General features: G+C 43.0%; 1 protein-coding gene across 1 annotated transcript; it reads left to right on the top strand.

Moving 5' to 3' along the window:
• Positions 1–24,449: 24,449 nt before the first annotated feature.
• Positions 24,450–46,596, top strand: LOC120043820 (WSC domain-containing protein 1-like). The gene is made up of 8 exons (XM_038988416.1): positions 24,450–24,858; positions 25,116–25,230; positions 33,888–34,081; positions 36,189–36,310; positions 43,144–43,336; positions 43,535–43,699; positions 43,957–44,157; positions 46,250–46,596. Exons 1-8 carry the CDS (start codon positions 24,450–24,452, stop codon positions 46,594–46,596), a joined length of 1,746 nt encoding a protein of 581 aa, XP_038844344.1.
• The last annotated feature ends 25,493 nt before the right edge of the window (positions 46,597–72,089 follow it).

Below are 72,089 nucleotides of genomic sequence, written 5' to 3'. Positions count from 1 at the left end.
AAGTTAACTTCTCTGCGCTACGGATCCCTTTAGCAGGATCATTTTCCTAAACAACCGCTGAATTGCAGGGCGCAAAATATTACTAACAATATTTATAATCATGCAATCACAAGTGAAATATACCAAAACACAGCTTAGCTTGTTGTTAATCCACCCATCGTGTCAGATTTTGAAAATATGCTTTGCAACGAAAGCAATCCAAGCTTTTGTGAGTGTATCAATCAATGCTACAACAGCTAGCCCCAAATTAGCATGGTCACGAAAGTCAGAAAAGCAATAAAACTAATCGCTTACCTTTGATAATCTTCGGATGTTTGCACTCACGAGACTCCCAGTTACACAACAAATGTTCTTTTTGTTTGATAAATATTACTTTTATAACAAAAAAACGCCATTTGGGTTGCGCGTTATGTTCAGAAAACGCACGGTGGAGACCTGGTCTGGACTTTCCACCATGGTAGCACCAACGGAAACCCCTAAACACCTCCCCGAGCACTCTCGCGACCACCTCGTGAGAGCCCTCTGTTGCCAAGAAACAGTGGGGTCATGACAAGCTAACCAGGGTAGGCCTAGCACCACGGGAAACGCAGGAGAGTCAATGAGGAAGAGACTAATTCTCTCCTTGTGACCCCCCTGCGTCACCATGCCCAGATGAGTGGTGGCATCCCTAATCAACCCTGACCCTAATGGCCGACTATCTAAGGCGTGAACGGGGAAGGGCACAGCCACGGGAACAATGGGGATCCCTAAACTATGGGCGAACGATCTATCTATAACATTCCCAGCCGCTCCTTATGTTGGAAATGCGAGGAAAACTCAGAAAAAGTAACATACAAAAACATATGTGCAACAGAGGGCTCTGGGTGAGAATGGTGCCGGCTTACCTGGGGTGATGCCAGATTGCCCTGCCTGCTGCCTCAATCCCCAGAGGAACCAACCCGGCACCGACCGGCAGTGTGACCTCTGAGGCCATAGATGGTGCACGAGCTGGAACCTACTCCGGTCTCCCTGCGCACCGCACCTCCCAGCTCCATGGGTATCGGAGAGGTGGTGCGGGGGGATGGAACCGACAGACCCCGAACTGGAAGTCCGCGGGTAGCCAGCAGGTTATCCAGCCGGATGGACAGGTCCACCCGCTGGTCGAAGGTGAGGGTTGTGTCTCTGCAGGTCAACTCCCGACGGACGTCCTCGCGCAAACTGCAACGATAATGGTCGATCAGGGCCCTGTCGTTCCATCCCGCGCCGGCGGCCAGGGTCCGAAACTCCAGGGCGAACTCCTGGGCGCTCCCTCTCTCCACACGGCGTTGGCCCACTCCAGGGCTTTCCCAGAGAGGCACGAGACGAGGGCGGACACCCTCTCACGGCCCGAAGGAGCCGGGTGGACTGTTGCCAGGTATAGGTTGAGCTGCGACACGAACCCCTGGCAGCGTGCAGCCGTCCCGTTGTATTCCCGGGGAAGGGCGAGACGAATCCCACTGGGACCAGGAGAATGGGGGGTGAGTAGTGGAGACCCCGGTTGTGCTGGTGGAGGCGCTGGAAGAACTCCCTGTCTCTCCCAGCGGTCCATTGTTTGGACAACGCGGTCCATGGCAGTGCCAAGATGGTGCAGCATCGCCGCGTGCTCCCGGATGCGGGAGAGGGTAATACACAACATGTAATGAGGGAATTGAGACCAGGTGTGTGGGAAGATAAGTGAAAACAAAAGGTAAATGAAAAGTGGATCGATGATGGCTAGAAGACCGGCAACGCCGGCCGCCGAGCGCCGCCCGAACAAGGAGAGGAACCAACTTCGGCGGAAGCCGTGACAAGCGTTGCAGTTCTTGAAACTAACCGGTGTGCCTGGACCCTACTACCATACCCCGTTCAAAGGCACTTACTTAATATTTTGTCTTGCTCATTCACCCCCTGAATGGCAAGTAGCTTATTGGTTAAGAGCCTTTGGACAGTAACCGTAAGGTTGCTGGTTTGACTTCCCAAGCCGACTAGGTGAAAAATCTGGAAGTGGTGCATGAACAAGGCACTTAACCCTAATTGCTCCTCATGTACGTCACTCTGGATAAGAGTGTCTGCTAAATGACTGAAATGTCAGTTGTCTCAAGGCTTAAAAATCTTTCTTTAACCTGTCTCCTCCCCTTCATCTACACTGATTGAAGTGGATTTAACAAGTAACATCAATAAGGGATCATAGCTTTAACCTGGATTCACCTGGTCAGTCTATGTCATGGAAAGGGTTTGTAATGTTTTGTATACTCAGTGTATATTTTCAAGCCAGAGATTCAGATAGAGCTCAATGTGATCTAATCCTTCCCATTGACTGTAATTGTCATACCGTCCCTCATGTTTTAGTCTCCTCTCTCCCATCTGGTTTATGTTAGTGAGGTGTTTTCCCCCATGGATGCAGCCAGGTTTCTCTCCCTGTTGCCATTAATTTCTTAATTATAAAATGAAACACATTCAACCCTTGAGTACCTTACACACTCGTTCATTATTGAACTAAGCCTATTAGAGCTGTGAAAAGTATGTGTGTGTGTGTGTGTGTGTGTGTGCGTGTGCGTGTGCGTGTGCGTGTGCGTGTGCGTGTGTGTGTGTGTGTGTGCGTGTGCGTGTGTGTGTGTGTGTGTGTGTGTGTGTGTGTGTGTGCGTGTGTGTGGCAGAGGTGGGGGTGGGGAAGATTTAAGTTTACCGTCTGTGATCATAAACCAGCCAGTCTCTAATTAGCCACCATGGATATTATGGAATGCCAGGATTTTACATTCGTCTTCCTTATTATCTCAGCAAGGGAGGTGTTAAAATGTCCTCACCTCACCTTACAAATGGCTCTCATTGACAGGTTTTTATTTCTGGGCAGATGCAATGACAGATATGAAAGATATAATGAGAGATACAGTACACTGAAACTGAATCCATAAAGACTAATCAGTAATGCAGTACTTCACTCAAGCTCTGTCTTGATAAGGCCTAAATAATACATTATATGACATTCTTTGAAGAATTCATACCTTAAATATAACTTTTAGACAGCTGATTAAACTTATTTAAAACACATGAATGAATTTAAGGTTAAGGATTCTCTTACACAACATTTGTATTCCATAATTAGCCCTATTGTAGCTGGCTTAGTGAGCAGCTGAGCGCAAGGTAGGAATCCTTAAAACAAATCAGAAGGGATAATTGGAGTCTGCATTGTATAAAGAAATAGGCTAGCAGCACAATCTTTCATAATGATCTCTTCAGATAACCTCTTAATAACCTCTTACTTTTCAATCCACATCGCGGAAATTCAGCGTTACAGCGTGATTGAAATTTAAAGGGAATGTTCCAGCGTTAGCAGAGACTGCATTCACAGTAAATGCTGCAGAAGTCGGCTCAATAGAAAATAGCTGTTACATTTCTAGCGTGCTCTCTGTAACGCTTCAGTGATACAGATTGAATAGAGCCCTTAATTGTTGAAGAAGACTGGAACTCACATACCTTTTTCAGCCGCTCAACTGAAGAAAATCTACAATAATCTACAAGGGTCTTTTGGTACAAACCAACAACATACCAATTAGATAAACAACTGAAATCCCAGGTTATAATGAGACCCAAACGTTTCAATGTAGATGTTAAGGCTCATATGGACAGAAAATCAAACAGGCTGCGTGAAAGCCCCTCTACGCACATACCTGGAAAGACTAAAGTGGTCAAATATGAGTGCCAGGTCTATCTGTCCAGTTCAATTCCACTCAGCCCCGGCTATTTTCCCAGTGACTGAGGCTCAGCCCTGAGTAAAAGCCGTGCATTGGCTCTGACTCTGGTCATGGAGAGAAGATGAAAAGAGAAGAAAGAAGAGAAGAGAAGAGAGAAGACATAGCATGAGACTAATACAGACGACAGAGCGTTGTGCGCTGCGGGAGTCCCAGAGATGAATGAAGAGGATCTTCTTCATGTATAAGTAATGCAGTGTGAAGTGTAAACACTGGGGGCTATCGTTCCTGCTCTGAAGAGCTGTTAGAGGGAGAGAGAGCGATGGGTAGAGGAGAAAGAGAGTGGAAATAAGGGAAAGAGAGAGATAGAGGGGGAGCAATGAATAGAAGACGGGAGAGAGTGAGATGCCTTCTCCACCCTCTAAAGCAAGTCCTTCACTCTTCCTCCCCAGAGGTCGTCTACAGCACGTGACCTGGAAAGACCAACAGCTCACTCACTCACTGCCAGAAACACCACACATTCAGTTCAGTTGGTATTCCGCAGCCATTCATGTAGATTTCAAATTATGCAGACGCTACAAGGTTTTCACTGGGATTATAAAGGAGAGAACATTACATCATTGACTCAGTCTGAGCTTGAAATACTTAAATACTGTAATGTAAATGGACAGATATTAGACAGTACACAAAGCCCTCTGCCTCACTGCCTTGAAATGCAATATGAACATGTCATCATTATTCATTATCATGTTTACAAATCCAGAGGACTACAGCAGTCAGGCACTGACAGAGCCTGTGCTACAGTACACTTCATAGGTGATGCTTCTGTTTGTTTCGTTCTTTGTCTAATTGGCTGATTGAATAAAGGGTCAACCAACAATCCCAATGTTTAACTTATTGTACACTGTCTAATGGGAACATACTCTCCATCTAGTGAAATCAACTCAAAGATAAATGACAAGATGGTCTACAAAGAGATATTTCATTAACCAATACGAAAAAGAAAAAAAGTGTAAATGCCTCAGTGAATAGTCATCCACTAAACATCAATAGTCACATCAAATAGAAACATGAAGGACCCTGTGAGTAGCCTACAAGACAACCTCTTGTCACACAGATTATGAGGATCACATCTCTCACTAGCTGTTTTCCATCAGCTTTGGAATCCAGGGGAGTTTCATTTCTTCCAGTAATTACTTGTGGATGATTGAATCAGAAAAGGCATGTACAGATGTAGGATCTTAATATGATCACTCTTTTATTGCTGAGAATTCTTCTGCACATCAGTGTATGACGTTTTAAAAGGCTTCCAAAGTTTGCAATTTCCACTTTAAAATGTCAGTTGATTTGCCCTAACGAAAAATGCATCCACCTCTAAAATTATTTTTGTTACTTATAATCTACATAATATTTCACATTTCCTGTTGCTGCAGGATTATTTCCCTGCTGTAGCAAACTGGCTCAAATTAAGATCCTACATTTGTAGAGACAAACTGAATGTGTTTGCTGCTATCCCTAAAGCCTTAACTCCACAGCCATCCAAGTGCTTTAGTCCAGTTTATCCCCCAATGGCAGACATGGAGAGATGGAGGATTGATCATAATCAATCTCTTGATTGTTCTGTGACCTTGAGCAAACCAATAATAGGATTACTCACAATGACGAGATCCGAGCTGGGCCATGGTTTGCAGTTGATGGTTGATACTACCATTGTCTGCCCATGAGATCCACACAATGAGACAACATTGCCCCCTGTGCTGATTGATCCTAACAAAGAGAATTAAAGTGAATTCATCTCCTTTAACTGATCAGGGTTTTTATTCCAAGCTAGTTTAGTTGGGCCCCTAAGATCAGGGTTGGCAATAGATCTGTAGAGGGTAATAGCCTAAAGACTTGCACCAACTGCTAGCTTTCATGTAGCCAATGTAGATTTAATTTAAGCCGTAAAATCTTGAACGGTTTTCAACTGTTTACAATCTTAATTTGATCATGCCTCCTTGCGTACACCTGTAGCAATGTGACAAATTCAACAATCAGCTAATAATAGATAGAACAGTCCAGTCTAAACCAGCAGCATCACCAGGAGCTTGCAATCCATCTGAACAAAGAGGTCTCTAAATCAAGTAGTGGTATTTTACAGTGTCTGGGAGGCTTGGTCGATGCACTGGACATCACGTATGTACAAATGTCACTCATTCCCTATCTGATTTCATCAGCTTTTATAGCCAAGGTCAACACAGAGTATACAACAGTGGTGACTGCTGAAGTGGTGTGGCCAAGTTATTAAATGGACAGGTCACCATGAACTGAATTGTGGACATTTGGCCGTGAGCATACAAACGTATAGTATAACTTTGTCTGTATCCTGCTATGAACCAGTGAATCCAGTGGTGGTGAGAAGTGTAGAGACAATATTAGAATCTCAAACCCTGTGTGTGGGCAAGCTGCTTGTTCCTGTGTGGCTGGACAGGGCCCAATTTTAGAGGGTAGAAAAGCTCTTGGCAGGATTAGTCATAAAACAGAGAAATGAGGCAGCTGTCTCGACAAAGATTTGTTAGAGGAGTAAAAAAAAAAAATAGAGCCATTTTCTTTTCAAAATTATAGAACACAACACATAGAGGTGATACAGGATCATTAGTCCCAGAAGATCCTATTATTGTCAGAGCCCAGTTAATGTGTGTGTGTGTGTGTGTGTGTGTGTGTGTGTATGTGTGTGTGTGTGTGTGTGTGTGTGTCAAATCAATGAAAATAAAATTGTATTGGTCGTATACACATATTTAGCAGATGTTATTGTAGATGTAGTGTAATGCTTGTGTTCCTAGGTCAGCAGTGAAGTAATATCTCACAATTCACAACAATACACACAGATCTAAAAGTAAAATAATGTAATTAAGACATTTATAAATATTGTACAGTGCATTCGGAAAGTATTCAGACCCCTTGACTTTTTCCAATTTTCCAATACTTTTTAAATTGTTTTTTCCCCCTCATCAATATACACACAATAATGACAAAGCAAAAACAGGTTTCTAGAATTTTAGCAAATTTATAAAAAATGAAAAAATGAAATATCACATTTACATAAGTATTCAGACCCTTTACTCAGTACTTTGTTGAAGCACCTTAGGCAGTAATTACTGCCTTGAGAATGCCGTCATTGTAAATAAGAATTTGTTCTTAACTGACTTGCCTAGTTAAAAAAATGTTAAATTTAAAAAATAATAACAATTAAAAAATATTTGGCACACCTGTATTTGGGGAGTTTCTCCCATTCTCTATGCAGATCCTCTCAAGCCCTATCAGTTTGGATGGGCAGCGTCGCTGCACAGCTATTTTCAGTTCTCTCCAGAGATGTTTGATCACTTTCAAGTCCGGGCTCTGGCCGGGCCACTCAAGCCCATGATGGTTCCAAACCATCTCCCCAGTCTGAGGTCCTGAGCGCTCTGGAGCAGTTTTTCATCAAGGATCTCTCTGTACTTTGCTCCATTTATCTTTCCCTCGATCCTGACCAGTCTCCCAGTCCCTGCCACTGAAAAACATCCCCACAACAAGATGCTAACACCACCATGCTTCACCGTAGGGATGGTGCCAGGTTTCCTCCAGAAGTGACGCTTGGCATTCAGGCCAAATAGTTCAATTTTGGTTTCATCAGACCAGAGAATCGTTTTTCTCATGGTCTGAGAGTCTTTAGGTGCCTTTTGGAAAACTCCAAGCAGGCTGTCATGTGCCTTTTACTGACGAGTGGCTTCCATCTGGCCTCTTTACCATAAAGGCCTGATTGGTGGAGTGCTGCAGATATGGTTGTCCTTCTGGAAGGTTCTCCCATCTCCACAGAGGAACTCTGGAGCTCTGTCAGAGTGACCATCGGGTTCTTGGTCACCTCCCTGACCAAGGCCCTTCTCCCTCGATTGCTCAGTTTGGCAGGGCGGCCAGCTCTAGGAAGAGTCTTGGTGGTTCCAAACCTCTTCCATTTAAGAATGATGGAGGCCATTGTGTTTTTTAGGATCTTCAATGCTGCGGAAATGTTTTGGTACCCTTCCCCAGATCTGTGCCTCGACACAATCCTGTCTGGGAGCTCTATGGACAATTCCTTTGACCTCCTGGCTTGTTCTTTTTCTCTGACATGCACTGTCAACTGTGGTATCTCATATAGACAGGTGTGTGCCTTTCCGAATGATGTCCAATCAATTTAATTCACCACAGGTAGACTTCATTCAAGTTATAGAAACATCTTGAGGATGATAAATGGAAACAGGATGCATCTGAGCTAAATTTCGAGTCTCATAGCAAAGGGTCTGAATACTTAAGTAAATAAGGTATTTCTGTTTTTTATTTGTAATGCATTTGCAAAAATGTCTAAAAACCTGTTTTTGCTTCATCATTGTGGGGTATTGTGTGTAGATTGATGTGGAATTTATTTGATTTGATCCATTTTAGAATAAGGCTGTAACATAACAAAACGTGGAAAAAGTCAAAGGGTTTGAAAACTTTCAGAATGCACTGTATATGTGTGTATTGTATGCTCCGTTTATCTTTCCCTCAATCCTGAACAGTCTCCCAGTCCCTGCTGCTGATGTATGTATGTCCTGAAATGCCTTTCCTTTTTAAGGCAATTAAATGGAATGTTCTGTGCTCTTAATGGAAAGATACACATTTTGAAAACAAGGCCCCTCACCTGCATAAAAAGCCACGCCTGCAGCCACAAGTCCCCTCACCTGCATAAAAAGCCACGCCTGCAGGCACAAGTACCCTCACCTGCATAAAAAGCCACGCCTGCAGCCAGAGAAACAGCCCCACAGACCCACAGCTGGCAGCAGGAGTCATTCTGACTAATCATCAGTTTATTTGAATCACCTCGCAGCAATTACCCTCTCTCGTCTCATCTAAGGAACTCAGGCTCACCATGGTGCACTGCCCTACAGCATAATGAAATTAATAGATTACAAATTGAAAGAGGATTGTAAATGGGGGCTCTTTGCAAAACATGTAGGCCAGGGAAGGAAGGAAATAGAGAGGGCAGAATCATTGAAGGGTTGCATATCTATTACATGTAATAGGCCCTTATATTTCGGCGCACCTCCTCATGGAGAATTCTGTTTGACTCTTGACAGGCAGGGTGTTTGAGCCACAGTTTAGACATATGACAGGAAGAGAATACCCTATGTACTGATGCCCCAGACGCATATGTCATTTACACATATTCCATAATGTTTCCCTGAATATTAGTGCAAAATGAGACATGTCTTACGTTAATAGTCTGTTGCATGTTTTAAAAAGTTGAAGAAGACTTAATCAATGTGAGGATAAGTACAAAATCTTGTGAGCTGCAAGCCCACCGGTTGATCTAACAGCTCAGATTCCTGGTCAGCAATTACATATTGGTCATAAAAAACTCAGAAGTCTACATACTACAATTTTCATATGTTAAGGTTAATCAAATTAGATAAAAATACATCATGGGCAGCCAATTCAATACAATTGCTGCAAGGCTACTTGTGCACTGTTAGTGATGCTTGTTTTAATCAATCCTACAGAAACAAATCTACATTGTACATCTACATTAATATGTGGTTACCATTTTACCATGCAATTTCTGGGAAAATATCTGGTCATTTCTATGTGGAAAGAAAGGACTACCTTCCTTAACCTACAATAGTTCTGCTCTGAAAGAAAGATAACTCATACCGTGGAAGTAACCGTCAGAACTTGCACTCTCCGTGGTGCTGATGTCTTGTGTAAAATGCTACATGCTTCGACAGTCAGCTCCTCTCCTTATCTGATGTATTCATTCTCTGCACGGATAATGGAGAGGCTTCTAATGAATGAACACAAGGGCTGAATGGTCCATTTTCAATGTCAGAATGGGCAGCAGATGGACAGCACAGTAACCATGAGATGGTTAAATGGTTTGAACTTCATTCATGTGTTGATATTGGCAACATGCACTCAGCTTTCTACAGTAACCACGGGATCATAACATACCATATCTAGAGGTTCATGGCAGCTGGGGGACACATCTCCCACACCACAGCGGGCTGGTGACGCATCGGGGATGGCCAATGCAAATGAGTATGCTCCCTCATTCCCTGCCTTCTCGTTTTGTAACGCTCTACTCTGCCACGGAGAGGGAGAGAGAGAGTAGGGAGAAAGAAGAGGAGCCGAGAGGCAATTTTTAAAGATCGTTACAATACAAACGCGTCTTCACTTCTTTAGGATATAGAATAGGAAATAATGTTCTAAATCTTCAGAGTACGTGGGAGAGAGATTCGATCCTGATAGCTTTCTGTATGGTTAAACGCAGTTCCTAAAGGGTTCCACATCTAAGGTAGGCTAAATGGTATTCAGATTTGTATTTTATCACAATGATTCTAGCTGAGTAAATGTGCGCTTTGCAACTTGTTTTGATTAATGACTGGTGTTTAATAATGTTGTTATGAATTATACATTACTCTTAGATTAAAGCTGACAAAAGCATAGTTTATTATTTTCCAAGGGGCAATATTCTCGAAAATGTGGCCACTTTATACTTAGAAATTACTGACAATGTTGACCAGAGTTAGAGAAAATGGTAGTTCCCGAAAGGATAGATGCAAATTCTGTGTTGTGGTGGAAGCCTAGTGTATGTGCAAACTGTTGCTTCCCTTGGCTGGCCTGGTAGGTTATTATTCCCAAGAACCCCACGATGAGGTAGCCTGATTGTCCCAGAAGGTTATATCTATTGAACTGGGGATAATGTTGGAACAGTGGGAAAAGTCATACAATTGGAATTAGTGGCAGAAAAAGTCCCAAAAGAAACTGTCATGACAATAATTCTGTAATATGACATCTGGTCCAAATGCTGTATTTGTGCTGAAGGTCTAGAGATAATAGGACAGCAAAATATCTCATGTTAATGGTTATCTTTAGCCTGTCATGCACTACCTGGCATTTATCCATTAGGCTACTATTACAGAATTAGTGGTGGTTGGCACTACCACTGCCTGCCCATAAGATTCACACAATGAGACAACAACGCCCCCGGTCTGATCGACCCTAACAAAGAGAATTAAAGTGAACTCATCTAATTTAACTGATCAGGGTTTTGATTCCAGGCCAGTTTAGTTGGGCCCCTGGATCAGGGTTGAAGTTAGATCCGTAGAGGGTAATAAATAGCCTAAATAATTGCACCCACTGCTGCCTTTCATGTGGCTAACCTGTGGCTTTCATTTAAGCCGTAAAATCTTAAAAGGTTTTCCACTGTTTAGTCTTAATTTGCGTGTCATGCACTACCTGGCAGTCCTCCATTAGGCTACTATTACAAAATTATAGAGAAAACGTGTATAAAGTGCTGTTCACAAACAGAAATAAAACATAATAAGCGAGATTGTATAAAGCCGTCAAACTTCAAATTCATAAATCAAGAAAAATAACAGAAACATCATCACTTAATACGCCTTACATTATATCTAGCTCTCATGCAGGAGTAGGAATGCTTTTTGATGACATCATGAATTAATCAAACAGGCCTGAGCAACGCATCGGCTGTCACTCATGCTACCAGCAACAACAACAACAATCACTTAAACAACCTGTGGTAGCCTAAAGGCACCTGCTTGCTTCCCATCCAAAACAGTTTGTGCATATACTATGACGACATTTTGTGATGTTTTTGTTCGTTTCGGTCTTCGACAAGGGTTTGTTCATGCACACAACATTTTTTTCCTGAGACAAGCCAAAGTTCAGTAGCTGTCACGACTTCTGCCGAAGTCGTTGCCTCTCCTTGTTCGGGCGGTGCTCGGCGGTCGACGTCACCGGTCTTCTAGCCATCATTGATCCATTTTTCATTTTCCATTGGTTTTGTCTTGTCTTCCCACACACCTGGTTTCAATCCCATTCATTACCTGTTGTGTATTTAACCCTCTGTTTCCCCTCATGTCGTTGTCAGAGATTGTTTTAGGTCAGTGTTGTTTATGGTTGTATAGGTGCGCGACGGCTCCTCGTACCCATGTTTATTTTATGTATGTACATATTAGTGTTTGGAGCATGTTAAGTGGACATATATTAAAAGACTCCATTTACACTCCGTTTGACTCTCCTGCGCCTGACTTCCCTGCCACCTATACACACGACCCTGATAGTAGCCAACGTGCACGGCCCTTCATTGGTGATTGGTCAACAGTAGGGATTCTTCAATTAAGTGTTTGTTGTCATTCAACGAGAGACGACTCGTTTTCATGCACATTTTTTCACTTGAGAAATACTGCACCAAACATTTTAGTTCGAAAAATTGCGTGACAAAGACCTCAGCAAAAACGTCAAAATTAATTACTAATTATCTTACATTAAGTCTGATTATTTTGAGGAAGCGTATACTGGCTATGGCATTTCAAGAGGGACAAACAGTACTATTGCCGCTATTTTCTTTTATTCAAGTGGAGGTTCAAGTGGAGGGAGTATGCGAGGCACAGACATTCACTTCGCCAAGCCGAGTTCTGCTAGGAGCAAACTGAACCAGGTAGCCTTTACACTATCATTATCACACTATCACAAATAGCGTAGTAATGACAACAACGACACATCAAAGATGACAGGCGTGTGGTGCTGAAAGGACAGCGACCGTAATCTGCTCACTCCATTTAGGATAGAACACTTTTTGTAAAACACACAGACACGACCGATAGAAAGAAAGCAGTCACACACAGCATACTGTTTTAAGAAACCCATTCATAATAACCCCGTAGGTCCCAATCATAACAAAAACACAACCATTAAGCATTTACAAATCAAAATGTTTAACTATTACTTCCCATTGCAAACATATTTTATCACGTTCAGCACACAAAGTAACATGTGATCTAAAGTTTCAATGCAACAATCTTTCACACACATTATTTTCAAAGAAAGAGCTGACAGCAATTGAGCTACAAAAAAACAGTGCTGCTCACCAAATGATGATCATTTCATACTTAACTTCTTGTTGAAAGTTAATCTTGAAGGACGATGTTAAAAAGCGACTGCCCCTAAAAAGCAACTTCTAATTTTGAAAATGACCTATGTGGCATCTACATGAGTCAGAAACATTTATTCTGTTGTCAAAATTGACTACAAAGTGTAAATAGGATAATTTTGGTCATGTAAGATGATAGAAAAAAATGGTGTGTCACGGAATAAAGGGTACTGTAACAGTTTTCCTTTGGTTGGGTTTATTTCAATCCTGCCCACATGCCCACAGCAACCCGATCGTAATGCCCATGGTCAGCTTGGTTTGACATTTGATATCCCTATGGTGCTAGTTAGGGACCATCAGTAAATTACACAATGTACATGGGACAATATTTAAAAATGGCAATAGCTCCAAATTTCAATGACAAATAAACTATAAATTGTAGAAATTAATATACAAATCTATATACAGCATATATATATTTAATTTAATTTAAATGGAGTCACCATTGAGACCAGGGTCTCTTTCACAAGGGAGCCCTGCATATACAAGTCATAGATCAATTCAAAATCAATATCAGTAAAAAAAAAACTAACTAAAATACAGCACAACAAACAATCAAGAAAAACAGCCATATTCTCCAATCAATATTTTGTATTGCCCATGCAGCATCAGAGCGACCAATTGCAATTTATTTTGCAGTTGGTTCCAGCAATGAGGTGCATTAAAACTAAAAGGGGATTTGCCTAATTTGGTGGAGAGGAACCTCAAGAGTTAACCAACTGTGAGCAGGTTTGGTATTTCATGTTTAAAAAAATTAAAACTTTAACAATGAAGTTAGGTAAGTTGGAAGCTTGTTTAGTAGGGTTTTGTAAGCAAAGAGGGAGTAATGAATTGATCTACGGGACTTTAATGAGGACCAGCCAACCTTTTGATACAGGATGCAGTGGTGAGTATTAACACTGCCACCAGTGATAAAACGAATGGCGTTATGGTACACGGCATCCAAAGGTTTAAGAGTAGTGGCTGCTGCAATCTGGTATATGGTGTCACCATATTTAAGAACTGGCAGGAAAGTTGACTGTACAATCTGCGTCCTGATATTTAGGGAGAGACAAGATCTATTTCTAAAAAAGAAGTCTACTTTAAATCCTACCTTTTTAACTAGCTCATCCGTATGTTTTGTAAACATTAAGTCTTTGTCAGTGCAAATGCCCAGATATTTGTAGGCGGGAACCCAATCAATGGGAGAACCATCCAATTAATAAATATGTAGATCATCTGAAACATTCTTGTGAGAACTAGAGAACAACATGTATTTAGTCTTGCCGCTATTAATTACAAGTTTTAAACCAACCAGGGCTTTCTGTAACGTAACAAAGTCAGATTGTAGCTCTAACATAGCCTGGTCAACAGTTGGGGCAATGGCCAACATAACAGTGTCGTCTGCATACAGATGAATATTAAAAGATTTAACAGATAGACCAATATTATATATATCAATAGTAAAGAGAACAGGTCCCAGTACCGACCCATGCGGTACACCTTTTATAATATCCAGGAAACTTAACACCATCAGAGATCACACATTGAGTCCTGTCTGACTGATCATTTTCAAACCACTTACAAGAAGCCTGATCCAGGCCTATTTCAGTCAACCTTTGAATTGGAACGTGATGGTCAATGGTATCAAAGGCATTGGAAAGGTCTATAAATATGATCCAAGTAATTTAACACATCCTCTAAAACAAGCGGAGCAGCTGAAACTGTGCTATGTCCAGGTCTAAAACAGATTGGTGCACATTGAGAATAGAGTGAGAAGTTTAAAAAGTTCTTAGCTGAAAGTTAGTCAGGGATTCTAAAACTTTGTAAAGGCAAAATCATTTGGAAATTGGACAGTAAAAATCAGAAGGATCTCCTCCTTTACATAAGGGGAAGACATGTGCCCGCTTTCCAGATCTTAGGGATAACATCAGAAACAATTGTGAAGTTACAAATATAGGTCAGTGGTTCTGCAATAAGTGGGGCAGAGAGCTGCAGTATGAAGGGATCAAGTGAATCAGCCCCTATGTTGTTGTTTTTTAACACCAATCTTTAGGAAGGCACTTAGTACATCATAAACATCAAAGGGTTGAAATTAAAATAAGGTATGGAAGTCTGTTAATGCATCATTCTGTACAATCTGTTCTCAGGTGACTAAAGGATCTTCTAGTGGGATGAGATTATCCTTTCAAACAGGTGGCCAGCTGAAGCAAAATGGTTATTAAAAGCATCACAAATTACAATTTTGTCTAGAATGAGTAGGTTTTATTTAAAAGATTTGACCACTTTCCATAAATGGGCTGGATTACCACCACTCTCTGATACACAATTCAAGAAATACAGTATATTGATTTTTCTTTTTAACCAAGGATAGACCTTCATTTTTCAAATATCTTAATGGCCAATCAGACGTAGAATCAATTAGTCTAGCCTTAACTCAAGCTAAATGTATTTCCTATAATTGCTCAGATTGTTTATGCGGAAACCAAGGATTACATCAGTCTTTTACCCTTAGTTTTTTGTTTGGCCCGTTTATCTGCAACAGAAATAAAACGGAAATAAAACAATGAAGGGCCTGATCCGAGTCAGTGATAGTTGACACAATCCCCCAGCCACTCAACCCCAGCTCAGACAAAAAATGTTGCTCATTAAAATTCCAAAAATGTCTCTTTGTAATAATGCGTGAGCAAGATTTAGGAAGTTTAATATGTCTTATACAAGCAAAGGAACAATGGTCACTGAACTATTTGGCAAATATCCTGTTGGCTGTAAACTTATGAGGGGAATTTGTTAGAATAATATCTAATAGAGTAGATTATTCAGGGTGTTTAAAGTTGGGGCGAGTTGGTTTAATTATCAGCTGAGTTAGATTTAGCTCAGTGCAAATGTCTTTCAGCCCATCAGATACTGGAATCAACCAATCTAGATTAGGATCACCCACTATCAGTAATTCAGATTGAGCATAGTTATACAGTAGGTCAACAATTTGCTAAGAGCACGTATGGAGGCCAAGGGAGGGCGATAAATTCCCATTAGCGTCAGATGGGCATTCATACCAAGTCCCGTGTTTAGGACTAGACATTCACATTTCTTAGGGACAAAGGTGGTGATGGTTACAGAAACATTTAACTCTATCAGATCTAAAAACATTATAACCAGTTAGATACACATCAGAGTCCAGCATAGACTTCTTTAGCCAAGATTCAGTTATAACCAGAATGTCCGGATTGGTTTGAGATGCCAGAGTTACAATACAATACATTTTAGAAATCAAACTTCTGTCATTTACAGTACATGAATCAGACTAAGACTGCAGCTGCAGGATTTCAGATCATACAAAGTTTCTAAAACAAACATGCCATGTTCAACAGTTAACTTCCTACTAGAAAATACCATGGAGTTAGCTTGAATTGGAATACATGCATTATGCCAATACCTCAAACCATGCTCAGTTGGTAACCCTTTATTTGAAAGCATTTAATGAGACAACTAAAAGAAGTGCAACATGAAAATATTGTCCGATTTACCTTATGTAATTTATTTATCGGTCCCTAACTAGCCCCAGAGATAGACTATCCAATGTCAAACCAACTTTGCCTTGGTCGCACACCAGCCGGCTGAAGCTAATTGGCAAAAGAAGTTGGCTAGCTCTAGCTAGCCTAGGCGACTTCAAGACACAATACCTGGTTAGACTGTTTCAGGTTATCTACTGTAGAAGGGTGAGTGACTGTAACTGTGTACTGTTTTGGCAGAGTGAATGTACAAACGCTTGCCACGTGCGAACACCCAGACTAAACCATCCCCCAAGACAACTCTCGTTTAGCTTTAGTCATGGCCGCTGCATTTCACTCTGAGTGGTTGTTTTGGGCCCTGTACAGGGGCCATTTGAAAGCTATTTGAAAGCTACAGGCCTTGTCTTTTTGGAAATCAAACTCAAATATTACTGCTGGCAATGTCATAAAAAGTCTTTAGGACCTTTGCACACCTGGATTGCACAATATTTGTCTGTTTGAAAGCAGACTGAACCAGGTTCACTTCTAGGATTTTGCCTGTGCTTAGCTCTATTCCGTTTATTGTTATCCTAAAAACTCCCAAGTCCTTGCCGATGACAAGCTTTCAAACAGACACTGGGAAACAAATTCACCTTCAGCAGGACAATAACCTAAAACACAAGGCCAAATATACACTGGAGTTGCTTAGCAAGACAACATTGAATGTTCCTAAGTGCCTTGGCCGAGTTACAGTTTTGACTAAAATCTATGGCAAGACTTGAAATCATTGCTAGACTTGGCTGTCTAGCAATGATTAACAGCCAATTTGACAGAGCTTGAAGATTTCTTTAAAGAATAATGTGCAACTAATGTACAATCCAGGTGTGCAAAGCTCCTAAAGACTTTTTATGACATTGCCAGCAGTAATATTTGAGTAATTTGAGTAACATAACATGATGCAGCCACCACAATGCTTGAAAATATGAAGAGTGATACTCAGTGATGTGTTGTGTTGGATTTGACCCAAACATAACACTTTGTATTCAGGATATAAAGTAAATGGCTTTCCCACATTTTTTGCAGTTTTACTTTAGTGCCTCGTTGCAAACAGGATGAATGTTTTGGAATATTTTTATTCTGTACAGGCTTCCTTCTTTTCACTCTGTCATTTAGGTTGTATTGTGTTGTGGTCTTTGTGCTTGAATCTGTTCTTGAAATTCACTGCTCAACTGAGGGACCTCTGCGTGGGGTACAGAGATGAGGTAATCATTCAAAAATAATGTTAAACACTGCAACTTACTATGCGACTTGTTCAGCACATTTTGACTCCTGAACTTATTTAGATTTGCCAAAACAAAGGGGTTGAATACTTACTGACTCAAGAAAGTTCACATTTTCATTTTCAATGAATTTGTAAAAATGTCTAAAAACATAATTCCACTTTGACATTATGGGGTATTGTGTGTAGGCCAGTGACATAAAATCTCAATTTGATCCATTTTAAATTCAGGCTGTAACACAACAAAATGTGGAAAAAGGTCAAAAGGTAGATCATTCATGTTAGACCAAAAACAATTGCACAAGCCCTGCACATTTAAAATGGGTGTGTTCCTATGGGAATTGTTGTATGTTTAGAGCGCCGCGATTAGGTAAAAGACCTGACAATTGTATTATTATACAGTTGAAGTCGGAAGTTTACATACACCTTAGCCAAATACATTTAAACTCAGTTTTTCACAATTCCTGGAATTTAATCCTAGTAAAAATTCCATGTCTTAGGTCAGTTAGGATCAACACTTTATTTTGAGAATGTGAAATGTCAGAATAATAGTAGAGAGAATGATTAATTTAAGCTTTTATATCTGTCATCACATTTCTAGTGGGTCAGAAGTTTACATACACTCAATTAATATTTGGTAGCATTGCCTTTAAATTGTTTAACTTGGGTCAAATATTTCAGGTAGCCTTCCACAAGCTTCCCACAATAAGTTGGGTGAATTTTGGCCCATTCCTCCTGACAGAGCCGGTGTAAGTCAGGTTTATAGGCCGCCTTGCTCGCACACACTTTTTCAGTTCTGCCAACACATCTTCTATAGGATTGAGGTCAGGGCTTTGTGATGACCACTCCAATACCTTGACTTTGTTGTCCTTAAGCCATTTTGCCACAACTTTGGAAGTATGCTTGGGGTCATTGTCCATTTGGAAGACCCATTTGCGACCAAGCTTTAACTTCCCGACTGATGTCTTGAGATGTTGCTTCAATATATCCACATCATTTTCCTGCCTCATGATGCCATCTATTTTGTGAAGTGCACCAGTCCCTCCTGCAGCAAAGCACCCCCACAACATAATGCTGCCTCCCTTGTGCTTCACGGTTGGGATGGTGTTCTTCGGCTTGCAAGCATCCCCCTTTTTCCTCCAAACATAACGATGGTCATTATGGCCAAACAGTTCTATTTTTTTTTCATCAGACCAGAGGACATTTCTCCAAAAAGTACGATCTTTGTCCCCATTGCAGTTGCAAACCGTAGTCTGGCTTTTTTTATGGCGGTTTTGGAGCAGTGGCTTCTTCCTTGCTGAGCGGCCTTTCAGGTTGTGTCGATATAGGACTCATTTTACTGTGGATATAGATACATTTGTACCTGTTTCCTCCAGAATCTTCACAAGGTCCTTTGCTGTTGTTCTGGGATTGATTTGCACTTTTTGCACCAAAGTACGTTCATCTCTAGGAGACAGAACGCATCTCCTTCCTGAGCGGTATGTCGGCTGCGTGGTCCCATTGTAAAGGTCGTCATAGTCGTTCTCCTCCTCAGACGAGGAGGAGCATGGATCGGACCAACACGCAGAGTGGGTAGTGCTCATGATAATTTATTAACTCGAAACTGAACACTAACATGAAACAAAATAACAAAATGAATACTACCGACAACAGTCCCGTGTGGCACGAATACAAACACGGAAACAAACACCCACAAAACACACGTGAAACCCAGGCTGCCTAAGTATGATTCTCAATCAGGGACAACGATTGACAGCTGCCTCTGATTGAGAATCATACCCGGCCAAACACAAACATCCCAACATAGAAAATCACACATAGACAAACCCACCCAACTCACGCCTTGACCAACTAAATAAATACAAGACAAAAGAAAACAGGTCAGGAACGCGACATAACCCCCCCCCCCTTAAGGTGCGAACTCCGGGCGCACCAGCATAAACTCAAGGGGAGGGTCTGGGTGGGCGTCTGTCCACGGTGGCGGCTCTGGCGCTGGTCGTGGTCCCCACCCCACCATAGTCAATCCCCTCTTCCGTAGCCTCCTCCAAATTAACCCCACTAGATTAAGGGGCAGCACCGGACTGAGGGGCAGCACCGGACTGAGGGGCAGCACCGGACTGAGGGGCAGCACCGGAATGAGGGGCAGCTCCGGAATGAGGGGCAGCTCCGGACTGAGGGGCAGCACCGGACTGAGGGACGGATCCTGGCTGGCTGGCTCTGGCGGATCCTGGCTGGCTGGCTCTGGCGGATCCTGGCTGGCTGGCTCTGGCGGATCCTGGCTGGCTGGCTCTGGCTGGTCCTGGCTGGACGGCTCTGGCTGGTCCTGGCTGGACGGCTCTGGCTGGTCCTGGCTGGACGGCTCTGGCTGGTCCTGGCTGGACGGCTCTGGCTGGTCCTGGCTGGACGGCTCTGGCTGCTCATGGCTGGACGGCTCTGGCTGCTCATGGCTGGACGGCTCTGGCTGCTCATGGCTGGCTGGCGGCTCTGGCTGCTCATGGCCGGCTGGCAGCTCTGAAGACTCAGTACAGACGGGCAGCTCTGACGGCTCGGGACAGACGGACAGCGCTGGGCAGGCAGACAGTTCAGACAGTGCTGGGCAGGCAGACAGTTCAGACAGCGCTGGGCAGGCAGACAGTTCAGACAGCGCTGGGCAGGCAGACAGTTCAGACAGCGCTGGGCAGGCAGGCAGCTCAGACACTGGCTGCGCTGGAGAGGAGGAAGGCTCTGACAGCGCTGGACAGGTGGGAGCAACTGGAGAGAGAAGACGGAGAGACAGCCTGGTGCGGGGGGCTGCCACCGGAGGACTGGTACATGGAGGTGGCACCGGAGAAACCGGACCGTGAAGGAGGACACGTGCTCTTGAGCACCGAGCCTGCCCAACCTTACCAGGTTGAATGATCCCCGTAGCCCTGCCAGTGCGGCGAGGTGGAAAAACCCGCACTGGGCTATGCTGGCGAACCGGGGACACCATTTGTAAGGCTGGTGCCATGTACACCGGCCCGAGGAGACGCACTGGAGGCCAGATGCGTTGGGCCGGCTTCATGACACCCGGCTCGATGCCCAACCTAGCCCGGACAGTGCGGCAAGGTGGAATAGCCCGCACTGGACTAAGCACGCGTACTGGGGACACCGTGCGCTTTACCGCATAACACAGTGTCTGACCAGTACGACGCCCTCTCACTCCACGGTAAGCACGGGGAGTTGGCTCAGGTATCCTACCCGGCTTTGCCACACTCCGCGTGTGCCCCCCCCCCCCCAAGAAATGTTTGGGTCTGACTCTCGGGCTCCCAACCGCGTCGCCGCGCTGCCACCTCATACCAGCGCCTCTCTGCCTTCGCTGCCTCCAACTCCGCCTTGGGACGGCGATATTCCCCTGGCTGAGCCCAGGGTCCTTTGCCGTCCAGGATCTCCTCCCAAGTCCACGAGTCCTGTGTCCTCGGTCTCTTCTGCTGTCTGTTCCCACTCTGCTTGATCCTTTTTTGGTGGGTGTTTCTGTAACGGTCGTCATAGTCGTTCTCCTCCTCAGACGAGGAGGAGCATGGATCGGACCAACACGCAGAGTGGGTAGTGCTCATGATAATTTATTAACTCGAAACTGAACACTAACATGAAACAAAATAACAAAATGAATACAACCGACAACAGTCCCGTGTGGCACGAATACAAACACGGAAACAAACACCCACAAAACACACGTGAAACCCAGGCTGCCTAAGTATGATTCTCAATCAGGGACAACGATTGACAGCTGCCTCTGATTGAGAATCATGCCCGGCCGAACACAAACATCCCAACATAGAAAATCACACATAGACAAACCCACCCAACTCACGCCCTGACCAACTAAATAAATACAAGACAAAAGAAAACAGGTCAGGAACGCGACACCCATGGTGTTATACTTGTGTACTATTGTTTGTACAGATGAACGTGGTACCTTCAGGCGTTTGGAAATTGCTCCCAAGGATGAACCAAACTTGTGAAGGTCTACAATTTGTTTTCTGAGGTATTGGATGATTTATTTTGATTTTCCCATGATGTCAAGCAAAGAGGCACTGACAAGGTAGGCCTTGAAATACATCCACATATACACCTCCAATTGACTCAAATTATGTCAATTAACCTATCAGAAGGTTCTAAAGCCATGACATAATTTTCTAGAATTTTCCAAGCTGTTTAAAGGCACAGTCAACATAGTGTATGTAACTTCTGACCCATTGAAATTGTGATGCAGTGAATTATAAGTGAAATAATCTGTCTGTAAACAATTGTTGGAAAATTACTTGTATCATGCACAAAGTAGATGTCCTATCTGACTTGCCAAAATTATAGTTTGTTAACAAGAAATTTGTGGAGTGGTTGAAAAACGAGTTTTAATGACTCCAACCTAAGTGAATGTAAACTTCCGACTTCAACTGTATATATAACTTTTATCCTTTTGGAGCAGTAATTTTTGACAAATGTTATCTCAAATCTAAACATTCAAATCTCTTATTTCCCTTCTTGGGGACAATTGGGGAGACCCATTTGTTATTGGTCTATTAACAGATTCACTGCATGGTAATGTCACCATGGAAATCCAAAACTATTTGGTAGATTATATTTTCTACCAGCAACTATCAGGAAATAACACCAATCTATTTTTGTTCACCTTTTTACAGTGTTAGTTTCACATTCTCCTCAATAACACATGTGGCTGCAGCCGCATCACACCTATGTTCCTAGCCGCGCACTACAACAAAAGCTAGGTAGACTGTTGGAAAACTAAGCTAATTCTCATGCTATCAGGAGTTACATGTCTAGATCTTCTAGGCATTTGAGATTTCCCTGTCTCTCCAAAATTCTGCCCTAATACAGTTGATGCCTTCTGTCTAGATTCTGAGAGCCTATCCAATGGCTGACTTAGCTAAGTAGATTTTTCTCCCTAGAGACCATCAAATAAAAATCCTGATTGGATCTTTTTGTTTTTGCTTCAGCGTTAACTCTTCCCCTTTCCAAAACAAACTGAAGAAATGATATCAGAATATAATTTAAATGATAGAAAATCTGAAATTGAAGTTATTAAAAATAATACATCCTTTTATAAATCCTTAGGCCTTCCCTGAAGCAGTGGAGGCTGCTGAGGGGAGGATGGCTCATAATAATGTCTAGAACGGAGCGAATAGAATGGCATGAAACACATAAAAATCATGTGTTTGATACCATTCCTCCTATTCCGCTCCAGCCATTACCACAAGCCCGTCCTCCCAAATTATGGTGCCAGCAACCTCCTGTGCTCTGAAGGCGTAGAAGGCCCTTACGATTTCCCACTGGCCTATACTCTCTTTGAGTGTTACAGGTCACAGCTAAACACTTCATTCACTGCTATACATGACCAAAATACTGAAAATAGTTTATTATTTTTAACACCCTCCTGCATCACATTATTCTCCAATCTTCATGGTAGAGTTTAACCTGTGTAGGTGGAGGAGCAGAGCCATTGATTTATCCATATTTTGAAAGATAAAACTCTAAAGTCGGGTGACATGTGTGCTATGATAATCTTGTTTCATTGGAGCCAACCATAAATATCCCCCCTCAAGACAGTTTTATCACGTCATAATTTCCCACTGTGGTAATAGTGTATCTAGTGAAATCATCTATTAGGAACTTTATTTAGATTTGGAAGCAGCAGGCAGATATTAACATGTTATCTGAGAGCACTATTACTTTCAAAGGAATAGTTCACCCAAATTACAAAATGGCATATTGGTTTCCTTAACCTATAAGGTATGACAGCAATCCATGCTTTGGTTTTGTTTACAGCTGGTACTGTTTCCAAAACATTTTAACATTTGTGACATAGAGCTAATTCATGGTACCTGTATTAGTATTTTTCGCTCATCATGTCCAAATCATCTATAAGTGACTTAATTGAGCTACCTAATCAATTTGAGATAATTTAGGATGATTTGGACAAAAAATGCTAAAATACTGTAGGTACCATGACTTGCATTGGATTTGTGCCACAAATGCTAAAACGTTAGCATTTGGAAACAGTGCCAGAGAAACAAAACCAAAGCATGGATTACTGTCATACCTTGTCCATAGACTGCTTACAGGGTAAGGAAACCAACATGTAATTTTGTAATTTGGGTGAACTATCCCTTTAATGCTTTTGATGTGGGTCACAAATCCAGTTGAAAATGCTTTTGAAAATCACTATTTTCCATAACTCTCAATCTGAGTTGCCGCTTAAACATAATTGGTTTGATATGGTACAAATCGTCAAAAGATGGTTCACAAACCCATGTCTGTGGAGCTTTACAAATGTACCAACACACTGAGAAAAGTCAGGGAAACAAGAACATAATACAGATGGTGCTGTGATGCTGTCATGCTGCCAGTGTAATTGAGGCAGAATGATGGATATTTTCTAAGCCAAGACAAGCGTAAAGCTGAGAAACTGTTCTGTAGCTAACAGGAAGATAACCTCTTCCCACACACCCTCTGACACCAGATATAATATCACACCAGGTTCAGAGGAAAGACAAACAACAAATAGCAAGGGAAATTACTTTATGCTCACTGCTCTAGAACAGAAATACAATCTTATATGTCAACATGAACTGTAGATCTAATCCACAAAGCTATTGTATATACGTTTCCCTCGTATATTCTATAGGGGTTGTATACAAAGATAATTATATTCTGCCAATTAAAATCTTATTTGCTTCTATTTTGTTGCCCTAGGTGAAACTACTGGCTTCCAGGGTTTGCTGGCTGTTCTGTTGCCTTGGAGATTACTGTAAAGTCTGGCGCTGCTGTGACTCATCTGAGGGATCTGATTACACAGTGGTCTTTTTGGTCTCCTGTCCAGAGGCATGGCTATTAAGCGTGGAGCCTCATTAACCATCTGAAGCTGCAGCCAGGTAGCCTACCTACTGTCACTGGACTGATGGGGTTATAATGAAGCTGTAGATCCCTCACCCCTCTCTCTGGAATGGTGGCTCACTAAGGATCAAATAGCCACCAGCTGGACATTGGGAATGGCCACGCCCCTCTACAGGCTGCGTTGCTTCCTGCGGCGAGCTCAGATGCTCCTCCTCTTCTTGGGCATCGCCTACCTGATGGCAGGGAGCATTCTGCTGCTGCAGCGCTCCAGCCTGACCCTGAGGACCACCCAGCCACCAGGCAGCGCCAGCCTCTCTTCTCTCATGGCACTGCCAGCGCCTCCCACAGCCGTGAGGGCTGCCCCCGGCCTGGGCATGAGGGCGCGCTCCAGATGGGCAGTCCCCCAGGGCGTGTTGGGGGGTGGAATGGGCATCAAGATGGGGCGGCACTGGCCCACATCCCGGCACCTGAGGGTCCAACATCTGCACCGCCGCTGGTTCCACGGTCTGATGCCAGACGCACAGGAGCAGAGGGGTCCCCTACAAAGCAATACCAGGCACAAAGGTACCACCTACCCACTGCAACATTGTTTACTTTATTGCCAACATAGGTGTAGTTTAACCGCTGACTGCATACCAGACCTGGTTTAAATAGTATTTGTGAGTTAAATAGTACTCACTGACAGGACTGAGAGCCTAAAATCTGCTGCAAACCTGTGTTGCCATCACTTCTCAATAGTGTGTTGTACTAAATTATTAATATTGTTGTTTGAATGGATATAATATGGCTTTTCATTAACTGCTTTGTTTTGACATGGCAAGGGACCTACATGGGCTGCTTCATGCATGATGCCAATGATCAAGCCCTGGGGGGAACCGTGTTGTATGACCTGCGCAAAATGACCAGCTCTTTGTGTCAAGACACCTGCTCAGAAAGGTAATGAGTCTGGAACCATGGAGAGCTGCGGCTATTTGGTTAATTATTCTGTCTCAGTCGCTGGGATGAATAGATCCTGTGTTCCAATGGGGAAGAATGGTGGTGTGAGTGTGTGTGTGTGTGTGTGCGTGTGTGCGCGTGTGCGTGTGTGCGTGTGTGCGTGTGTGCGTGTGTGCGTGTGCGTGTGTGCGTGTGTGTGTGTGTGTGTGTGTGTGTGTGTGTGTGTGTGTGTGTGTGTGTGTGTGTGTGTGTGTGTGTGCGCGTGTGTGTGCGTGTGTGTGCGTGTGTGTGCGCGTGTGTGTGCGTGTGTGCGTGTGTGCGTGTGTGCGTGTGTGTGTGCGTGTGTGCGTGTGTGTGTGTGTGTGTGTGTGTGTGTGTGTGTGTGTGTGTGTGTGTGTGTGTAGTGGAAGGCCAGATCTGCGTTAGAGATGCAGAATAAGATATAATGGGTATTAGAGGAGTGTTAGTATACATTCAAATGAATGACAAAACTGTATAAATCAATTTATGCCAAAACCATTAGCAGTGCAATATTCCACAGTACGTTTAGACACAGGAAATGATTGCCACAAAAACAAATAGGCAAAGCAAATAGAATCAATCAATGTGGACTGCTGGGAGGATATTCAGCCAGAATCATAAGCCTGCTCAGCCTTTCCCCCACCCATGTGGAGAGTAGAGTCAAGCTTTTAGCTGTCAAATAAAAGTCTGGGAAATGTTTGGTGGAGCTCAAAGCAAATGCAAAAAGGTCATTTTGAATAGGTCCTCTCTTTCCAAGGAGAGAGGATAAAGATACTTGAGGTAGGATGACTCATGTCGCCCTTGGGATTAGAAAGGACCATCATCCACCCAGAGCTATTACATTTACATTTACATTTAAGTCATTTAGCAGACGCTCTTATCCAGAGCGACTTACAAATTGGTGCATTCACCTTATGATATCCAGTGGAACAACCACTTTACAATAGTGCATCTAACTCTTTTAAGGGGGAGGGGGGGGTTAGAAGGATTACTTTATCCTATCCTAGGTATTCCTTAAAGAGGTGGGGTTTCAGGTGTCTCCGGAAGGTGGTGATTGACTCCGCTGACCTGGCGTCGTGAGGGAGTTTGTTCCACCATTGGGGTGCCAGAGCAGCGAACAGTTTTGACTGGGCTGAGCGGGAACTGTACTTCCTCAGAGGTAGGGAGGCGAGCAGGCCAGAGGTGGATGAACGCAGTGCCCTTGTTTGGGTGTAGGGCCTGATCAGAGCCTGAAGGTACGGAGGTGCCGTTCCCCTCACAGCTCCGTAGGCAAGCACCATGGTCTTGTAGCGGATGCGAGCTTCAACTGGAAGCCAGTGGAGAGAGCGGAGGAGCGGGGTGACGTGAGAGAACTTGGGAAGGTTGAACACCAGACGGGCTGCGGCGTTCTGGATGAGTTGTAGGGGTTTAATAGCACAGGCAGGGAGCCCAGCCAACAGCGAGTTGCAGTAATCCAGACGGGAGATGACAAGTGCCTGGATTAGGACCTGCGCCGCTTCCTGTGTGAGGCAGGGTCGTACTCTGCGAATGTTGTAGAGCATGAACCTACAGGAACGGGTCACCGCCTTGATGTGAGTTGAGAACGACAGGGTGTTGTCCAGGATCACGCCAAGGTTCTTAGCACTCTGGGAGGAGGACACAATGGAGTTGTCAACCGTGATGGCGAGATCATGGAACGGGCAGTCCTTCCCCGGGAGGAGGAGCAGCTCCGTCTTGCCGAGGTTCAGCTTGAGGTGGTGATCCGTCATCCACACTGATATGTCTGCCAGACATGCAGAGATGCGATTCGCCACCTGGTTATCAGAGGGGGGAAAGGAGAAGATTAATTGTGTGTCGTCTGCATAGCAATGATAGGAGAGACCATGTGAGGATATGACAGAGCCAAGTGACTTGGTGTATAGCGAGAATAGGAGAGGGCCTAGAACAGAGCCCTGGGGGACACCAGTGGTGAGAGCACGTGGTGCGGAGACAGATTCTCGCCACGCCACCTGGTAGGAGCGACCTGTCAGGTAGGACGCAATCCAAGCGTGGGCCGCGCCGGAGATGCCCAGCTCGGAGAGGGTGGAGAGGAGGATCTGATGGTTCACAGTATCAAAGGCAGCCGATAGGTCTAGAAGGATGAGAGCAGAGGAGAGAGAGTTAGCTTTAGCAGTGCGGAGCGCCTCCGTGATACAGAGAAGAGCAGTCTCAGTTGAATGACTAGTCTTGAAACCTGACTGATTTGGATCAAGAAGGTCATTCTGAGAGAGATAGCAGGAGAGCTGGCCAAGGACGGCACGTTCAAGAGTTTTGGAGAGAAAAGAAAGAAGGGATACTGGTCTGTAGTTGTTGACATCGGAGGGATCGAGTGTAGGTTTTTTCAGAAGGGGTGCAACTCTCGCTCTCTTGAAGACGGAAGGGACGTAGCCAGCGGTCAAGGATGAGTTGATGAGCGAGGTGAGGTAAGGGAGAAGGTCTCCGGAAATGGTCTGGAGAAGAGAGGACGTCACTTCCTGTTGAATCTGCAGACGTGTTGCTGTGCGTTTTGTTGCTGTGCGTTTTGCTGCCAACTTTACTTTACTTTGCTAGCTGACAACTTTACGTTTTTTGTTTTGTTTTTGTTTTTAATTACCGTTTATATTTTTAGTTTTTCCATCGCAACTTTTTTCCCTCATTCAACTTTTTCACTCCGGACGCTTTATCTGGACATGGTTCGTCAACACCTTCAACAGCCGAAGCTAAGTAGTAACATTAACATGATGTCTTCTAATTGCAGTCGCTGTACTCATAATATACAGGAGAACGATCGCCTTACGGCGAGAATAGCTGTGCTACAAGCCCAGCTTCAGACGCAATCGTTAGGCAAGGGTAATTTCAGTGTAGGAAAGGAAGAAACAGCGTCTGTGCCACCAGTAAGTACAGATAGTAACGTTAGTATAAATCCCCCCGCACAGTCCCCGCAGCCGGACAACTTTCTCATGGCTTCTGGAGGGAAATGCTGTTGGAATGCTCAACCGGTGTCGCTCATTCAGCCGACAGAAACTTTCAACCGGTTTTCCCCATTATGTAGCGAGTCGGAGTCTGAGTCTGAGTCTTCTCTTGTCTCTACTCCTCCCGTTACGGGGTCTGAGACGCCGAAGGCTCCCACCATTAGCTCTGACAAATTGAAAACCCTAGTCATTGGCGACTCCATTACCCGCAGTATTAGACTTAAAACGAATCACCCAGCGATCATACACTGTTTACCAGGGGGCAGGGCTACCGACGTTAAGGCTAATCTAAAGATGGTGCTGGCTAAAGCTAAATCTGGCGAGTGTAGAGAGTATAGAGATATTGTTATCCACGTCGGCACCAACGATGTTAGGATGAAACAGTCAGAGGTCACCAAGTGCAACATAGCTTCAGCGTGTAAATCAGCTAGAAAGATGTGTCGGCATCGAGTAATTGTCTCTGGCCCCCTCCCAGTTAGGGGGAGTGACGAGCTCTACAGCAGAGTCTCAGCACTCAATCGCTGGTTGAAAACTGTTTTCTGCCCCTCCCAAAAGATAGAATTTGTAGATAATTGTCCCTCTTTCTGGGACTCACCCACAAACAGGACCAAGCCTGACCTGCTGAGGAGTGACGGACTCCATCCTAGCTGGAGGGGTGCTCTCATCTTATCTACCAACATAGATAGGGCTCTAACTCCTCTAGCCCCACAATGAAATAGGGTGCAGGCCAGGCAGCAGGCTGTTAGCCAACCTGCCAGCTTAGTGGAGTCTGCCAATAGCACAGTCAGTGTAGTCAGCTCAGCCATACCCATTGAGACTGTGTCTGTGCCTCGACCTAGGTTGGGCAAAACTAAACATGGCGGTGTTCGCCTTAGCAATCTTATTAGGATAAAGACCTCCTCCATTCCTGCCATTATTGAAAGAGATCGTGATACCTCACATCTCAAAATAGGGTTACTTAATGTTAGATCCCTCACTTCAAAGGCAGTCATAGTCAATGAACTAATCACTGATCATAATCTTGATGTGATTGGCCTGACTGAAACATGGCTTAAGCCTGATGAATTTACTGTGTTAAATGAGGCCTCACCTCCTGGTTACACTAGTGACCATATCCCCCGTGCATCCCGCAAAGGCGGAGGTGTTGCTAACATTTACGATAGCAAATTTCAATTTACAAAAAAAAAAATGGCGTTTTCGTCTTTTGAGCTTCTAGTCATGAAATCTATGCAGCCTACTCAATCACTTTTTATAGCTACTGTTTACAGGCCTCCTGGGCCATATACAGCGTTCCTCTCTGAGTTTCCTGAATTCCTATCAGACCTTGTAGTCATAGCAGATCATATTCTAATTTTTGGTGATTTTAATATTCACATGGAGAAGTCCACAGACCCACTCCAAAAGTCTTTCGGAGCCATCATCGACTCAGTGGGTTTTGTCCAACATGTCTCTGGACCTACTCACTGCCACAGTCATACTCTGGACCTAGTTTTGTCCCATGGAATAAATGTTGTAGATCTTAATGTTTTTCCACATAATCCTGGACTATCGAACCACCATTTTATTACGTTTGCAATCGCAACAAATAATCTGCTCAGACCCCAACCAAGGAGCATCAAAAGTCGTGCTATAAATTCTCAGACAACACAAAAATTCCTTGATGCCCTTCCAGACTCCTTCTGCCTACCCAAGGACGTCAGAGGACAAAAATCAGTTAACCACTTAACTGAGGAACTCAATTTAACCTTGCGCAATACCCTAGATGCAGTTGCACCCCTAAAAACGAAAAACATTTGTCATAAGAAACTAGCTCCCTGGTATACAGAAAATACCCGAGCTTTGAAGCAAGCTTCCAGGAAATTGGAACGAAAATGGCGCCACACCAAACTGGAAGTCTTCCGACTAGCTTGGAAAGACAGTACCGTGCAGTACCGAAGAGCCCTCACTGCTGCTCGATCATCCTACTTTTCCAACTTAATCGAGGAAAATAAGAACAATCCAAAATTTCTTTTTGATACTGTTGCAAAGCTAACTAAAAAGCAGCATTCCCCAAGAGAGGATGGCTTTCACTTCAGCAGTAATAAATTCATGAACTTCTTTGAGGAAAAGATCATGACCATTAGAAAGCAAATTACGGACTCCTCTTTGAATCTGCGTATTCCTCCAGGGCTTAGCTGTCCTGGATCTGCACAGCTCTGCGAGGGCCTGGGATCGGGAGAGACACTTAAGTGTTTTAGTACTATATCTCTTGACACAATGATGAAAATAATCATGGCCTCTAAACCTTCAAGCTGCATACTGGATCCTATTCCTACTAAACTGCTGAAGGAGCTGCTTCCTGTGCTTGGCCCTCCTATGTTGAACATAATAAACAGCTCTCTATCCACCGGATGTGTACCAAACTCACTAAAAGTGGCAGTGATAAAGCCTCTCTTGAAAAAGCCAAACCTTGACCCGGAAAATATAAAAAACTATCGGCCTATATCGAATCTTCCATTCCTCTCAAAAATTTTAGAAAAAGCTGTTGCGCAGCAACTCACTGCCTTTCTGAAGACAAACAATGTATACGAAATGCTTCAGTCTGGTTTTAGACCCCATCATAGCACTGAGACTGCACTTGTGAAGGTGGTAAATGACCTTTTAATGGCGTCAGACCGAGGCTCTGCATCTGTCCTCGTGCTACTAGACCTTAGTGCTGCCTTTGACACCATCGATCACCACATTCTTTTGGAGAGACTGGAAACCCAAATTGGTCTACACGGACAAGTTCTGGCCTGGTTTAGATCTTACCTGTCGGAAAGATATCAGTTTGTCTCTGTGAATGGTCTGTCCTCTGACAAATCAACTGTACATTTCGGTGTTCCTCAAGGTTCCGTTTTAGGACCACTATTGTTTTCACTATATATTTTACCTCTTGGGGATGTTATTCGAAAACATAATGTTAACTTTCACTGCTATGCGGATGACACACAGCTGTACATTTCAATGAAACATGGTGAAGCCCCAAAATTGCCCTCGCTAGAAGCCTGTGTTTCAGACATAAGGAAGTGGATGGCTGAAAACCTTCTACTTTTAAACTCGGACAAAACAGAGATGCTTGTTCTAGGTCCCAAGAAACAAAGAGATCTTCTGTTAAATCTGACAATTCATCTTGATGGTTGTAAAGTCGTCTCAAATAAAACTGTGAAGGACCTCGGCGTTACTCTTGACCCTGATCTCTCTTTTGACGAACATATCAAGACTGTTTCAAGGACAGCTTTTTTCCATCTACGTAACATTGCAAAAATCAGAAATTTTCTGTCCAAAAATGATGCAGAAAAATTAATCCATGCATTTGTTACTTCTAGGTTAGACTACTGCAATGCTCTACTTTCCGGCTACCCGGATAAAGCACTAAATAAACTTCAGTTAGTGCTAAATACGGCTGCTAGAATCCTGACTAGAACCAAGAAATTTGATCATATTACTCCAGTGCTAGCTTCCCTACACTGGCTTCCTGTTAAGGCAAGGGCTGATTTCAAGGTTTTACTGTTAACCTATAAAGCGTTACATGGGCTTGCTCCTACCTATCTTTCCGAGTTGGTCCTGCCGTACATACCAATACGTACGCTACGGTCACAAGACGCAGGCCTCCTAATTGTCCCTAGAATTTCTAAGCAAACAGCGGGAGGCAGGGCTTTCTCCTATAGATCTCCATTTTTATGGAACAGTCTGCCTACCCATGTGAGAGACGCAGACTCGGTCTCAACCTTTAAGTCTTTACTGAAGACTTATCTCTTCAGTAGGTCATATGATTGAGTGTAGTCTGGCCCAGGAGTGTGAAGGTGAACGGAAAGGCTCTGGAGCAACGAACCGCCCTTGCTGTCTCTGCCAGGCCGGTTCCCCTCTCTCCACTGGGATTCTCTGCCTCTAACCCTGTTACAGGGGCTGAGTCACTGGCTTGCTGGTGCTCTTTCATGCCGTCCCTAGGAGGGGTGCGTCACTTGAGTGGGTTGAGTTACTGACGTGATCTTCCTGTCTGGGTTGGCGGCCCCCCTTGGTTTGTGCTGTGGTGGAGACCTTTGTGGGCTATACTCGGCCTTGTCTCAGGATTGTAAGTTGGTGGTTGAGGATATCCCTCTAGTGGTGCGGGGGCTGTGCTTTGGCAAAGTGGGTGGGGTTATATCCTTCCTGTTTGGCCCTGTCCGGGGGTTTCTTCGGATGGGGCCACAGTGTCTCCTGACCGCTCCTGTCTCAGCCTCCAGTATTTATGCTGCAGTAGTTTATGTGTCGGGGGGCTAGGGTCAGTTGGTTATACCTGGAGTACTTCTCCTGTCTTATCCAGTGTCCTGTGTGAATTTAAGTATGCTCTCTCTAATTCTCTCGTTCTCTCTTTCTCTCTGAGAACCTGAGCCCTAGGACCATACGTCAGGACTACCGGGCATGCTGACACCTTGCTGTCCCCAGTCCGCCTGGCCTTGCTGCTATTCCAGTTTCAACTGTTCTGCCTGCGGTTACGAAACCCCTACCTGTCCCAGACCTGCTGTTTTCAACTCTTAATGATCGGCTATGAAAAGCCAACTGAGATTTATTCCTGATTATTATTTGACCATGCTTGTCATTTATGAACATTTTGAAAATCTTGGCTCTCTCTAATTTTCTCCTTCTCTCTTTCTTTCTCTCGGAGGACCTGAGCCCTAGGACCATACGTCGGGACTACCGGCCGTGGTGACTCCTTGCTGTCCCCAGTCCGCCTGGCCTTGCTGCTATTCCAGTTTCAACTGTTCTGCCTGCGGTTATGGAACCCCTACCTGTCCCAGACCTGCTGTTTTCAACTCTTAATGATCGGCTATGAAAAGCCAACTGAGATTTATTCCTGATTATTATTTGACCATGCTTGTCACTTATGAACATTTTTGAACATCTTGGCATAGTTCTGTTATAATCTCCACCCGGCACAGCCAGAAGAGGACTGGCCACCCCTCATAGCCTGGTTCCTCTCTAGGTTTCTTCCTAGGTTTTGGCCTTTCTAGGGAGTTTTTCCTAGCCACCGTGCTTCTACACCTGCATTACTAGCTGTTTGGGGTTTTAGGCTGGGTTTCTGTACAGCACTTCGAGATATTAGCTGATGTACGAAGGGCTATATAAAATAAAATTGATTGATTGATTGAGGAGGGGATAGGGTCAAGCGGGCAGGTTGTTATTACTGTGATCTAGTCAACGGTGAAAACTGTTACCAGCCAGCACCACAGAGCAATGAATGCTGTGCTTCTCCGCTGCCTGCCCTGATTGATTCAAATAAAATGTTTAGTATTTATTCACATGCTGGCCTGGGGTTATGCAATCTGGTGTCCTTTGGGGCAAATTATCCCAAGGCTAATGATGGTTAAAGACAGCTCTGGGCTAAGGCACTGAGGTGAGAGGGTCTGTGTGTGTGTGTGTGTGTGTGTGTGTATGTGTGTGTGTGTGTGTGTGTGTGTGTGTGTGTGTGTGTGTGTGTGTGTGTGTGTGTGTGTGTGTGTGTGTGTGTGTGTGTGTCTGTGTGTGTGTGTGTGTGTGTGTGTATGTGTGTGTGTGTGTGTGTGTGTGTGTGTGTGTGTGTGTGTGTGTGTGTGTGTGTGTGTGTGTGTGTGTGTGTGTGTGTGTGTGTGTGTGTGTGTGACCTATGTGCTTGTCTCCTCTATGCAGTGGGTACCGATTTGCAGGTCTGGAGTACGGAGCAGAATGTCACTGTGGTAACCACATCAGCAGCTCGCGGGCCCAGGAGGAGGACTGTAGCCTGGTCTGCAGGGGGGAGAGGGGCGAGAGGGGAGGTCCCTGTGGGGGTGTGGGGCGCCTCTCCATCTACAAGGTGGAGGAACAGCTCCCGGGACAGAGGAAATGTAAGTACATTCAATCTGGATAGAGCACTGGCTGATTGAATGGCTGTAAAACTTTACTAATCTCTGAACCCAGAACCACATCTCCTGAGCGCTGACCAACAGTGTCAAGAGAGACCAGTGCTTTAATAATGCTTACTGTACACTATATCAGCCATAGCCACAGGACTATGCACTGTGCAAGCATGGCACTGCAAGGAATAGCGGCCATTTTACGGGCTCCTGACCAATTGTGCTATTGTGTGTATTTCTTTTGCGCTGATCTTAACTTTTTTTGTACGTAATGTTTCCGCCGTCGTTTCCTATGAGCATCAGAACAGCTATCACTAACCTCAATTTGGAGGAGGACTTCTACTTCAGGCCCAACTCCCCGGCACTTGAAAAAGGTGCGTGCTTATTCCCCTCCTGTACTCCCTGTTCACCCACGACTGCGTGGCCGCACACAACTCACCATCATTAAGATTTAGCCGACGACATGACGGTGGTGGGCCTGATTACCGCCGACGATGAGACAGCCTATAGGGAGGAGGTCATAGACCTGGCAGTGTGGTGCCAGGACAACAACCTCTCCCTCAACATCAGCAAGACAAAAGAGCTGATCGTGGACTACAGGAATTGGAAGGCCAAGCACACCTCATCCACATCGACTAGGTTGTAGTGGAGCAGGTCAAGAGCTTCAAGTTCCTCGGTGTTCACATCACTAAGAAATAATCATGGTCCACACACACCAACACAGTTGTGAAGAGTGCACGACAACGGCTCTTCCCCCTCAGGATGCTGAAAAGATTCGGAATGGGCCCTCAGATAATCAAAAGGTTCTTCAGCTGCGCCATTGAGAGCATCTTGACTAGTTTCATCACCGCTTGGTACGGCAACTGCTTGGCATCCGATCGCAAGGCGCTTCAGAGAGTAATTAACCAATAGCTACCCGGACTATCTGCATTGACCCTTTTTGCATTGTCTTTTGACTCATCACATACGCTGCCATTACTGTTTATTATCTATCCTGTTGCCTAATCAAATCAAATCAAGCTTTATTTCTACAGCACATTTCAGACATGGAATGCACCACAATGTGCTTCACAGGAAAAAACGAATTAAAACTAGAAAATATTTACTACACAAACATAAGAGGATAAAAAACGAAAGAATAACAATAAAAACTGAACGACTAAAAAGCACCCTAAGGAAAACAAAGCTAAAAAGGTGTGTTTTAAGATTTATTTTAAAAATGTCCACAGTTTCGGCCCCCATCAGGTTCTCTGGCAGGCTATTCCAGAGGCAGGGGGCATAATAACTAAAGGCTGCCTCTCCATGCCTCTTGGTCCTAGGCTTTGGGATAGTTTAAGGCCAGTGCCAGAGCACTTGAGGGACCTACTGGGTACATAACGTAAAAGCATGTCTGACATGTATTGGGGTGCACAATTGTGGATTGATTTAAATAGAAGAATCTTCAAATGAATTCTAAACTTACAGGCAGCCAGTGCAGAGACCTAAAACCGGTGTAATGTGTGCTGCAGCATTCTGTATGTTTTGCATTGGCCAATGGCTTTCTTGGGTAGCCCAGACAGAAGAGCATTACAGCAGTCAAGCCTGTTTGTAATAAAAGCATAGATGAGTCTCTCTGTATCAGCCTGGGAGAGAAATCCTATTGCCTAGTCACTTTATCTATACCTATATGTACCTCAATTACCTCGTACCCCTGCACATCAACTCGGTACTGTCACCCCGTGTATATAGCCAAGTTATCATTACCCGTTGTGTATTTATTCCTCGTGTTATTGTTTCTATTTTTCTATAATTTTTTTTAACATGTCACTGCATTGTTGTGAAGGGCCAGTAAGTAAGCATTTCACTGTTAGTCTACACCTGTTGTTTACGAAGCATGTGACAAAATAAAATGTTATGTGAAAATTTGATTTAGCAATTTGTTAAGTTGATAATAGATAGATTTCTATGGCCAATGTTTCCTTTAAGCTTGGCAGTGTAAGACTATGCTTGTAGATCATTTGACATTATCAATACAGAGAAACATATAGATAAATTCAAGGAATGTAGCTATGTTTATAAGATGTGGTCTGATGTCTGCATACCTCTGTTCTACTCATAGTCAGAAACGTCCGCTATGGTGGCTGCTTCAAGGTTCCAAAGAACACCACCAACACCTTCCCTGTCTACTCCTTTCAACCAAACTCCACTTCACAGACCTGCATCGAGACCTGCACAGATAAGGTTTGATTCTGTTACCAAAAAGAAACTCTGAAAACCACTGAACCATTTATTTCATCTTCACTACCAGCCCAGACCCCAGTCTTCCTCACACAGACCTAGGAGTGAGGTATCATCGATCATGGCCTGTCTCTGTCTCTGCTCCCTGGAGATGGGAGATGGGAATGGCATGGCTCTGTGTGATTGAGCGCCTGGAACACCATTTGACTGTTTAAGGTTTAATGTCCCTCTAAGGAGAAATAGATGGGCTCTGGAATCAGTCCTTCACGCTGAATGGGTGCATCAGTTGGGTCAAATCAAATCAAATCAAAGTTTATTGGTCACGTACACAGATTAGCAGATGTTATCTCAGGTGCAGCAAAATGTGTGTGCTTCTAACTCCAACAGTGCAGTTAAAAATAAAAAAATCAGTACAAGCAATGTCAGAGACAGGAATATAAATATATAGTATACAGTACCAGTCAAAAGTTTCTCATTCAAGGGTTTTTCTTATTTTTTTTTTTACTATTTTCTACATTGTAGAATAGTAGTGAAGACATCCAAACTATGAAATAACACATATGGAATCAAGTAATAACCAAAAAAGTGTTTAATAGATTTTAGATTTTAGATTTTTCAAAGCAGCCACCCTTTGCCTTGATGACAGCTTTGCACACTCTTGGCATTCTCTCAACCAGCATCACCTGGAATGCTTTTTCAACAGTCTTGAAGGAGTTCCCACATATGCTGAGCACTTGTCAGCTTGTAGGTGTATTGGGTCATTGTCCTGTTGAAAAAAACGATAGTCCCACTAAGCGCAAACCAGATGGGAAGGCGTATCGCTGCAGAATGCTGTGGTAGCCATGCTGGTAAAGTATGTCTAGAATTCAAAATAAATCACTGACAGTGTCACCAGCAAAGCACCCCCACACATCACACCTCCTCCGTGCTTCACGGTGGGAACCACACACGCGGAGATCATCCGTTCACCTACTCTGCGTCTCACAAAGACACGACGGTTAGAACCAAAATTCTCAAATTTGGACTCATCAGACTAAAGGACAGATTTCCACCAGTCTAATGTCCATTGCTTTTTTTTCCTTCTTTTTTTTGGCCCAAGCAAGTCTCTTCTTATTATTGGTGTCCTTTAGTAGTGGTTTCTTTGCAGCAAATCAATCATTAAGACCTGATTCAAGCAGTCTCTTCTGAACAGTTGATGTTGAGATGTGTCTGTTACTTGAACTCTGTGAAGCATTTATTTGGACTGCAATTTCTGAGGCTGGTAATTCTAATGAACTTATCCTCTGCAGCAGAGGTAACTCTGGGTCTTCCTTTCCTGTGTTGGTCCTCATGAGAGCCAGTTTCATCATAGCGCTTGATGGTTTTTGCAACTGCACTTGAAGAAACTTTCAAAGTTCTTGAAATGTTCTGGATTGACTGCCCTTCATGTCTTAAAATAATGATGGACTGTCATTTCTCTTTGCTTATTTGAGCTGTTCTTGCCATAATAAGGACTTGGTCTTTTTACCAAATAGGGCAATTTTTTGTATACCCCCCTACCTTGTCACAACACAATTGATTGGCTCAAATGCATTAAGAAGGAAAGAAATTCCAAAAATGTACTTTTAACAAGGCACACCTGTTAATTCCAAATCAAAACACATTTTATTGGTCACATATACATGGTTAACATATGTTGCGAGTGTAGCGAAATGCTTGTGCTTCTAGTTCCGACAGTGCAGCAATATATAACAAGTAATATCTAACAATTACACAACAAAAACCTAATACACACACATCAAAGTAATAAGAATGGAATAAGAATGTATAGAAATATGGATGAGCAATGTCAGAGCAGCATAGGCTAAGATGCAATAGATAGTATATAATACAGTATATACATATGAGATGAGTAATGCAAGATATGTACACATTGTTAAATTGGCATTATTGTAGTGACTAGTGTTCCATTTATTAAAGTGGCCAATGATTTCAAGTCTGTATATAGGCAGCAGCCTCTCTATGCTAGTGATGGCTGTTTCCACCTTCTCCACTGCTGTCCTGTCGATTTGGATAGGGGGGTGCTACCACGATCATCTCCTTTTGTTTTGTTGATGTTGAGAGAGAGGTTATTTTCCTGACACCACACTCCAAGAGCCCTCACCTCCTCCCTGTAGGCTGTCTCGTCGTTGTTGGTGATCAAGCCTACTATTGTTGTGTCGTCTGCAAACTTGATGATTGTGTTGGAGGCGTACATGGCCACGCAGTCATGGGTGAAGAGGGAGTACAGGAGGGGGCTGAGAACGCACCCTTGTGGGGCCCCAGTGTTGAGGATCAGAAAAGTAGAGATGTTGTTTCATACCTTCACCACTTGTGGGCGGGCCATCAGGAAGTCGAGGACCCAATTGCACAGGGCGGGGTTGAGACCCAGGGCCTCAAGCTTAATGGGTACTATGGTGTTGAATGCTGAGCTATAGTCAATTAACAGCATTCTTACATTCCTCTTGTCCAGATTGGATAGGGCAGTGTGATGGCAATTGCATCATCTGTGGACCTATTGGGGCAGTAAGCAAATTGAAGTGGGTCTAGGGTGACATGTAAGGTGGAGGTAATATGATACTTGACTAGTCTCTCAAAGCACTTCATGATGACAGAAGTGAGTGCTACAGGGCGATAGTAATTTAGTTCAGTTAACTTTGCGTTCTTGGGTACAGGAACAATGGCCATCTTGAAGCATGTGGGGCAACAGACTGGGATAGGGAGAGATTGAATATGTCCGTAAACACACCAGCCAGCTGGTTAGCACATGCTCTGAGCACACGTCAAAGGATGCCATCTGGGCCGGCAGCCTTGCGAGGGTTAACACGTTTAAACGTCTTACTCACGTCGGTCACGGAGGAGAGCCTACAGTCCTTGGTAGCTGGCCGCGTCAGTGGCACTGTTTTATCCTCAAAGCGGGCAAAGAACGTGTTTAGCTTTTCTGGCAGCAAGACGTCTGGGGCCGCGAAGTGGTTGGTTTTTCTTTTGTAGTCCGTAATTGTCTGTAAATCCTGCCACATACATCTCGTATCTGAGCCGTTGAAATGCGACTCCACTTTGTATCGATATTGACATTTTGCCTGTTTGATTGCCTTGCGGAGGGAACGATCACTCTGTTTGTATTCTGCCATATTCCCAGTCATCTTGCCATGGTTAAATATGGTGGTTCGTGCTTTCAGTTTTGCGCGAATGCTGCCATATATCCATGGTTTCTGGTTAGGGTAGGTTTTAATAATCACAGTGGGTACAACATCTCCTATACACTTCTTGATAAACTCAGTGACCGTTTTGGTGTACACATCCATATTATTCTCAGAGACTACCTGGAACATATCCCAGTCCTCGTGATTAAAACAATCTTGAAGCATGGATTCCAATTGGTCAGACCAACATTGAATAGTCCTTAGCACGGGTGCGTCCTGTTTGAGTTTCTGCCTATTGGAAGGGAGGAGCAAAATGGAGTCGTGGTCAGATTTGCCGAAATGAGGGCGGGGGAGGGCCTGATATGCATCCCAAAAGAGTAGAGTAACATTGGTCCAGTGTTTTTCCAGCACGAGTGCTACAGTTAATATGCTGATCGAATTTAGGTAACCTTTTCCTCAAATTTCCTTTGTTAAAATCCCCAGCTACAATAAATGCAGCCTCAGAATATATGGTTTCCAGTTTGCATAAAGTCTAGTGAAGTTCCTTGAGGGCCATCGTGTTATCTGCTTGAGGGGGGACATACACGGCTGTGACAACAATAATAATTCTCTTGGGAGATAATATGTTTGTCATATTATTGTGAGGAATTCTAGGTCAAGTGAACGAAATGAATTGAGTTCCTGTATGTTGTTTCAATTACACCATAAGTCGTTAATCATGAAACATACATCCCCGCCCTTCTTCTTCCTGGAGAGATGTTTATTCCTTTCAGCACGATGCACTGAGAATCCATGTGGCTGTACTGATTCCGACAGCATATCCCGAGAGAGACATATTTACATGAAACAGAGTATGTTACAATCCCTGATGTCTCTGGAAAGCAATCCTTGACCTGATCTCGTCTACTTTGTTATCTAGGGACTGGACATTAGCGAGTAATATACTCGGAAGCGGTGGGTGGTGTGCGCACCTCCTAAGTCTGACTAGAAGACCGCTCCGACTCCCTCTCCTCTGGCGTCGTTGTTTTGGGTCGGCCTCTGGGATCAGTTCAAATGCCCTGGGTGGTGCGAAGAAAGGGTCTGCTTCGGGAAAATCGTATTCCTGGTCGTAGTGCTGGAAAGTTGACGCCGCTCTGATATCCTATAGTTTTTTCCGGCTGTATGTAATAACACTTAAGATTTTCTGGGATAACAATGTAATAAATAATACATAAAACAACAAAATACTGCAACCCTTCCTAAGGACTAAAAGCGAGGCAGCCCTCTCTGTCGGAGCCATTTTGTAAATTGAAATGCATTCCAGGTCATGAAGCTGGTTGAGAGAATGCCAAGAGTGTGCAAAGCTGTCATCAAGGCAAAGGGTGGCTATTTGAAGAATCTCAAATATAAAATATATTTTGATTTGTTTAACACTTTTTTATTTACTACATGATTCCATATCTGTTATTTCATAGTTGATGTCTTCACTATTATTCTACAATGTATAAAATAGTAAAATAAAGAAAAACCTTTCAATGAGTAGGTGTGTCCAAACTTTTGACTGGTACTGTACATGTACTTATAATGGTGTGTATATACAGTGTGAACAGTATATGAATAGAAAGTTGTGTACAGCAGTAGTTATGTAGAATGAGCCATGAATAGAATATAGTATATTTACAGTGCATTCAAAAAGTATTCGGACCCCAACCTTTTTTCCACATTTTGTTACATTACAGCCTTATTCTAAAATTGATTCAATTACATGTTTTCCTCATCAATCTACACACAATACCCCATAATGATGAAACGAAAACAGGTTTTTAGACATTTTAGCAAATTTATAAAAATAAAAATAAACTGAAATACCTTAGTTACATAATTATTCAGACCCTTTGCTATGAGACTTGACATTGAGTTCAGGTGCATCCTGTTTCCATTGATCATCCTTAAGATGTTTTTACAACTTGATTGGAGTCCACCTGAGGTAAATTCAATTGATTGGACATAAATTGGAAAGGCACACACCTGTCTATATAAGGTCGCACAGTTGACAGTGCATCTGGCTAGAACAGTGACTGAGGTTCAGGGCACTGGGCGGAGGCCGGCTAGTGGTGACTGATTAACAGTCTGATGACCTGGAGACAGAAGCTGTTTCTCAGCTTCTCGGTCCCAGCTTTAATGAACCTGCATGGTCTCCGCCTTCTAGATGGTAGCGGGGTGAACAGGTCTTGACTCGGGTGGCTGAGGTCCTTGATGATGTTCTTGGCTTTCCTGTGACACCGGGTGCTGTAGATATCCTGGAAGACAGGCAGTGTGCCACCAGTGATGCATTGGGCTGACCGTACCAACCTCTGGAGAGCCCTGCAGTGGCGGACAGTGCAATTGCCTTACCAGGCAGTGATACAGCCTGACAGAATGCTCTCAATGGTGCATCTGTAGAAGTTTTTGAGGTTTTTCTGGGCCAAGCCAAATTTCTTCAGCCTCCAGAGGTTGAAGAGGAGCTGTTGCGCATTCTTCACCATGCTGTCTGTGTGAAGGGACCATTTCCGGTTGTCAGTGATGTGCACGCTGAGGATCTTGAAGCTTTTGACCCTCTCCATTGCGTCCCCATCGATGTGGATGGGGGGCGTGCTCTCTCTGTTGTCTCATTTAATCCATTATTAGCTCCTAAGTTTTGTTGACGTTGAAGGAGAGGTTATGATCCTTGCACCACTCTGCCAGGGCTCTCTTCTCCTCCATGTAGGCTGTCTCATCAATGTGTGTAATCAGGCCTACCACTGTTGTGTCGTCAGCAGCTTGATGATTGAGTTGGAGATGTGTGGCCACGCAGTCATGGGTGAACAGGGAGTACAGGAGGGGACTGAGCACGCGTGTCGGAGGTGTTGTTGCCTACCTTCACGACTTGGGGTCAGCCCATCAGGAAGTCCAGGACCCAGTTGCACAGGGAGGGGTTCAGACCCAGGGCCCTGAGCTTAATAATGCTTGGAGGGCACTATGGTGTTGAAGGCTGAGCTGTAGCCGAAGAATAGCCTTCTTACATAACTATTTATCTTGTCCAGGTGGGATAGGGAAGTGTGCAGAAGTGTGCAGTGCAATGGTGATTGCGTCGTCCGTGGATCAGTTGGGGCGATATGCCAATTGTAGTGGGCCTAGGATGTTGAGTGAGGTGGTCCTCTGCTCTGCTCTACACACAAATGGTTGGAAGAAATATCACAGACTTGTCTATGTGATGATAATCGTGTATTTGATTTAGCCTATTCACTCTGTATGTGTGTGTACGTTTGTGCTTTGTGTGTATTTACATTAGCGCATCTTCCAGTGCCCAGTGTCAATAAACAAAGAGAACTGTACCAGCATATAACACAATTGCCTCTCTCCAGAGTCAGTCTCGATAGAAATTGTAATTCCATTTTGTGTGGAGGTGATGGGGGCTTTACAATATTGAATAGGAAAAAACTAAGACAACTTGTGCAAAAAACATCTGAACTTTAGAAAAAAAGGAATCAAAGAAAATGGAGCAGGAGTGGTTCAGACATCTTATATAACCCACCCATCATGTCACCCAATGGTAAAATCACATCCAATCCACCAGAGGAGGAATGAGTGACCAGTCATGTTCCTTGCACTGTAAATTACTGCTTGAAGTTATGCCTCTGATGTTTTTTATTGATCCTGGTTCGGTTTCTACTGCAGGAGCTCCCACTGGCTGTGTTGAGGAAGCCACATTGTTACTGCGTCCGGGCCTCGTTTCTGTTTAGACTGAGTCAACATTTGCCACTGGACCAGCCATGTCTGGAGACTAATGGCACAGAACACACTGATTCCTCCATCTCCACTTCCCCATCTGACCAAGACTACTACCAGGTCTACCAGACACCTGTACTTGGTGAGAGCCTTGAATAACCTTTAGTTTCACCGATACTGCAGTCCAAGTTTTCAACCATAAAAAATATATGGACTTTATACTTCACTGCAACTGTAATTAAACTCTTAGAAACAGCATGCTACAATACCGTATCTCAGAGATAGATCAATGGCGTGTTTCTATGGCGATGTTCAACCCTGCTGGTTCTGCCTCATTCAGACTCTAGGTGCAAAGAGAGGACATTTCTGCCTGAGAGGTCTACCTCCCTGGTGGCTCTCTCAAGCTTCCCCGGAGCTGGAAACACCTGGGTACGCCACCTGATCGAGCTAGTGACAGGCTACTACACTGGTAGCTTCTACTTCGATGGCGCGCTTTACAATAGAGGTGAGGCTGTGAACACAGCTCAAGTGTTGTGATGGATAATAGCACATACTGTGAATGCTTGATGTTTCTCTACTGAAATGTATCATTGCATGTTTTTAAGTATGCGCTAAAAATTGTTATACCATGGAGCTCTCATAGAGAATTTCCAATGAATGCACTTGTACAGTACTTACAAATGGCAATAACAGCTTGAATGCTCTGTGACGCATACGTTTTCAGATGTTTGATCATCTTGGGTATATGGGTTTTTCTACCAGGTTTCAAAGGGGAGAAGGACTACTGGAAGAGTGGGCGTAGCATCTGTGTTAAGACACATGAGAGTGGTCAGAGAGAAATAGAGATGTTTGACTCTGCCATCCTGCTGATCCGTAACCCCTACCGTTCCCTCATGGCAGAGTTCAACCGGAAGTGTGCTGGACACCTGGGCTATGCCACAGACGCACAGTGGAGGAGCAAAGGTAACACCACACAACAAGCACAGCTCAGTGTTTAGGGAAATATGGTGACAAATGTTCACGTCAGCTGCTATACCTCGCTGCATAGACTCTGAACGTGAGATGTCAGCATAGTCTCTACACATCGCACATTGATAAGATACACTACATTACCAAAAGTAGGTGGACACCTTCTCATCGAACATCTCATTCCAAAGTCATGGGCATTAATATGGAGTTGGTCCCCCCCTTTGCTGGTATAACAGCCTCCACTCTTCTGGGAAGGCTTTCCACTACTGTTGCAGGGACTTGTTTCCATTCAGCCACAAGAGCATTAGTGAGGTCGAGCACTGATGTTGGGTGATTAGGCCTGGCTCGCAGTCAGCGTTTCCATTCACCCCAAAGGGGTTTGATGGGGTTGAGGTCAGGGCTCTGTGCAGGCCAGTCATGTTCTTCCACACCGATCTCAACAAACCATTTCTGTATGGACCTCGCTTTGTGCATTACCATGCTGAAACAGGAAAGGGCCTTCTCCAAACTGTTGCCACAAAGTTGGCAGCACAAATCATCTAGAATGTCATTGTATGCTGTAGCGTTAAGATTTCCCTTCACTGGAACTAAAGGGCCTAGCCCGAGCCATGAATACCAGCCCCAGACCACTAACTTTACAGTTGGCACTATGATTCATCTGTCGGACTGCCAGATGGTGAAGCTTTTCAATTCAAATCGAATAGGTGTAGACGTTAAAGTGAAATGCTTACTTATAAGCCCTTAACCAACAATGCAGTTTTAAGAAAAATACCCTCGCCCAAATTTTTTTATAAAAGTAAACAAATAATTAAAGAGCAGCAGTAAAATAACAATAGCGAGGCTATATACAAGGGGTACCGGTACAGATTCAATGTGCGGGGGCACTGGTTAGTCGAGGTAATTGAGGTAATATGTATATGTAGTTAGAGTCATTAAAGTGACTATGCATAGATAATAACAGAGAGTAGCAGCTAAAAGAGGGGGGGCAATGCAAATAGTCTGGGTAGCAATTTGATTATATGTTCAGAAGCCTCTTGGACCTAGGTTTGGTGCTCCAGTACCGCTTGCCGTGCGGTAGCAGAGAGAACAGTCTATGACTAGGGTGGCTGGAGTCTTTGACCATTTTTAGGGCCTTCTTCTGACACCGCCTGGTATAGAGGTCCTGGATGGCAGACCTCTACACCACTACCCTCTGTAGTGCCTTGCGGTCGGAGGCCGAGCAGTTGCCATAACCAGGCAGTGATGCAACCGGTCAGGATGCTCTCAATGGTGCAGCTGTAGAACCTTGTGAGGATCTGAGGACCCATGCAAATCTTTTCAGTCTCCTGAAGGGGAATAGGTTTTGTCGTGCCCTCTTCACAACTGTCTTGGTGTGCTTGGACCATGTTAGTTTGTTGGTGATGTGGACGCCAAGGAACTTTAAGCTCTCAAACTGCTCCACTACAGCCCCGTCGATGAGAATGGTGGCATGCTCGGTCCTCCTGCCACTGCTCCAGAGTCCAATGAGTTTTACACCACTCCAGCTGACGGTTGGCATTGCGCATGGTAATCTCAGCCTTGTGTGCGGCTGCTCGGCCATGGAAACCCATTTCACGAAGCTTCCGATGAACAGTTATTGTGCTGACATTGCTTCCAGAGGCAGTTTGGAACTCGGTAGTGAATGTTGCAACCGAAGACAGACGATTTTTACATTCTACGAGCTTCAGCACTCGGCGGTCCAGTTCTGTGAGCTTGTGTGGCCTAAGATTTTGCGGCTGAGCCGTTGTTGCTCCTAGAAGCTTCCACTTCACAAAAACAGCACTTACAGGTGACTGGGCAGCTCTAGCAGGGCAGAAATTTGATGAACTGACTTGTTGGAAAGGTGGCATCCTATGACGGTGTCACATTGAAAGCCACGGAGCTCTTTAGTAAGGCCATTCTCCTACGAATGTTTATCTATGGAGATTGCATTGCTGTGTGCTCAATTTTATACACATGTCAGCAACGGGTGTTGTTGAAATAGCCGAATCCACTAATTTGAAGGGGTGTCCACATACTTTTGTATATAAAGTGTACCTATTTTCCCCCTCTCCTCTGTTTACTTCAGAATGGCCAGAGTTTGTTGACAGCTACGCCCCCTGGTGGGCGTCCCACGCTCTGAGCTGGTTGCAGTTTGGCCGTCGCCTGCTGGTGGTACACTACGAGGACCTGCAGAGGGCGCTCTTCCCCCAGCTCCGCCTCCTCACCTTGTTCCTCAACGCCACCATGATGGAGGAGAGGCTGATGTGTGCCAAAAGCAACCAGGATGGACACTTCAAACGCTCTGGGGGGGCCCAGCGGCCTTCCTTCGACCCCTTTACAGCAGAGATGAGGAGCACCATCGATTCCTACATCCTCACGGTGGACCAGGCCCTGAGGGACAGGAACTACAATGGCCTGCCACACAAATACTAACCCAGATGATCACCAGCTCATCCACACTACAGCCCGAAAGGACATGACAACAAATGAAGGGGAAGGTGCAATCTCTGCCACCACTCCAACGGGATTTGTCCAGCCAACTAATTAGCATGGTTGGGTGAAAGTTTTTAGATGTGTTGAAGAATTCTGTCAGCTACAAAACATTTCCAGAAGAGTGGCTCAGAGGGAAAGTGACTGTATGAACACACCAATGATGCACTTGACATTGCCAACCCACTGTGAATAGCTGCAGAGAGTTGTGGAATAACATTGAGTTAGACTTTAGTGTGAACTGTCAGTTTCACTGGGATGAAAAGATTGCTGAATATTACAGCTCCTGCTGAAAGTGACACATTCCCCTTTTTACTGCAGGCATTAGGAGTATGGAACAATTGCCTGTCTGCACAAACAATTCAATCAAGCATTGTAGACTGTGAGTCCTTTAGCTTGTATTGGAATCATAGGTCGTTTGAATTTGTTTGGGATTTTTGTAATGTTTAATATCAGTTTTACTGATAGAGGGCGGTTAAACAGAAAACATGCCATCCAACAGTGTAATCTGGTTGTTGTATTGGACTTTTGCTAATTAAATGTCCTATGTTTAGCTCTATTGTCAGGTTTTTCATTATTGGTTGAATGATGACTCATATCTTGTTGTGGTAGTCAGTGGGTAGTGAAACTGAGGTGTTCGGTCTTATGCAGGCTTTTTTGTTTGTTTGTAGTTGTATCAGTTTGTAAGTGGCTTCCATTCCTCTGAGAGACGTAAAGTGACATTGTACTGGGTAAACAGCCCATTCGTAGCATTGTGTACCATATCTTGTACAAATTGTGGCTGGTCTAATAGCTTTGGTCTAATTTGGTCTAGTAGCTTTCCCATGTTTATAGGGGAAAGTGCACCGCTTGAGAATAGAATATGGACACTTGAGTGCAAGATATTTTCCCAAATTATAATTTTTAATTACATGCTTAATGTTCAGTCTGTTACTGCAAACAACAAGTCAACACATTGGGAAGATAATGGCCAGAAAGGTATTTGAAGATAGACAAACAAACAATTGGTCATATTAATGAATCTAAAAGCTGGATCCATGCACAGACAGACGGCAGCACTGGCATCTGTTTATGTAGATTAGCGGCATAGTTGTGGAACAAAACAAACACAGACTAATTAGAAAATAAATATGGTGCAACTCTCTGGCTGTCTGCCATTGTGTTTGGCTGATGACAGAATATAAAGAATTTCACACAAAGACAACGGAAAACTAATCAACTCATTGAACCCTATCATTTAAATTAGAATTTGTTGAGTTTTTGGGGTGTGTTACAATGCATTTGCATAGTGATGTGGGCTCTAAGCCACTGAGTCAAGATGTTGAAACACTTCCTATCAAAACCCTCAATGATACTATTAACCCATCTGTCAAAAGGCTGAGTCTGTAACTCAGTCATTACAACATCTAACCATGGCACAAGCGTGACAACTATAGTGTAACTAGCTCATTGAACTATAGTCAGCTCAATGCATTGCTCTCAATGTGTTTTCAAATGCAGCTTTTCTTTTTCAGCGGTGTAGTTTATTGGTTTAATCCAAAAGAAACAACTTTGGGACTATAAAATCAAGGCCTAGATTCAATCAGATCAAGCGTATACCTGCGATAGCTACACCCGCATAGCTGATGTTTTGGCAGAGTCGGACGTGTAACTGCGTTGGAGCTGTCAAATCGGTGAGCAGCTGCTCTTCATCATTGTTACGAAGCCACACGTGTCCCACTCGCATTAGAAGTTCAGAACGAGAAAGTGTAGGTAATATAGAAACAATGACGCTCAAATTTAAAATTATTAAATGAAATAATGATGATTTCTATCAGCATAATCAAGAATTCCAGTGTTCGAACTTGTAAACAAGGCTGCATGGGAATTCTATTAAAGCAACCCCGTGCAGCCACTGGCAATGTCCGATTTAGGTATAATGCCAGGAGCTGCTTGTGGATTTGACAGCTCTAACGCAGTTCTACCTCCGACACCGCCTAAACAACCGCAATGCGGATGTCAACTAAAGCGCATCTAGTTTAATAGAGCCCCAGGTAACAGCTAAGTTCGAAGAGCACTGTCCACCTTAAAGTCAAGGGTTCTGAATTAAAGCTGGAATCCTTAGTTGCCATATACATTTTTGGACATTTTAATTAATTATACAGTGCCTTCACAAAGTCATACCACTTGACTTATTCCACATTTTGTTGTGTTACATCCTGAATTCAAAATTGATACAATTAATCTTTTTATCAGTCATCTACACACAATACCCCATAATGAATAAGTGAAAACATGATTTTTAGAACATTTGTGAAATTTATTGAAAATGAAATACGGAAATATCTCATTTACATAAGTATTCACACCCCTGAGTCAATACTTTGTAGAAGCACCTTTGGCAGCGATTACAGCTATGAGTCTTTCTGTATAAGTCTCTAAGAGCTTTCCACACCTGGATTGTGCAACATTTTCCCATTATTTTTTTCAAAATCCTTCAAGCTCTGTCAAGTTGGTTATTGATCATTGCTTGACAACCATTTTCAGGTCTTGCCAAAGATGTAAGCAGATTTAAGTCAAAACTGTAACTCAGCCAATGAGGAACATTCACTGTCTTCTTGGTAAGCAACTTCAGTGTAGATTTGTCCTTGTGTTTTAGTTTATTGCCCTGCTGAAAGGTGAATTAATCTCCCAGTGTCTGGTGAAAAGTAGACTGAACCGGGTTTTCCTCTGTGATTGTGCCTATGCTTAGCTCCATTCTGTTTAATTTTTCTCCTGAAAAACTCCCCAATCCTTAACAATTACAAGCATACTCATAACATGATGCAGCCACCACTAACTTTACTTGAAAATATGGAGAGTGGAACTCAATAATATGTTGTATTGGATATGCCCCAAACATAAGACTTTTTATTCAGGACAAGAAGTTACTTTGGCACATTTTTTGCAATATTAGTTTAGTGCATTGTGGCAAACAGGATGCATGTTTTGGAATATTTGTATTCACTCTGTCAATTAGGTTAGTACTGTGGAGTAACTACAATGTTGATCAATCCTCAGTTTTCTCCTATCACAGCCATCAAACTCTGTAACTGTTTTAAAGTCACCATTGGCCTCATGGTGAAATCCATTAGCGGTTTCCTTCCTTTCTGGCAACGGAGTTAGGAACGACGCTTGTATCTTTGTAGTGCCTGGGTGTATTGATACACTATTAATAGCTTCACCATGCTCAAAGGGATATTCAGTGTGTGCTTTTTTTCATTTTTACTCATCTACCAATAGGTGCCCTTCTTTTCAAGGCATTGTAAAACCTCCATTGTCTTTGTTTGAAATCCATTGAAATCCATTGAAATCCATTGCTCGACTGAGGGACCTTACTGAAACGTCCTCTCACTGTCAACTGTGTTTATTTTCAGCAAACATAACGTGTAAATATTTGTCAGAACATAACAATATTCAACATCTGAGACATAAACTGAACAAGTTCCACAGACGTTACTAACAGAAATTGAATAATGTGTCCCTGAACAAAGGGGGGGGGGGTCAAAATCAAAAGTAACAGTCAGTATATGCTGTGAGATGTAACCCAACTTTTCCACCAAGGCACCTGCAAGTTCCCGGACATTTCTGGGGGGAATGGCCCTAGCCCTCACCTTCCGATCCAACAGGTCCCAGACGTGCTCAATGGGATTGCGATCCGGGCTCTTTGCTTGCCATGGCAGAACACTGACATTCCTGTCTTGCAGAAAATCACGCACAGAACGAGCAGTATGGCTGGTGGCATTGTCATGCTGGAGGGTCATGTCAGGATGAGCCTGTAGGAAGGGTACCACATGAGGGAGGAGGATGTCTTCCTTCTAACGCACAGAGTTGAGATTGCCTGCAATGACAACATGCTCAGTTCGATGATGCTGTGACACACTACCCCAGACCATGATGGACCCTCCACCTCGATCCCGCTCCAGAGTACAGGCCTCGGTGTAACGGTCATTCCATTCGACGATAAATACGAATCCGACCATCACCCCTGGTGAGATAAAACCGCGACTCATCAGTGAAGAGCAATTTTTGCCAGTCCTGTCTGGTCCAGCGATGGTGGGTTTGTGCCCATAGGCGACGTTGTTGGCGGTGATGTCTGGTGAGTACCTGCCTTACAATAGGCCTACAAGCCCTCAGTCCAGCCTCAGCACTGATGGAGGGATTGTTCGTTCCTGGTGTAACTCGGGCAGTTGTTGCCATCCTGTACCTGTCCTGCAGGTGTGATGTTCGGATGTACCAATCCTGTACAGGTGTTACACGTGGTCTGCCACCAGCGAGAACGAACAGCTGTCTATCCTGTAGCGCTGTCTTAGGCGTCTCATAGTATAGTATGGACATTGTAATTTATTGCCCTGGCCACATCTGCAGGCCTCATGCCTCCTTGCAGCATGGATGGATTTTTACAAATTATCTTTGAAAGACAGGGTCCTGAAATAGGGACGTTTCTTTTTTTGCTGGGTTTATGTGTGGGGTACAGAGATGAGTCAGTCATTCAAAAATTATGTTAAACACTATTATTGAACACAGAGTGAGTTCATGCAACTTACTACGTAATGCAAATCTTTACTCCTGGAGTTATTTAGGCTTGCCATTACAAAGGGGTTGAATACATGAGACATTTCAGCTTTTCATTTATTAAATTTGTTGCAAAAATTTAATTGAAATTATGGGGTATTGTATTTGCATTTATTATGGATCCCCATTAGCTGCTGCCAAAGCAGCTCTTCCTGGGGTACAACAAAATTAAGGCAGTTTATACAATTTTAAAAACATTCAAAGATTTCACAACACACTGTGTGCCCTCAGGCCCCTACTCCACCACATATCTACAGTACTAAATCCATGTGTACGTATAGTGGGTATGTTATTGTGTGTATGCATGCGTCTGTGCTGCTTCACAGTCCTGCTGTGTGTAGGCCAGTGACAACATCTAAATGTAATGCATTTTAAATTCAGAGTGTAGAAAGAACATTTTTTTAAAGTCATGGGGTGAGAATACTTTCTGAAAGGCATTGTATAATATATAACCCCACCACAGATCACATCTGTCATAAGACATGGCACCAAATTTGTAGAATAGCAGAAAATTTGCTTAAAAATGCTAAATTCTCTGTCTCATTGTAAAATGTCTAGAATAGCTATGAAACTGCAATTTTTTCTCTAAGCCCCATGGCAAAATGTGTAGAATTGTAGGAAAGCCAGTGGAGTGTGCGGAGGAACGGGGTGATCTGAGAGAACTTGGGAAGGTTGAAAACCAGGCGGGCTGCAGCTTTCTGGAAAAGTTGTAGGGGTTTGATGGCACAAGCGGGAAGCTCAGCCAACAGAGAGTTGCAGTCGTCCAGACAGGAGAGGACAAGTGCCTGGATTAGGACCTGCGCCGCTTCCTGTGTGAGGTAGGATCGTACTTTATGGATGTTGTAGAGCATTAACCTGCAGGAGCGGGTCACTGCTTTGATGTTTGCAGAGAATGACAGGGTGTTGTCCAGTGTCATGCCAAGGTTCTTGTACTCTGGGAGGGCGACACTGGAGTTGTCAACCGTGATGGGGAGGTCTTCGAGCATACAGGCCTTCCCCGGGAGGAAGAGCAGTGCCGTCTTGTCGAGGTTGAGCTTGAGCTGGTGGGCCGACATCCAAGTTGAGATATCAACCAGGCATGCAGAGATGCATGTCGCCACCTGGGTATCAGAAGGGGGGAAGGAGAAAAGTAGTTGAGTGTCATCCACTTAGCAGTGATAGGAGACCCCATGTGAGGATATGACAGAGCCGAGTGACTTGGTGTATAGAGAGAAGAGAGGGCCTAGAACCTAGCCCTGAAGGACAACAGTAAAAAGTGTATGTGGTACAGACACAGATCCTCTCCATGTCACCTGTTAGGAGCGGCCTGCCAGGTAGGATGCAATCCAAGAGTGGGCAGAGCCTGAGACACCCGGACCTGAGAGGGTAGAGAGGAGGATCTGATGGTTTACGGTGTTGTAGGCAGCGGATACATCTAGGAGGATGAGAAAAGAGGATAAAGAATCAGCCTTGGCAGTACGGAGAGCCTCCATGACAGAAGAACAGTGACCCGTCTTGAAGCCTGACTGGTTAGGGTCAAGAAGATTGTTTCAAAGAGAGATAACAAGAAAGTTGAGACAGCACACTCAACTGTTTTAGAAAGAAAGGGATACAGGTCTATAGTTTGACGTCAGAGGAGTGTTGGTTCCTTGAGGGGAGCAACTCGGGGCATTTTGATGAGGGAAGTGAGGAATGGGAGAAGGTCTCCAGAGATGGTCTGGAGGAGGGAATGGGGTCAAGCGGGCAGGTTGTCAAGCAGCCAGACATCACTTGTTGCAGAATGTCATCTGAAGAGAGAGGGAGAAAGAGGTCAAGGCATAGGGTAGTTCTGTGTGTGGGAGAGACCAGTGGACTCAATAGGCTGAGTGAATGAGTAGCGGATGTCATCAAAAAAAATCTAAATGGTTGACAAAGTCATCCGCAGTGGGAGGGGGTGGATAATTAAGGAGGGAGGAGAAGTTGGAAATTAGTTTCCTAAGGTTAGAGTCAGAAGCTTGAAATTTAGAGTGGTAGAAAGTGGCTTTAGCAGTGGATACTGAGGAAGATAAGGTAGAGAGAAAGGAGTGAAAGGATGATAGGTCCACTGGAAGTTTAATTTCCTCCATTTTCGCTCAGCTGCCCGCAGTCCTGTAAGCTCGCAATGAGTCACTCAGCCATGGAGCAGGAGGGGAGAGCCGAGCCGGCTGGGAGGAAAGGGGACAGTGCAAGTCAAAGAATGTGGCAAGGGAGGAGAGTAGGGTCGAAAAAGGCAGATTCAGGAGATAGGAGGGAGAAGGATTTAGCAGGAGGGAGAAGGATTTAGCAGAAGGGAGAGATGATAGGATAGAAGGAGACAATAGTGGGAGAGAGAGAGCGAAGATTGCGACGGTGCATGATCATCTGGGTAGCGGCTGAGTGGTTAGGGTTGGTGGAAAGGGAGACAAAAGGAAACAAAGTAGTGATCAGACACCTGGAGGGGGAGTTAGTGAGATTAGTAGGCGAGCGGCCTCTAGTAAAGATGCATATTGCCTGCCTTGTGAGTTGGAGGATATTGCGAAAGGGTGAGGTCAAAGAGACGAGGGGAAAGAGAGTTGTAAGGAAATGAATCGAAGGCAGACGTCGCCAAGAACGAAGAGCGATGAACCATCATCAAATGACCTTATCAAGGTGTCAAGCTCATTGAGGAATTCTCCAAAGGCACCTGGTGGGCAATAGATGACAATGCTAAGCTTGAGTGGACAAGTGACAGCATGGAATTAAAATAAAGAGATGGACATTTGAGGGAGAAGAGAAAATCTCCACTTAGGAGAAATGAGTAGACCTGTGCCATCACCGTGATGACCAGATGCTCTCGGACTATGAGAGAAAATAGTCAGATGAAGAGAGAGCAGCTGGGGGTGGCAGTGTTCTCTCGGGTGATCCATGTCTCTGTCAGGGCCAAAAAGTAAAAGGGACTGAAGGGCAGCATTGGCCGAGATGAACTCTGTGTTCTTGACCGCAGTTCGGCAGTTCCAAATGCTGCCAGAGACCCGGAATTCCACACAGGTTGTGCGCGCAGGGTACACTAAATTAGAAGGGTTGCAGCCAAGAGGTGGGGAACGCCTGTAAAGCCTACATGGAGAGGTGCGAACAGGTATAGAAAACACACACATAGATGACAAAGCTACAAAATACCAAAATTAGATCATCTGTAAAATACTCAAGTGAGAGAGTGGAGCTTTCCTCTCTTTCCCTCCTCGAACAACTCCGCAGAACCGTCTTTGTTTCGGCGACGGTCTTAGTTTTCCGCTAAGGAACCAGGGGAGACTGAAGAACTAACACTAATTGCTAATTGCCTAGCAGAGGTGGAGAGCACGCCTCCCTGTACTAATTGCTAATTGCTTAGGAGAGGTGAAACGACTCCCCCTCCAATACAGCCACTGATTACCAAAACAAGACACAAATTGCCCTGCCCCTTGATCCTGGTTGATGAGTCATCAACTATCTGCAAATTATGAGCAGTCATCAGTTCCCACACCAAGTAGGGCCTGGGAAGTCAAGCAGCACTTAAAGTAGATGGCCCTAGCTAGCAAAAAGACAGTACTAGACAACAACAGATGAAGACAAAATAAATTACACTTTTCACTCGTGAAGATATCAGGACTCTAGCTATAGAATTAAGTACTTTAAGAATATAACTTTAATGCCTCGTGAGCTTAGTTCAACTGTCATACCAAATCAGAACCCAAAATACAAGCTTGTTTTACTCCAATGTTTGTAAACAATGTAAATATGAACAAACACAGTATAGCCTCAAAACATATAATTTTGATATCATGGATGGTCAGTCCTTGCATCCATAGCTCAGTCTATGAATTTGAGAGTGGTTAGAATTCTCCAGGCTCACCCCTCCGCTTTTTACCAAAACACAGACGGGGTGACAGCGTTGTTATTGTTTCAAGGATTCTAGCTTTAAGGATACTCTACTCTAAAATGTTAGAAAAGCATTTGGAGAAAAGTTGCCCAGGGTAAGTCTAATAAATTATGCATCTTTGGAAAAAAGTAAAGTATGAGAAGCATTTCTCAGGGGGATTCAAAGTGAAGTATAGTAATTAATGATATCCAAACTTAAACCACTTTTCCTTATAACACTGACAGCTCTTAATTTCTGCGTCCAGAGTGACAAGTGTATAGTTGGCCATCATGTTGATTGCCTTACCTACTAGAACAGGTCTGTCTGTCATCTCACTCTTCTTTCTCTCAGCAACACTTTACAGTGTGAATAATAGGGTTAAAATAGTGACGTGAAGGCATAATGGACCCCCTGTGTGGTAGCCTGCCAAACAGCTCTATTGGACTGACAGGGGGTCTGTGTTGAATTGACGGTCCAAACGGACGACTCCATCTGCTAAATAATATGTGACTTTAAAACCCACAGGAACAGTCAACATGGTGACAAAACGCTTCCCAATCCCTTTCTCCACAGCCAGAAAGAGCATTTCCTTCTGTTTCTCACATTGTGGATATAGGATTCTAATTTTCATTGCAAATAGATTATACAAAAAAAATGATTGGCCCATCAACCGCTTCGGAGGACAAAAGTAACTTTGTTTGAATTTGTTGTATTTATTTTTTAGCTATTTTGTTACATATACAGTACATTATTCATGCCTTTTACATACATGTTACTTTTATACACAGTATTACATGACATACAGTACATATAGTTTGATATACACATTACACGGTACTCAGACATATTTGGTGTACATGATATGGTGTATTCGGTCCTGGCGATTACAGATCATGAGCTTTTAATCCCAGCCCTCAGCTACACTCAGCCCATCCCACCTATCTCCTTGGATTCCCCCTCTCTTGATTTCCATGTGCATTTATTTTTCAACTGTGCTGTGGTGTTTTTCTAATCTCATAGTATCCATAGATTGTAAATTAAAGATCAATATTTTTGTTAAGAATTGTTACGTCCGTTGAAAGATGGATTGGACCAAGTTGCAGCGTGGTAGGCAAGCATCTTACTTTTATTTCAAATGAACACCAAAAACCAACAAAATACAAAATTAATGTAAAGTTCTGCAGGCTATACAGCAACTAACAAAATCAAGATCCCACAAACTAAGGTAGAAAACAGGCTGCCTAAGTATGATCCCCAATCAGAGACAACGATAGACAGCTGCCTCTGATTGGGAACCATACCCGGCCAACAAAGAAATAGAACACATAGATTGCCCACCCTAGTCACACCCTGACCTAACCAAAATAGAGAATAAAAATGATCTCTAAGGTCAGGGCGTGACAAGAATATTATTAGATTATTGATTGACAATGGCTTTCCAAATTGTCCAACAGCGCTATTTGTAGGGTTAGGTTTTTAGGTGAATGTTGTAATTTTTCAGCCACTGCTGAACCTGTGACCATAAACTAGCTACATGGGGGCAATACCAGAATAAATTATCTAATGATTATCTGTTTCTTCACAGCAAAATATGCAGAGCTGAATTGGTTGTATGCCACATATACTGCACATAACATTCTGTTGGTGGCACCATAGATTCTGAACATCGATAATCTCTTCCCAGTTATTTTGCAACCTGCAGCTATCAACATTTTGGTCCTCAAATTAATCTGGTATATTTTTCTATTTATGAATTTTTTTTCAGCAAATTTTGGTCTTTAATATAAGGCAGACAAACAAGTTCCCTACGTTCTCCCCCTTCCCATTCCCTCCTCCATTTTTGCGATAGTGCTGCAATCAGTTGGTTGTAACTTTGGATAGAGCAAACATTCCCATATATTTTGTTAGCTACACGTGTGACATAACTCCACCATTCCTATGCATAATATCATTAATACATATTTTTTTAACACCTATTTTCCATAAATAATGTTTAAAAAATATCAATCAGTATATTTGATTTTAACCATAATATTTTGGGGAATACTTGTTCTGTCTTTTCTAGAGGATTAAGTTGAAATTGTAACCAGCTTTGTATGGCTTGTTTTAGAAAAGGCGATACGTTGAACAAGGTGTAATTTAAAATAACCAAGAATTAGAGGTTGTAATCTGGATAAAGGCAAAAAGGATTTTTTTTAACAAAAGGTGAGCCATTCCTACTAATCTACTGGATAACCTGATCGGGTTTAAGTATAATTTTTGTATGACAGAAGCTTTTAGTGAGAGGTTTAATGCATTAATATTTAATACATTTAGCCGCCCAAACTCATATTCATTATCTACGTAAATATGCATGTTTAATTTTGTCTGGCTTACTGTTCCAAATAAAGTGAAAGCTAGCAGTAAAATCTGATTTAGAAACAGATAAAACAACACATCAGGGAACAGCACAGGCTGTGAAGACACACACACACACACACACACACACAGACACACACACACACACACACACACACACACACACACACACACACACACACACACACACACACACACACACACACACGCACACACGCGTGCACACACACACACACACACATTGTAATATTGTATTATTGTAGTGTTGTAAAATGTATACTGTAAATGTGCAATAATGGAGTAATAATGTAATAAGTTCTTGTATGATATATTGTTTTATTATGATGTAATTGTTTGATTCCTGTGTGGACCCCATGAAGAGTAGCTGCTGCCTTGGCCGAACAAAATACAAAATAAAGTGAAATATTTTTTGCTTATATAAAAACAAGTAATCTGGAATAGGCAGCGCCATAAGTAAATAAGTAAACTGTGATATGACTTAAGAGTTCATCAGTGTGATTTTTCCATAAATAGACTGGTATTTACCTCACCATGGTTGCAAGATCTTGTCTAATTTTGCTAGCTTTTTATAGAATTTGGTGAGTTCGTTAATTTTGTCTACTTCACCATCAGACCAGTTTATAGGTAAATTAGAGGGTACTGTAAAAGTTAACAATCCAATATGTAATATGGTACACATCATAATTAGGAGCTCATTTCAATCAAACCCGCATTGCAGTATTCACGCAGTAGATCTTTTTCCAATGGTCAAATTACTGTATAAAAACCTACAACTATTGCCAGGGCAACTCCTTTCACAGGTATGCTTTCACTTTTCAGAATTAGAAGTTTAGGCAAGGGATGAATATTATAAAAATAAACACACTGTGTAAACATTGCTATGGCAAGTTTGATTGAATCCCAGCCTATGTTTTAGTCCAAATAGATAGAGAAATGATCGACATCCTCAATGAGACCTTGCAGTAATCCAGATTGCGAATTTAAAAGAAAACTTCAGTCATCGGTATACATTGCCACTTTTAAGCCCTGGATTTTTAACCTCTAAATGTCATTGTTGGATCTGATTTTAATAGCTAACATTTTGATGGCCATAACAAATAGATAAGGAGATAGTGGAGAACCTTGTTTAACTTCGCTTGACAGCTTTTCACAGTACAGGATTCTCCATTTACAGTCTCTCATTCAGTCTTCATACTGATATATTTACTTATACAGCTGTATACACAAATCTATCAGTATGCAAATTTCCTCAAAGTCCGTACATATCCCCATTCCTCATTCGTAACAGCATTTATGTTGGTCTACAATACAGCAGGTACATTTAATTCCACAATGCCCATTATTTTAGCACCAAGGAAAAAATATTGTGGGAATATTTTTGAAGAAGTTGAGTAATATGATCTAAGTGAACCTAGACTTCCCATGTGTCAAAAAGTCAGGCAACTCAGCTTTCATGTAGGTGTGTTGTTTGTGTTTCGTGTTTATTATTTTGTTTATTTATTTAAACACTCATTCCCTGTACTTGCTTCCCGACTCTCAGCACACTCGATACACATTCAACATTAACATCTATAAGAATGCTATTTTCTGATGATTATTCCATATTGGAATTTAGCCTCTAGGTACCCTCTCTAAAGGGCCATCCACACCAAGGATGATAACTACAATGATAACTATAATGATAAATGATACATAACTATAAACGTTGGCAAGCATTCACACCAGCGGACCGTTTAAGAATACTATTTTCTGATGATCATTCCCTATTGGAATTTGGCCTGTACTGTAGGTACCCTTTCTATAGGACCATCCACACCAAGGATGATAACTATAGCAATAACTATAATGATAAATTATACATAAAAATACTGAACAAAAATATAAACGCAACATGCAACAACTTCAAAGATTTTACTGAGTTACAGTTCATAGAAGGAAATCAGTCAATTTAAATGAATTCATTAGGCCTAATCTACGGATTTCACATGACTGGGAAGGGGTGCAGCCATGGTTGGACCTGGGATGGCATTGGCCCACCCACTTAGGAGCCAGGTCCATCCACTGGGGTGCCAGGCCCAGCCAATCAGAATTAGTTTTTCCCCACAAAAGACATACTGCTCAGCATCCCCCCTCCTCAGACGATCCCGCAGGTGAAGAAGGTCCTGGACTGGTGTGGTTACACCGGTTGGATGTACTGCCAAATTCTCTAAAACAACATTGGATGTGGCTTATGGTAGAGAAATGAACATTGAATTATCTGGCAACAGCTCTGTTGGACATTCCTGCGGTCAGCATGCCAATTGCACGCTCCCTCAAAACTTGCTCAAAACGGCACATTTTAGAGTGGCCTTTTATTGCCCCCACCACAAGATGCACCTGTGTAATGATCATGCTGTTTTCAGCTTCTTGATATACCACACCTGTCAGGTGGATGGATTATCTTGGCAAAGGAGAAATGCTCACTAACAGGGATGTAAATAAATTTGTGCACACAATTTGAGAGAAATAAGCTTTTTGTGCAAATGGAAAATGTCTGGAATCTTTTATTTCAGCTCATGAAAAATAGGACCAACACTTTACATGTTGCGTTTATGTTTTTGTTCAGTATATAAACGTTGGCGAGCATCCACATCAGCGGATAACACACCAGCGGACATTACATTACATTTCACAACACTTTTCATTAAGTGTGTGACCTCGAGGCATTACTCTACTGCCACATATCTACAATAATAAAATCCATGTGTACGTATGTGTAGATTGCGGATGTTAGCATGTGTATGCGTGCGTCTGTGCCTGTGTGTGTCTCTGCTGTTCCATAAGGTGTATTTGTATCTATTTTTTTATCTGATTCTACTGCTTGCATCAGTTACCTGATGTGGAACAAGTTCCATGTTGCCATGGCTCTATGTAGTACTGTGCTCCTCCAATAGTCTGTTCTGAACTTGGGGATTGTGAAGAGATCTCTGGTGGCATGTTTTGTGGGGTATGCATGGGTGTCTGAGCAGTGTGAAAGTAGTTTAAACAGACAGATCAGTTAATTCAGCATGTCAATACTTCTTACATAAACAAGTAGTGATTAAGTCAATCTCTCATCTACTTTGAGCCATAAGAGATTGACATGCATATTATTAATATTAGCTCTCTGTGTACATTTAAGGGCCAGCCGTGCTGCCCTGATCTGAGCCCTCTTTGTGGCACCTGACCACACGACTGGACAGTAGTCCAAGTGAGACAAAACTAGGGCTTGCAGACCTGCCTTGTTGATAGTGTTGTTAACTTCTCTAGGGTAGGGGGCAGCATTCGGAATTTTGGATGAAAACCATGCCCAAATTAAACTGCCTGCTTCTCGGGCCCAGAAGATATGATATGCATATAACTGGTAGATTTGGATAGAAAACACTCTAAAGTTTCCAAAACTGTTAAAATAGTGTCTGTGAGTATAACAGAACTGATTTGGCAGGTGAAAACCTGAGAAAAATCCATTCGGGAAGTAGTTTTCTTTTGGTTTTGTAGTTTTCTATTCAATGCCATTACAGTATCCTTTGACTTAGGACTCAAATTGCAGTTCCTATGCCTTCCACTAGATGTCAACAGTCTTTAGAAATTGTTTCAGGCTTGTATTCTGAAAAATGAGGAAGTAAGAGCAGTCTGAATGACTGGACCCTAAAGTGTCACAGAGCTTTTTCATGCGCGAGACCGAGAGAGTGTCTTTCTTGTTTACCTTTCATATTGACGACGTTATTGTCCGGTTGAAATATTATCGATTATTTAGGCTAAAAACAACCTGAGGATTGAATATAAACATCGTTTGACATGTTTCTATGAACTTTACGGATACAATTTGGATTTTTTTGTCTGCCTGTTTTGACTGCGTTTGAGCCTGTGGATTACTGAAGAAAACGCGCAAACAAAACGGAGGTTTTTGGATATAAAGAGACTTTATCGAACAAAAGGAACATTTATTGAGTAAATGAATGTCTGCTGAGTGCAACCATATGAAGATCATCAAAGGTAAGGGATTCATTTTATCTCTATTTCTGACTTGTGTAACTCTTCTACTTGGCTGGTTACTGTTTGTAATGATTTGTCTGCTGGGCTATGTTCTCAAATAATCGTAAGGTATGCTTTCGCCGTAAAGCATTTTTTAAATCTGACACCGTGGTTGGATTAACAAGAAGTTAATCTTTAAACCTATGTAAAATATGTTTTGTTTTCTGAATTTTTATAATGAGTATTTCTGTATTTGAATTTGGCGCCCAGCAGTTTCACTGGCTATTGAAGAGGTAGGACTTTAACGTCTTACGTACCCAAGAGAGGTTAAGAAGGTAGAGCAGCGCTTTGTTATGGCCAGAACTTCTCCTCATCTTAGCTACTGTTGCATCAACATGTTTTGACCATGACAGTTTACAATCCAGCGTTACTCCAAGCAGCTCTTTGTGTTGCAATGATTTCACTAGCTGTAGTAGCTGATGTTTATAGTGTTGAGTCATCCGCATACAGACACACTGGCTTTAATCAAAGCCAGTGGTATGTCATTAGTAAATATTGAGAAAAGTAAGGGGCCTAGACAGCTGCCCTGGGGAATGCCTGATTCTACCTGGATTATGTTGGAAAGGCTTCCATTAAAGAACACCCTCTGCATTCTCAAGCCAGCTGTAGTAACCATTGTGGATGATGAATGGGCCGGAGTATCAGACAGCCTCACGGTCCGATGAAGGGGAAGATCTGAGGATCTGAACCCGAGGTAGAAGCCACCGGAGAGGGAGACAGAATAGAGGATGAAGGCGCAGGTACCTCCGGATCTGATCTCTAATTGGAAGCCCACAGACAAATCTGCCCGATTCCAGCCTTGCTGAAGCACCCCCAGATCATCACCGATCCTCAACTAAATTTCACGATCTGGAGAGGCCTACAAGCCACAGTGTCTCGCACCCACCGTGAAATTTGGTGGAGGATCGGTGATGATCTGGGGGTGCTTCAGCAAGGCTGGAATCGGGCAGATTTGTCATTGTGAAAGACGCATGAATCAAGCCACATACAAGGTTGCCCTGGAAGAAAACTTGCTTCCTTCTGCTCTGACAATGTTCCCCAACTCTGAGGATTGTTTTTTCCAGCAGGACAATGCGCAATGCCACATAGCCAGGTCAATCAAGGTGTGGATGGAGGACCACCAGATCAAGACCCTGTCATGGCCAGCCCAATATCCAGTCCTGAACCCCATTGAAAAACCCTGGAATGTGATCAAGAGGAAGATGGATGGTCACAAGCCATCAAACAAAGCCGAGCTGCTTGAATTTTTGCGCCAGGAGTGGCATAAAGTCACCCAACATCAATGTGAAAGACTGGTGGAGAGCATGCCAAGACGCATAAAAGCTGTGATTGAGAATCAGGGTTATTCCACCAAATATTGATTTCTGAAGTCTTCCTAAGTTAAAACATTAGTATTATGTTGTTAAAAAAAATTCTCTTTGCATTATTTGAGGTCTGACAACACTGCATCTTTTTTGTTATTTGACCAGTTGTAATTTTCTGCAAATAAATGCTCTAAATGACAATATTTTTATTTGGAATTTGGGAGAAATGTTGTCAGTAGTTTACTGAATAAAACAAAAATGTTAATTTTACCCAAACACATACCTATAAACAGTAAAACCAGAGAAACTGATCATTTTGCAGTGGTCTCTTTTTTTTCCAGACCTGTATATATATTTTTTTAAATAAATGTTCAATTGCTTTTGTAGACTGTAGCTTTCCTTGGATTTCACGTGAAGAAGAATAGCGGAGAGGCTTGCGTAGCCTATAGCCTATTATGCACGGGAACAGCTGGAAGAGAGAGGCTGGGGATGTGTAGCTGAACTAAGAAGCTAAATATTTGCTAGATATTAGGCCATTCATTAGATAAATAGTAGGACTATAAATATTTACCCTTCAAAGTGCAAGAAAAAAAAGTTCACAGATTATGAAATGGCAGATGTGCATTCCTCCAGGTTGTGGTCTGCAGTCCCAGATACGCAAAGCTCCACTATTGATTAGGTCTACGTTTTTAGACAAGAAAATTATTCTACTTAGGTCACAACAACACAATGCAATGAGGGATGTGTTATTGTTATCAAGTGAGTACACCATTTTGTCTATGGCTGTAAACTGCAGCGATGTAGGCTAATTTTAATAACCAAAATCATGCTGAAATGAATGCATACAGCCTAGGCCTGATTATGCTGTTATGATTCTATTCTCGACAGTTTACAAGGTCCAGAACGGCATATTAGCATGCCAGTCATAGTGTGTATTTTGTCAGGTTGTATTGGTGTTAACAGATAGGCCTACCAGCTTTCTCATAGGCTGTTTGTCGTGGATCATCATTCTCCCAAGTCATCCTATAACTAATGGGGCCACCAATATGCTCACACATGCCCAGTTATTCAGGCAAACTTACCTTGCGTACAACCTTCTCTCCGAGCAGCCTCGTGCACCTAGAAGTAAGAACTCTTCAACGGAACATGTTTTTGATTGGTTGTCAAATGTTTTATTGTCGGCGGGACAGGGAAAAAATCCCTCTGAAAGTGATCCAAACGATAGCTCTCGTTATTCTTCTTCACTCTTGTTGTAGTGAACGCCCCTGTTCAAGATTTTTTGTTTTATCGTTATAGTTATCTTTATAGTTATCTTCCTTGGTGTGGACAGCCCTTAAGACCAGAGATCAACGTAAACAGTTTTAATGCAAAAGTGAATAAAAAAATAATTATACACTTCTATTTTTGCAATTTGAATTACATTTATCAAAAACTCATATACCAACAATACATTGCGGCTTTGGCGTCAAGAAAGGAACAGCCTGCTGGTGGCTTTGGTGATGGAGGTGAATCAGGTAAGTCGGTACTAAAGTGCCCAAAGAGTTTTGTCATGTTATGTTGCTAGTAGATGAAAAAAACGAAGATAAGTACACCATGCAAAATGAACTGGCCCTCTTGGATCTAGCATGGTTTTAGGGGATGGAATAATCCAGCAAGCAAGCTACAACAACTGCATCAACACTGCACATTTTGCAGAAATAAATGGTCAAATACCAATCGGATTAATGTCTGTTTATTTTAAGGTATCCCTTTATTTTTGCTGAACTGCCTGATCTTTATTGGCCGATATAACGTAAAGGGTATGATGGTAGCCAATGTTTGTGTTAGCCATTATACCTGGATTTACTTTTTGTTACTGCTGCTAGTAACGTTAGTAACGTTAGCACTCAGTTTAGCATCTGGCTAGCTATAGCTACTATTTGCCAACAACAGAGTTTTAGCCAGTTTGGTTATAGATGTTCAATGTCTACTATGATGGTTAAGGTTTATCTTGATTTTGTGTAACAGTACAATAAATGCTGATGTGCTGAACCGCTAATAAGTGATGTGTTTCAAGGCTTCTAGTGGTTAGCATGGGTCTAAAAGGGGCCATGCTGAAAGCTAGCCCGCTGTACAAGTGATAAAAACATTGTTAGCTGATACATCATAAAGAAATCACAGGATATGGTCAAATTATATGTTGTCTTTATTAAGAGTGTCAAAATATATTTTTTTAAACAATGAGGACTAGGTATGATGTGGGACTTTACCGTCTTATGTGGACAGTGGCTCCACTCCTGCTGTGGATTCACACGCTTGTTCTTCTCTTTGCGTCACTTTTCCAAATGCTTTTCCGACATAACTTCAGTCAAATTCAGATAAAATATAAATTTCTCCCAAAATACAAATGTAAAGTGATATGTCATATTGGGACTTTTAGTTTGAAGGATGAAACCAATCAGAATGTTAAACAGTAATTCTGCAATCTTCACTCTAAGTGATAAAGATGTTAAAAATTGTCACGACTTCTACCGAAGTCGAAGCCTCTCCTTGTTCGGGCGGGGCTCGGTTGTCGACGTCCCCGGTCTTCTAGCCATCATTGATCCATTTTTCATTTTCCATTGGTTTTGTCTTGGAACAACCAGACCGATAGGAAGGAAGCTACACACCTGGTTTCAATCACACTCATTACCTGTTGTGTATTTAACCCTCTGTTTCCCCTCATGTCTTTGTCAGAGATTGTTTGATGTTCAGTTTAGTGTTGTTTGTATTGGTGCGCGACAGGTCCTCGTACCCACTTTGTTTTATTGTTATTACTATAGTTTTGGAGTTATGTTTTATTTATTGTTATTAAACAACTCCATTACCTTAAGTTTGATTCTCCTGCGCCTGACTTCCCTGCCACCTATACACACGACTCTGACAAAAATGTATAGTCTATTCAACCCCAAGGTCTCAGCCTTGATTTAATGCTTGAGTGCACAGAAGGATGAAAGAGCGAACAGATAAGGAAAGAGTATTTAGTTCTGTCCTCACCTCTGGAGGGTGGTAGATTGCTGTGAACTTCGTAGAGGAATGTGTCTGTCTCCCCATATGCATGTCTGTCTTTGTCTATTAAACCTTTAAATATAGAAGTTGTTAGCCTTATCTTTTGCATCTGGCATTTCTCCACAAATTGACCAGTTTTCAACTCGTAACACATCCCACCACAGAATCAACAGAATTTCAATCTACTCCCCCATCTCCAGCCGTAAGTGACAGCCATTTGAGTGCTTCCTCTGAGATATTCACACTTTATGTTCTCTCAAAGCTGTTTATTAGTCCTTAACCCAATCTTTCTGAATAGCCTATCTTTATTGAAGCCCTTTTGAGTAGAAAGGAAAAGGTAAATGATGTAGGCCTTATGTCAAAACGGGCTGTGCTGAAACAAATTGGCATTTTGATTGCTTGTCTATATTTAACAAGTTCTTTAGAAACGCCAAGATAATAGTATTTTTAAACTCAAACTTGCTGCCTTCTAGTGTGCCTTGAACATCCAGAAGAAAGCTGTTAAACTACTGAATATATTGTTTTTTACAAAGTGGTTGGTTTCCGTGGTAAAGGTGACTTTTGTGTCATGTCTTAAACAGTGGACATACACTTAATTAACGGAGTGCAGTGGATGAAAGATAGTGGTAAGACCTTGAATCCTATCTAATGACCTTGATCTTTCCAGAACACTTTGGCAAGCATTCTATTTCATCACCACATTCTGCCACTATGAAAAGGTGTTTCATTCTATATGACCAGCCTATCATTCCATAGCATGATAACCTCAAAGGTGCTAGCCAGAGTGAAAAAGCAGTGGCGCCGCAGACTACAGTGGAAGGCAAGAGGATATAAGACACCCTAATTTAAATAGAATGCACTGACTGTTAATTGATTCAATGAAATTCCCACCTGAATTGATAAATGGAGGATAACAAAATGTATCACTTCTATAACAAAATAAAATGAGCATAGCATTTGTAAAATGTAGCGATGGAAAATACAATTCCCATTCAAATCCCTTTTCCCTAAAGCGCTATTGGCCATGAAAAAGTATTTGCGGCCAGAAAACTTGCGAATGGCCAATCGTGCATGACATGCACAAGTAGGCAGTGCAACGGATGGCATCCATAACAGACAGAGTAATTGTGTGCGCTGAACCCAGCGGACCTCATTTTCTCTCTGTGTGCACTGAGAGGCATCAGAGCAGTTTCATCTAAATGCACTGAGATTGCCTCTGTACCAGGGAAAGTCAAAGAACATTATGGCTCAAACGCAATGGGCGTCCTCTCTCCCTATTATGGATCCTCTCTTTATTAGGGGATGTAGGCCTACTTGGCTAATGGAGCTGCCCGTCTGAGCCACGTGTTGCTCCATTGGAAGATATCCATATGCACTTTTAATGATCTCATGTTTTCACACTTCTATGGTATATTGAACAATAGTTTGCATCTTGCTTATTAGGACATTTTCAAATTACATCTTTGAATAGTTGCTTTTCATTTATGGACCAAAGGCTTTAATTTCTGAACAGCTGATGATCACTGTGGTCTCTGGATTGAAGATGGTGCTGCATTGCTACCACCTGCTGGAATAGTGAAGTTTCTACAACCATTTGTACAGGTACAAGTCAAATCTGGGTACAAGGCATGTTACCTTCTCCAGCTGCTGACCTCTGACTGACAGCACTGCCTATCTGGGCCGGCCAGCTCCAGAAGTGTTTGGTCGTTCAGTTGTTGTGATACCAACGTGTGCAATACATCAAAATGTCTATCAAAGGGTCTTGGGTCCCACATCATTCCATGTAGACCAAACCAAACAACCATCTCTTTCTCCACCACATGGCTAGCCAAAATAGACATTTCAGAGTAGCCTTACATTTAAATGTTTTGTAATTTAACAATTAATCTCTAGATGAATGTAAGTGCATTCATCTCTAGATAGCTATGTGAGACAACCACATATCTCAGTCATAGTAAGTACATTTTTCCTCAATAAAGTAGCTATCAGGAAAGTCAGTGCTAGTAGGGGGGAAAAAGGTCAAGTGCAAGTGTAAACTCACAAAAGGCATTTTGGGGGGTGGGTGCTGTGGGATTATTTAAGATACTCTTCGAAGAGGAAGGGTTTCAGATGTTTTCGGGAAGTTGGGCAGGGACTCTGCTGGTTCCCCCATTGGAGTGCCAGGACAGAGAAGAGCTTTGACTGGGCTGAGCAGGAGCTACCCTCCCATAGGGCCAGAGGTTGCAGAATGTAGTACTTGGGTTGGGGTGTAGGGTTTGAGCATAGCCTGAAGGTAGGGAGGGGCAGTTCCTCTTGCTGCTCCGTCGGCAAGTACCATGGTCTTGTAGTGGATGTGAGCTTCAACTGGAACCCAGTGGTGTGTGTGGAGGAGCGGGGTGACATGGGAGAACTTGGGAAGGTTGAACATCAGGCGGGCTGCGACATTCTGGATAAGTTGCAGGGGTTTGATGGCACAAGCGGGAAGCCCAGCTAACAGCGAGTTGCAGTAGTCCAGATGAAAGAGCACAAGTGCCTGGATTAGGACCTGTGCCGCTTCCTGTGTCATTTAGGGTCATATTCTACGGATGTTGTAGAGCATGAACCTGCAGGATTGAGTCTGCTTTGATGTTTGCAGAGAATGACAAGGTGTGGTCCATGGTCACGCCAAGGTTCTTTGCACTCTGGGAGGGGGATACCGTGGAGTTGTCAACCGTGATGGAGAGGTCTTGGAGAGGGCAGTTTTAAGCAGGAGGAAGAGCAGCTCCGTCTTGTCGAGGTTGAATTTGAGGTGGTGGGCTGACATCCAAGCTGAGATATCTGCAAGGCACGCAGGGATGCGTGTCACCACCTGGGTTTCAGAAGGGGGGAGGAGAAAAGTAGGCAGCGTTGTCAAAGGAAGCAGATAGATCTAGGAGGATGAGAAGACAGAGTCAGCGCGGAGAGCCTTCATGACACAAAGGAGAGCAGTCTTGGTTGAGTGACCCATCTTGAAGTCTTTTTTACCTTTATTTAACTAGGCAAGTCAGTTAAGAACAAATTCTTATTTTCAATGACGTCCTAGGAACAGTGGGTTAACTGCTTTGTTCAGAACAACAGATTTTTACCTTGTCAGCTCGGGGATTCATCCTTGCAACCTTTCGGTTACTAGTCCAACGCTCTAACCATTAGGCTACCTGCCGCCCGTCTGACTGGTTAGGGTCAAGAAGATCGTTCTGAGAGAGTTGGTCAGACAGCATGGTTAGGGTCAAGAAGATCGTTCTGAGAGAGATAGCGAGAGAGTTGGTCAGACAGCATGGTTAGGGTCAAGAAGATCGTTCTGAGAGAGATAGCGAGAGAGTTGGTCAGACAGCATGGTTAGGGTCAAGAAGATTGTTCTGAGAGAGATAACGAGAGAGTTGGTCAGATAGCACACACAAGTGTTTTGGAAAGAAAAAAAAGAAAGTATACCGGTTTGTAGTTTTGACATGAGTGTTGGTTTCTTGAGGAGGGGAGCGACACCGGACAGTTTGAAGTCAGAGGGTATGCAGACAGTGGTCAGGGATGAGGGAATTGAGGAATGGGAGAACATCTCCAGAGTTGGCCTGGAGAAGGGAGGAGGGGATGGGGTTGAAAGTGTAGCTACATCTGTGAAGTTGTAGATTGATGGTCTAAGTACAGGTGGATGGATTACTTCCTATGAGGAGCAAAAACTGGATAAAGGAGGCAGTGTAACGTCTCGCTTTCTCTTCCGTCTCTGCATTAGCCACACTCAGTTCACCCCACTCATTTATAAATTAAATTACATCTATTTTACAAGATTGTACAGCATTTTATACAATGTACAAATATAAACTTGCATCATGTACAGTAGCATCCCCCTACAGCTTTATTGCTGTGAAAGAACAGGAATGTGTGTGAAACAGGCAAAAACGTGGGATTTTGTCATATATTTGAAAACTAGTTTGCCTAACGTAACGTTAGTAAGTAGCTTAGTCAAGGATTCAATGATCATGCAATTATTATACCTTTATTTCAACAAGGAATACAGACTGAGACCAAGGTCTCTTTTACAGCTGGGCCCTGCGTATACATGTTTACACATACAGGTACAATGATTAAGAAACTACACAAGACAAACAGTACAGCAACAGATTACATTTACACATAGGTTATTCCCCTAACAGCACAAGAACTTGCATTACCCGAAACAGTTACAAGCAATACAAAAAATAATAATCCTCCAATAAATATTTAAAATGGGCAAGGAGGACAAGAGTCTCCAGTTTAAGTTTAGTCTGCAGGCTATTCCATAGGCACGGACTGTAACAAGAAAAGGCAGCCATACCCAACTCTGTGGAAATCGCATGGGCCTCAAGTGTAATCCATGCTTGAGACCTGGTTTTAGGAATTATAATTCTAATATTGATGAGTGATGATAAATAAGGTAGTTTATTCAGAAGTGCTTTATAGACAAACACGAGAGCATGTTGTTCTCGTCTCACGGACAGCGAAGTCCAACCCACATTTTGATATAAAACACAGTGGTGAGTTCTGTAGCTAGCACCCGTAATAAACCTAAGTGTGCAATGATAAGTAACATCCAGCAATTTAAGTGTTGATGCCGTAGCATGCATGTAAATAATATCCCCATAATCTATAACAGACATAAAAGTAGCTTGCACAATTTGTCTTCTATTTGTAGAGGACAAACATGTCCTGTTTCTATAGAGGAAGCCTAGCTTGATTTTTAGCCATTTGCAAAGTTCGTCAATATGCATTTTAAAAGACAGTTTATCATCCAACCATATCCCTAGTATTTATATGCAGAGACCTGATTAATTCGAGAACCATCTAAGCTCGTAAGTGCAAGTGTATTTTCAACCAACTTTTTGAACCTATTAAAAATCATAAAATGTGTTTTCTTTGCATTTAAAACAAGTTTCAGCTGTATAAAATACCCTTGTAATATCTTAAAATCTGTCTCCAATAATGATAATGCTTGGTCAGCCGTTGAAGCGATAGAGTACATGACAGTGTCATCAGCATATAAATTAATTTGACACTTTTTTATCTCATCACCGATATTGTTTATGTAGAGAGTGAACAGTAATGGACCAAGAATAGAACCTTGTGGGACCCCTTTAGCCAACTCCAATGGCTCTGACTGGATGCCGTCGACTCTAACAGCCTGACTTCTATCCTTTAGATAGTCATGAAACTATCGACAGGCATCCAATCCCAGTCCTATTGACAACAGCTTACCCCAAAGTATTGGATGGTCTACAGTGTCAAAAGTTTTCGAATAAATCTATGAACAAGGCGGCACAGTACTTTCTATTATTAGGGCATTAGTAGTATCATTTACAACATGTACAGTGGCCGTAATTGTACTGTGTTTAGGTCTGAAGCCAGATTGATTACTAGAAAGAGTATTGTTAACAGTTAAAAAACATTGTAGTTGCCTATTCACCAATGACTCTAGAATTTTAGCCAAACAGGAGAGCGTAGAGATGGGCCGATAATTATCCAATTCACTACCATCACCTCCCTTGAGGAGTGGTAAAACAAAAGCTGTTTTCCAAGATTTAGGAATTTTTCCTACGACAAATGTTTGACTAAAGATATGCGTCACTACACCAGCAATAATAGGTGCCGCACACTTGAGTAAATATGGATCCAGATTGTCAGCGCCTAATGATTTCTTAGAATCTATAGCAGATAGTGCAGATAAGACCTCATTTTCTATGACTTTTTGAAAATTAAAAACCGGCTTACTGTTTTCCACATCAGCTGAAGGCCGAGGGACTGAAACAATAGGTCGGTCAGGATCATGTTGGCCATTTTTTCTATCAAAAAGAAAACCAGCAGAAATAAAATGCTTATTAAAAACATCACAAATTTCAGTTCGGTCACTGATGATCCCAGATTCCGATGTAATTTGCTTCGGCAGGGAAGTCAAGGAATTTCCTCGTTTAAGTGAGTTAACAGTTTTCCAGAATTTAGCGGGATCACCAGCAGACTCTGTCGTAGCATCAAGAAAATACCTAGATTTTGCCTTCTTTATTCCTTCTTTATTTTTATACAGCCAATCAGCTGTTTCACCAGTTTTCCTCGCCAAAGCCCGTGCTTGATTTTTTTGCAGAAAAATGATTTTCAAATCACAAGAGAACCAAGGATTATTTCGTTTTTTTACCCTAAGTCGCTTTAACGGGGCGTGTTTATCAGCCATGAAGGTAAAAATGTATGAAAAGAAAGAGAACGCTAAAACTGGG

This window comes from Salvelinus namaycush, chromosome 3 (genome assembly GCF_016432855.1).
Source record: "Salvelinus namaycush isolate Seneca chromosome 3, SaNama_1.0, whole genome shotgun sequence".
NCBI classification, from domain to species: Eukaryota; Metazoa; Chordata; class Actinopteri; order Salmoniformes; family Salmonidae; genus Salvelinus; species Salvelinus namaycush.
Note: the sequence above shows the minus strand (reverse complement) of the source record. Positions and strands in the feature narration are given on the sequence as shown.

Bases quoted from the DNA above. Each gene is read 5' to 3' on its own strand.
- LOC120043820 (XM_038988416.1), top strand. From the start codon at position 24,450: ATGGCCACGCCCCTCTACAGGCTGCGTTGCTTCCTGCGGCGAGCTCAG. The intron at 25,231-33,887 runs GTAATGAGTCTG...TCCTCTATGCAG, and splicing joins CAAGACACCTGCTCAGAAAG to TGGGTACCGATTTGCAGGTC. The intron at 44,158-46,249 runs GTAACACCACAC...TGTTTACTTCAG, and splicing joins CGCACAGTGGAGGAGCAAAG to AATGGCCAGAGTTTGTTGAC.